We start from the raw sequence: 72,089 nt of genomic DNA, 5'->3' as shown, positions 1-72,089 counted from the left end.
TTATATGGTCTCAAACAAGCTCCTCAAGCCTGGTATGAGAAGATGGACTCCTTCTTGCTTTCCACACTCTTCACACATTGTCATTCTGATCCTACAGTCTACATTCAATGTCGGGGGGATGATATAGTAACTCTTGTGCTCTGTGTTAATGATCTTATCATTACTAGTAGCTCATCCTCCTTGATTCAGGATATTCAACAAGCCTTGATGGGGCAGTTTGAGATGACAGATCTTGGCCTTCTACACTATTTTTTGGGTCTCCAGGTTATTCAATCTTTTGATGGAATTTCCATACTTTAGAAGAAGTATGCTCTTGATATGCTTCACAGACTTGGCATTCTTACTTGCAAGCCTACACCCACACCATTTCAATCAGGTGTTGTTTTGTCTCCCACTTGTTCTACACCTTCCGTGGATTTTACCTTATATCCGCAATTAGTTGGCAGTTTGTTGTACCCGACACATACGCGCCCAAATTTTCTTTTGTGGTTGGTCTTGTCTCTTGGTTCTCCCATGATCCTCATGAGAGCCATTGGCAAGTAGCCAAATGTATTTTGTGGTACATTCGAGGCACTACTCAGTTTGGCATTCACTATATTTTAGGATCCCCTCACATTGTTGGCTTCATTGACTCAGATTGGGCTGGTGATGCTCAAGATCGGAAGTCTACTTTTGGCTTTGTTTTTTGCCTTGGTTCTAGTCCTATCACATGGTCTTGCAAGAAGCATTCTGCTATTGCATTATCATCTACAAAGGCTGAGTACCGAGCAACAGTGTTAGCTAGTCAAGAGGTTGTGTGGCTTCGACAATTGATGACTAAGTTTGGGTTCCCTCCTGGTAGTTCCACTATTCTTTGGTGTGACAATCAGAGTGCCATTCACCTTTCTAGCAACCCAATGGAGCACCAAAGGTCTAAACACATTGAGCTTCACATGCACTTCATCAGATAATTGATTTAGAATGACTTTCTCATCTTGGAGTACATTCCTACATAGAAGCAGGTTGTTGACATCTTCACTAAACCTTTTGCATCTCCACGCTATCTTCAGTTGCGCTCTATGCTTGGGGTGAAGGAAGTTGTCCTTGGGGGGGTCTCATTGAGGCCTTCCTTCCTTCATGTTCTTTTTTGCATGTGTTTCCCATCTCCTTTTGGAGTAGAGTTTTTTCCCATGTGGTTTTCTCTATTTCTTCGTTTCATAGAGATTTGGTTGTGATTGGGTACCTCATTAGGCCTTGTTGTCGGGACCCAGATTTGCCTTCTTCTTGTAGTTGCATTTTGCTTTCCTGCATTTAATGTTTTTAGTTACTCCCTAATATCATCTTAAGGGGGGGTGTTAGAGTTATCTTGTATTAGCTAATAATTATTTATTTAATTATTAGTCTATTATACTCTATGCTTTAGCTAAACTTAGGCATTTAATAATATTGCAGGTATTTAATAATTATTCTAATTATTAAATACTCTTTATCCCTTTAGGGTTTCTTTAGGGTTGCACATCTTTAGGGTTTCTATTCTCCTGTCACAAGGATTGTATTGTAACTTTTCTTTTTCAATTCCCTCTCTGAAATGATAATCTTTTCATCAGAGCCTTTTTTGTGTTATGTCTCCAATCTTCTCTTGCGACAGGTATTTTGCTTGCAGATGCTCTTGGGATCTCAAAATTTGTACTTTCTCAACTTCTTCAAAAAGTCATCAACCATAAGGGCAAAGTCTGGAAAACCAAGAAAAACTTCTAATCACATTTTTTTTTTACTGTCTAGGCTTGACACTCCCAAGCCAAATTCCAAAGCTTTCTTGAGGGAAAAATAGAGGGGAAAAATAATGTTAGAAAAAAATGAATATCTGTTAGTAATGGATATTATTTTTTTAAATGTAAAAAATGGAAATATGTTTTGTTAAGTTTTTTTTTTTTTAATTTATGTTTTCAAAACAAATATCCATTTTGAAAGCCCTAAAAAAACATATTTTAGTAAAATGTTTGTAACTTTTATGTTTCTTATCGAAATTTTGATTTTTTATAAGCACTGGAAAGGTGATTCATAGCTCTACACAGTAGAAAAGGCAATGTTTCTATATATATATATATATATATATATATATATATATATATATATATATATATTCAAATTCATCGTTCATTTTTTAAACATAAAATGCCAACAACTTTCTCAAGTGAAATCCCTTTTTCATGATTTTTTTTTGTAAGAATCATCTCAAAATACTTGAAAAATTAAATGAGTAATCAATAAAATAAATAAATAAAATTACTATTTGCAGAGTAATAAATTTTGTCCCTTTTCTCTACCTCTTTGTTAGAGTAATCTTTTATTAGCTAATAATTATTTATTTAATTATTAGTCTACTATACTCTATGCTTAAGCTAAACTTAGGAATCTTATAATTCTTTAGGGTTTTTCTCCTTTAGGGTTTTGAGTATTATTTTATAAGGATTCTCTCTTTGTATTTTCAATAACTGTAATTATTGAATTGCATTCTTGTTGCACAATCAATATGACTCATCTTTTCTGGATCTCTGAATTGTAGCCTCCATAGCTATTTTGTTTCTCTCTTTCTGTGACAGGTTTACATGCAGGTGATCTTTGGGAGTTGTAGAGTTGATTTTTCCTCAACTCCAATATGGTATCAGAGCTCCAGATCTGCATGCCCTTGTTCTCTTCATAAGAGATTTTGGACCTTGTTCTTCAGATCTGTGTATTCGGGGATTTGTGCAGTTGTTTTTTCCATTTATGGGGATAGCTATTTTTTGGGTACATTTTGGTGCCAAAAGGACCTCACAGTTGGATTCAGAAGGCTGATTCCATTAATTTTGATAAATAATTTGCCTATTTTTGGTGACAGGGGCATCTAGGGCATGATTTTTTATTGGCACATTTTTCAAGGCATGTAAATTCGCACGGCTATACCTGCAAATGCGTCAAAAAAAATTTGTCAAAAAAAAAATTCTTTTTATTTTTTATTTATTTACCCTCTTTATGCCCTAAAAGAGAGGTTTTTTTCTTTTGGCCGTAACTTGGGCATATGGAGGTGGTTTTCGACAAATCTTATATCGTCAAAAAGCTCTTTCCAAGCTCTATCCAGATCTAGAGGCTTTAACTTTTGATATTGTTTTTTTTTTATGGTGTTTTTTGCTGTCAAATCTAGAGATTCCTTTTTGCACTCTGAGAGACATCACTTGAGCATTCGAACTCCGTTTTTTGAAACTTTATATTGTTGGAAAGCTTGTTCTGTGTACTTTCCAGTCATATGAGTGTTCTTTCCAGATTCTGCTCCAGGTATATTTTATTCAGTTTTTTGCTTTTCAGCACTCTGGTGAATACCTTGGATGTTCCAGGTCCTAGGATCTCTTTCTTTGAGTAGGATGTCTCGTCTTTGGTTGTTCTTTTTGTTTCTAGTCTTCTATCTCTTCTGATCATTATCGCATTTTATTTATTCAAACACACTAACATAAAATGCCCATTTGCATTGTATACTTGGGATCTTGCACATCTTGTGCCTTACTGTACATGCACTACTTATAAAGTGTCATGGGGGGGTTGATGTTTGCCTTTTGTTTGCCATCTACCTTTGTCAAGTGAGTGTTCCTTCCATGACACTATGTACTTTCTTTGCACCTTCGATGTTCCTGGTTCTTCATCATGCAATTCTTGTTGGTTGTTCTTTTCAGTGTACCTGTCCCTCTCCCTTTTCAACATTATGGGGAGGTTTGTCCTATTGGTTCTAATGCTTCCTTAGTTTGATTGATCAACTCTTCAGGCTTTGGTGTTTCATGCCATTTATATCTTCGAGTTTAATTGTTTGCCTTTGTTTGCCATCTGATTCGAGTAGTGTTATTTGAGGGCACTCATGCAGATTATAGTCTTCTCTACCTGGTCATGTTCTATTTTAGAGGAGGTTCTTCAGATTGGCAGTTACACTTCGACAATGTTTGCAACTATTTCATTCTTTAGTGGTGTTCTTCATTCTCTTTTTTTTGTTCCTATTTTCCGGTACACTCTTGTTTGGAGGCTTCTTAGTCCTTCACTTGAGCTTTCGTCTCTTCTCGGAGAGGAGTTTTGTTCCCACAAGGTTTTCTCCTTTTTTTCTGCTTTACGGAGATTTTATTGTACTTAGGTACCTCATCAGCCCTAGTTGCCAGGACCCATTGTTGCTTTCCTGCATTTTTCATGATTTTTTAGTCCTTACTTGTTTTTTAGCTGCTCCCTAAGTTCATCTTAAGGGGGGGTGTTAGAGTAATCTTTTATTAGCTAATAATTATTTATTTAATTATTAGTCTATTATACTCTATGCTTAAGCTAAACTTAGGAATTTTATAGTTCTTTAGGGTTTCGAGTATCCTTTTATAAGGATTCTCTCTTTGTATTTTCAATAACAATTGTAATTATTGAATTTCATTCTTGTTGCACAATAGATATAACTCATCTTTTCTGGATCTCTGAATTCTGGTCTCCATAGATATTTTGTTTCTCTCTTTCTGTGACAGGTTTGCATGCAGGTGATCTTTGGGAGCTGTAGAGTCCTCAACTCCAATACTATCTCTCCCCTAATACCTAAACCTATCTTTCCACCTCTCCCTTGCTACCTCCCTTGTTCTTTGTCCCTCTTTATACATCTCTCTATATCTATCTCTCTACCTATCCACGATCCCCTCCTTCATTATATCTCTCTCTCAAGCTCTACACTTATATTTATACCTCTTCATCACTCCCTCCTCTATCTCACTCTCTCTCCCCCAAGATCTAGACTCGAGTCTCTCTACCTCTTCCTCCCTTTCTCCTTGTCCTTCATTATGCCTCTTTCTCACTAACTCGCCCTCCCTCCCTCCTCCCCTTGGTAATCTCGATCCCACCTCTCTTTCTCCCCAATACCTCTTCACATCTCTCTATACATCTCCTTCGAGCGCCCACCCCCCCCCCTCTCTCTCTCCTTACCACCCTCCCTTCCTCTCTCTTTGTTTGAAACTTTAGAGCTCTTTTTTATTTTAGTGAGCCAAAAAATTCCTATACAACCTAGTCTTTTAATAAAAGGTTTATTAGATCTATACTATCTTTTTTTCGTTCTTGGATTTATACTCAATGATATGTGTATCTTAATTTTATATTTGAGGTTCCTTACATGACCAATTCTTCAGTGATTTTAACACGTTACATATTTTTTTTTTTATTGTAATTGTGAAATACCTTTTAATTACCCTACCCATCCTTGGTAACCGCATGAGGGTTTTATTTTAACATTTGATACATCAATGGTATTTCTACTCTTTCAATATGATATCACACATCTTTTTTATTTATTTTCCCTCTCTCCCTCTCCTTCCCTCACTCTTTATATATTTATCTCTCCCTCTCCCTCTCCCTCTCCCTCTCCCTCTCCCTCTCCCTCTCTCTACCTATCTCTCTCCCTTTCTCTTCCCCTCTATCTTTTCCACTTTATATCTATCTCTAGATATATCTCCCTCTTTCTAACCCTCTCCCTCCCTCCCTCCCCCTTATTATTCTTTCTTTCTATATCTCTCCAATTATCTCTCCCTTTACCTCCCTCCCTCTCCATTTGTTTATCTATATATTTACCCCTCTCTCTCTATCTCTCAGTATTTAGATATTTCTCCTCATCTCCTTGTCTCCCTATCATTTCCTCTTTCTATATTTCTCTACTTCTCATCTAACTATTTATCTCCCTTTCTCTCCCTTTAATTATATATGTCTTGCTCTATAAATCCCTCTCACCCATGCGCACACACCCAGTCCCTATTTCTCCCTCCCTCCCTAGCAATAGAAGTTAGAGGGGAAAGCTACCCCACACCTTTCACTAAGAACAAAGATCTGAATATAGTTAACATAAAACATAAATTAGAAAGATATTCAAGCTCCATTACGAATAGGGAGATAGATGGATAGAGGAAAACAAAGGTAGAGATGGATGTAGAGATAGAGAGGGAGAGAATGGGAGAGAAAGAGATGGAAATATAAAAATATAGAAGTAAATATATGGAGAGATATAGAGGTAAAGAGGGATGGAGAGGTAAGGAGATAAAGATAAATAGAGGGAGAGATAGAAGGATAACTGTAGAGAGATATAAATACCTGGAAAATAGATAGAGACACAAATATAGACATAAATATTAAGGTCTAAGAAGATAGAGGGAGAGAGATGAAAGAGAATGATGGATAGAAAGAGGGAGACAAGAGATAGAAAAGGAGAGAGAAAGATAGAGATAGAAATGAAGATAGAGGAAGAAGGAGATGAACAAATATAAATATAGAGAGAGGTAAAGACATGGATGGATATATAGAGAGATAGGGAGGTGGAGATAGAGAGGGGGGAAATAAGGGAGATACATAGAGGAAGAGACAAAGAGATATAAAGGAAGAGGAAAATGTAAAGATATATAGACATAAATGGTGTGATAGAATGATAAAGAGATATATAGAGACATACAAGGACAAAGAGAGAGGGGGAGATAGAGAAATATAGAGGGGACATAGAGAAGGATGGAGGGAGAGAGTCAGGAATAGATAGTGAGGGGGTAAATAGAGAGACAGAGGTAGAGAAAGTGAGGGATGCATAGAGAGGGTGAGAGAGGAAGAGGGGGAGAGATAGATCAATCGTGTATGTCTAGGGAAAGAGATATTGATAGAGGGAGATGAAAAGAGATGAATAGGGAGAGAGATGGAGATATAGGAAGATAGAGGTAGAGATAGACATGGATAGAAAGTAGTAGAGAGAGTAGGACAAATGGAGTGAATATGAGAGATTTAGAGATAATGATGTATCGATGGACATGAAGATATATCTACAGGGATATAGAGATAGAGGGGGGAAGAGTGAGAAAGAAAGGAGATGTTATGCAGAGACAGTTAGGATAAATACAACATCAAAAGGAGGTTTTACAAATCTGACAAAACATTGAGGTTACAGGGTACTTTAATGACCATCCTACTGGGTCACATTGAAGCATTCCAATTGGACCACAAAGGGAAGCAAAAGGGCAGCCCTTCCAAGACATGGAATTTCTATCCTTTACGTGTTCTAAGATTTGGGAACCATTAAACTATTCATTCCAACCCTTAACTTTGAGTAGTTTTCACATACTAACTCACTTCCTTCACCAAAACTAAACTTTGGCTTGCAAATACTCGACCATGGACATAAAATGAGACTTTTTCAGACCTGAAACATGGATCATGATGACATATGTGACTCCCAAGTGAGGTTTCTTCAGACTAATAGGGCCAAAAGTATGTTTGTCCTAGTTTTGGGACTCTAAGTAGGGCTCATTTACAAAGCAAGCGCATCAAAAACAACTCCTCCACTCAACACACCACTTAAAATAGAAAGAGCATGGACAAAATCGATAGATTTCACAGTTTTGGCTTCATACAACTTTTTTTGGTCACCATACTCCAAGACCCTAGCCTTAATTGTGCTAATTCGGCCTAACACATGAAGATGTTAGACAATCAACACCTCAAAAGCGCATAAAAATTTGACCCCTGCAAAAATGGAAAAAAAAACCCATTTGGAGGATTCCCTTATATACCATTCCCCAAGATTGGCCTTCTGGTTCCAAGGGAATAGTGAGTTATTCACATTTTTTAGTCCAAACCCTTACACCTAGGGTTTCAAAACAGATTTTGGAAAAATGCCCACCAAACTCACAAATATCACAAAATTGGTCTTGAATGAAAGGCAATTCACAAGTATTTCCAATGAACCTATTTTCACATCTTAATTAGTTCGTACAAGAAAATTATGAACGCTGCAACGTGACTGTTATTGGAAAAATCTGAAAATGATAGTCATTAAAATGACCATAACTCCCTCAATACTCAATATATTTGAGTCAAACCAACGCCAAAATGAAGGTGAACCACCCATATACAAAAATAAATGATAGTTAGTGCATATTAAGGCCATACAAAAAAAATACAAATTTCTGTAACATGGAAAAGGCAGTCAAATTGTAGAAAAAATGCTTCGAGATTTATTGATTTCTTCCTCCAAACCTTACATACAACATCAACAACCTACCTCAAACCCAAATTAGGATATTTAACATCCTCCCAACCTCTTCCAATAACCCCCAACTGATTTGGGTCGTTGGAATTCAAAAGGAACTTAATTACATAAGAAAGTTGTAAAAGTTGTCAAGCAACTTTTGCCATACTTGACCAAACGACTCAAAACTTGATGCCTACCCCTGATGCGTGATAAAATAGACAATATAAAATCAATTAAATAATTTCCACTCGTTTGGGACACGTTGTGAGTGGTTTGACCATCCTTGACCCAATTAGGACCTTGCAGGACTACATGACTCAAATGGCATCAAAGGCCTCACATTTGATATGAAATGATTACAAATGTTTTGAAATGACATAAAATTGTCCATGGGACCATATTACAACTCGAATCAACAAAAAAACAAAACAACATGATAAAATCCTTTGCGAGGCATCATTGTAGCCCAAGTGCTCTTGCACCAAGATGATAGAGACAAGTACTAACTAGTAATATGTAGAGTGGGGGAGAAAAATAGAGAGATATATAAATAGGGAGTAATAAGGATAGAGTGGGGGAGAGACAAATAGGGATAAAAAGAGGGAGATATATGTAGATATAGATGTAACTTGGGAAGGATCTAGATAGTATGGGAAAAAGGAGTAAGATAGGTAGAGAAGGAAGATAGACATGAGAGATGTAGAGAGATGGAATGAATTGGAGATAAAAGAAGGGGATAGAGCTAGATACAGAGAGGGGGAGAGATGTATAGAGAGACATGTTATCCTAGGTCAACTTGGGAAAGGCGTGTATAGGATCAAAGACAACAAGGCATTTATAAACAATTGTTAGTCTTGTTAATACATAAAATATTTACTATTTTTTAAATGTTTCAATTCTTTTGGAAGCAAAAAACAGGAAAACTAATGACTTTGTATGCAAGAGTTGTGAGTATTTAAAGTTTTAAAAATAAAGTAACTTCAAATAATTATGATTATTTTTTTGTATTTAATCTAATAAAATTACCTTATCCATTTTTTAGGTCTCCAAATCACCTTTCTAAAAAAATTGATTTAAAAAAAAAAAAAAAAGTTACGCTCATTTTACTGAAGCATGCTTTTTAGGCTAAACAAAATGGATATCCATTTTGTATATCTATTTTGTTTTCTAAAATGGAAACTATTTTGGAAAACATATTATCATGAAAATGACTTTAGGAAATGAATGTGTATTGATGATAGATATCTATTACTAATGGATATCCATTTTGGTTTGGTATTAACAAACCAAAATCAAATTTTGTCCAAGCCTTACAAAAAGTCAAACATCGATTTTGTATTTTTGACAAAGTAAAAACTTTTTTTTTCTATTACCACTTTTTGAACCCCCATGATCCTACACTCACCCCTAAAAATCTTACCACAAGTACTTAGTATGGTGCTATGTACCATAAATCCAAGGGCTAATAATAGCATGCTTGGTAGACTCTATTTTAATCAACGTCAATGAAAAGTTCTCTACAAATAAGCTATGAAAGAAACTCGGTGAGATGTATCAAGCCAAATTTTTAGTGAACAAGATTTTCTTGAGGAAGGAATTATATTCCTTGAGATTGGAAGAAGGTGGATGGATTACAGTCTATAGTGTCGTAAATTGTATCCTCATACAATTTTATACTCACCTGGGCAAGTCACTTAAGCATTTTTGCCTTCTATGCCCTAATTATGCCTAATTTTGCTCACACTAGTGCCAAATATAAGATCCTCATTCTCTACTTAGATTCCTAGACCTTGATTCAACCTAGATGGACTAGAATAGGACACCTAGCACCCTTGTTGAGACCAAAAGGCCCATTTCTAACCCTCTAGCAATCAAAAAATATTGAGTAGGAATTGATTTCCAATGTCAATGTTCTTTGTAATTTTCAATAGATTTCCAATGTCAACCTTCTTTGTAATTTTCAAAAGAAAGTCTTATCCCCTCATTTGAAATATCTCTTGATTACAATTCCTCAAGAGAAATTCAAATTCAAGTCAGCAAGTACTTAAGCATCATTAGAGCAGTAAAAGAGAGCTCAAGCATTCGGATTTCAAGCATTCAAGATAATTTCCATGATCAAATCCTTATGAAGACATCCACGAATTCATGCATGACAACATCAAGCTTTTTATGGAGACTTCAAGAAAAGAGAGATTCATAAAGAAGGTACAACATTTCAATTAAGCATTTCAATTATAGATCTAGCCATTGGCTTGGAAGGGCACACTCTCTTTTCTGGTTTCATTCATCATAGGGTTAAATCCAAACTTGAAATTTGACCTAGGCTAACCCCTATCAACCCACCAATATTTTTCTTCTCATGCACGTGTACGTGTCAAGTTATGAAGGGAATGAACCAAATTTTGAAAGTAAAATTTGAGACAAATTGGACCAGACTATGAAGAAATAGAAAACCCTAGACACTAGTGCTTATCTCCATCATCCAACACTTTTTCAATGAAACTCAAGGAGAAACTTCTAAGTGACATTTTAATCTTGAATTTGTTCCCAATATTTGCATCTGATACCTTTGGGATGAGGTCTCCTAGCCCCATCGTCCATCATTTTTGAACTCAAATTCTAGACACATGTTCCTCTATGACTCTCATTTCTAGATCTGTACTTAGTGTATGCATGTATATTATGAAACTATCTATTCATGTTAATCTCTCATTGTTGCATAATGATCATAGTTATCCCTTTATCTTATGCAATTGTAACAAATTCAACTCAAACAAGGTGAATAAGGTCCAATAGTTTTCCCAACCCTTTCTAATAAGTTTGAGGTTGGGCCTATTGAATTTTATCCTCTTTAATGTATGATGTGTTGTAAATGGTTTTAATTCCTACTTTGTATTTTTAGACTGGTGAACCCCATTCACCACCTTTAAGCATTTAATATGTTGATGGCTCAATTGGCATATGTTGGTGTTAAGATGGATTGGGAGGAGAAATGCCAGATCTGGCTTTGTTCTTTGTCTAATTCATGGGATTCTCTCATGATGGCTATCAATAGTAATTTTGTTATTTTGAAGATTGGAGATGTGGTGGGTTCTTTGGTTTCTAAAGATATGAGGAGGAAGGTATCCACCAATGCGAATGAGGTCCTAAGTGTTCATGGAAGTCCTAAGAAAAAAGGCAAGAAGAATAAGAAGCGTAATAAATCCAAGTCTAAGGGGAGATTCAAATCTCTTAGAAATTCCAAAGTTATTTGCTAGAATTGTGGTAAGTTTGGACACTTTCGTAAAGAGTGCAAAGAATAAAAGAAGAATAAAAATATAAAAAATTGATTATAATTCTCAAGCTAGAGAAGGAAGTTGGTGATGCATTCATTGTAGCTTTGGCCACTCATGCAGGTAATGATGCATAGTTAATTTACTTGGGCACGTCTTTTCATATGACCTCCAATAGATATTGGTTTCTGAATATGGAGAATTTGATGCTCAAGGTGAGGTATAGTTGGGTGATGATTCTTATTTAGGTATTGTTGGTCATGGTAATGAAAAAATCAAGTTTCCTAATGGTAGAATAAAAAGGAATAGTGTTGTGTTGCATATCCCTAAACTAGCATGAAATTTGTGATACGTGAGAAAATTGATAGATATGAGTGTGCAAGTAGTCTTTTCTGATGCAAGATGTGAAACAATTTTAGAGGTGATATGGTGATTGCTAGAGGTTTTAGACTTCACACACTGTATAAGTTATATGGATACATTGTTGAGTGTAATAGTAGTTCTATGAAAACTAAAGCTATGAATATTTTGTAGGTTCACCTTCAACAAATGGTCATGGATTTTGGGTACCTGAGGATGCTCTCTCAAAAAATACTTAAGTCTTTGTTTGTTGTGAACTCTCCTCCATCTATAAACCATGAGAGAACGATCCATGTGCATTTCTACCCAACCACAAGTATAGGCTCCCTCGGTGCTCTTCAATAAAGAGCTCAAGATACTATGTGAGCTACATAGCAATCTATAACCGACAGGTGGGATGAAATCCAGTACAACGTGATGCAACTAACATATATTTCACATATGAACTTGGAATGTCCTAACATCATGATATGAAAATAGTGAAAACAAATAATCATCCAGTATCAAAAGATTAACAAAAACTTTGGCCAAAGTAATTTGAAGCCAATTATTGACAGGCAAATCTAAAGTGGTGACCTGCCCTTCTCTGTTTTTCCATATTTGACACTAGTCCATAAAACACATATATTAAATTGTATCTCACATAATTCCACTTGAATGAAAAATAAAACTACCCTCCTTGGTAAGAATTTAGAAAATAAGATTTTGCTAGCTTTCTATAATTACATGAAGATGATCATATATTTTCACTAAGACTTCGATATGTCGTACCATACTCATGTACCACATAAATAGCATTTAAACTAAATTATGATTATGATAATTTATGATTACAATAATAGTGACTCCAATTTTTCTAACATTTAATTTCTATTGATAGCCCTGAATAATTTAACATCTCAACCAAACACTTGATATTTACTAGATATTCCTTTTTGTGACATATTTCAATAATTAATTTTTTTATAAGACTAGTTATATATGTATATCTATATGTGTGTGTATGTATATGTATATACATATATATGTTGGGAAAATGGTGTCTCAACCTTGCATTTACATGTTACTATTTATAGTAAGATTTCATTTGGGCATGAAATGGTGTAAAATTATCCCTGAAGCTTCTGGTTGGCTAGATAAGCATTCCGGTAAAGTTAAATCGCAAGATCACATCTAGGTTTGAAGATATTAAAGATTTCCTTTTGAAGGGGTGCAATGAAAGGTTTAAATTTAATTTTGAGGACTTTAGAAGCCCCAAAACCCCTTGAAAAGTGGGTTTAAGCAACATGGCTTCTTATGAGGCAATTGAGCACTTCATGAGCTTTCCAATGCTTCAAACGGTTCGTCAATAGGACACACGGTTCTCAAGTTATGACCTTCAGAAGTTTGTACTCCTGAAATAGGAAATATAAAATGTATCGAACACATAAATGAGTTGTAAAAGGGAGGGACACATGTTTATGTGTGTTTTAACATGTCATAGGGTATCTAGAAGGGATATAAGGTTGACTCTACTTTATTGGGTGGTTTTGGCCCATGGTTTTGCAATATCATTTGACAGTTTCTTGTATTGTATCTCCTATATATGAGGTGCATGAGATAGAGGTTCGGTGTAAAAGTCTTATGGCTATTGAGTTACCTCTGAGTTTGTGATTAGTGCTAATCCTACGAAGAGCTTACTCTGCAAGTATATTGTAATCTATTATTGAATTTTGAATAATATATTGAGTTGCTTTTGGAGTGTGGGGTTTTTCTCCCAAAAGGGTTTTCCCCACATAAATCATTGTGTTGATGTGTTGTGGTAAGCATGATATTTTAATTATTTCTGTTAAGTTTCTATAATTGATGTAACGATCTGTAAACGTTTTTTTTCATTATCCTCGTCTCAATGTTAGTGTAGGAAGTTGTTTCGCTACTTAACTTCCTTACAATATATGTGTATATACATACATATATATGTATGTATGTATGTATGTACACATATGTGTACATACATACATACACATACACATATATACATGTATATGTATATACATATATATATGCATATGTATACATACATATATGCATGTATATCCAGTGCTTGTCTGAGAGCAAAATCATCTGCAACCAGGAATAGTGGAGTTAGGACACAATGAGGTGTAAATCATGGAAGGTATAATCTTGTTTATTTCATTTACTTCATGTTACTTCATCCGTTGAAGTTAAGTTTCATGTAGCTTTACTTTTTATATTTTATGATTGGACTAACAAGTTTCAGGATAGGGCATCTAGAAGGGACATAAGGTCGACTCTACTTTATTGGGTGGTTTTGGCGCGTGGTTTTGTAATATCGTTTGACAGTTTCTTGTATTGTATCTCCTATATACGAGGTGTGTGAGATAGAGGTTGGGTGTAAGAGTCTTATGGCTATTGAGTTACCTCTGAGTCTCTGATTAGTGCTACTCCTACGAAGAGCTTACTCTGCAAGTATATTATAATCTATTGTTGATTGTTGAATAATATATTGAGCTGCTTTTGGAGTGTGGAGTTTTTCTCCCGAAAGGGTTTTCCCCACATAAATCACCGTGTCGTGGTAAGCATGATATTTTAATTATTTATGTTAAGTTTTTGTAACTGATGTAACGATCTGTAAATGTTTTTTGCATTATCCTCCTCTCAATGTTAGTGTAGGAAATTGTTTCACTACTTAACTTCCTTACAATATATGTGTATATGCATACATATATGTGTATGTATGTATGTACACATATGTGTATACATGCATACATACATACACATACACATACACATACACATACACATACACATACACATACACATATACATATATATGTATATAAACATGTATATGCATAAACATATATATGCATATGTATACATACATATATGCATGTATATATACATGTATACATATTGTTGAGGTTAAAGTTGAACTCTAAAGAAATATCCTGAAACTTGTTAGTCCAATCATAAAATGTAAAAAGTAAAGCTACAGGAAACTTAACTTCAACCAATGAAGTAACATGAAGTAAATCGAATAAACAAGATTATACCTTCCATGATTTACACCTCATTGTGTCCTAACTCCACTGTTCCTGGTTGCAGATGGTTTTGCTCTCAAACAAGCACTAGTAGCTTCCAAGATGGTATATGATGAATGGACTGATAGTTAACTGATACTATGATATGCATATGCAAATAATTTAAGATAACATGATGTTAAGCTATGATAAGAATTATAAAATTGCTAATTGCTTCAAACTTAAACTCACGGATGCAATATGAAAACATCTAGAATGATTATATGATTAGCTATTAGTCTATTAGTTTCAAAATGGCTTAGGAGACCTCTTCTTATAAATTTTTGAGTGCATGAGCTTAGGTGGCAGAGATCAACGGTCATGATCGAATCTTGCAAATTGGATGGCTATGAGCAAGAAGTTGAAGGTTGAGAGAAAGGGGGAAGGAGAAGAAAAGTGTCACTCATCTCACCTTGATTGAGTTGAAGACTTGAGAGAATATAGGATAGTTGGAGAAGATGTAGGAATGAGAGGACAAGTGGACTCAAATCCTCCTAAGATATAGGGATGTTGGAGAGAATATAGAAGAAGGTTAGGAAATATGTGTACGTACACAATATTTCATTTATTTTGGAAGTTAGAGATAAGTGGCTAATAAATGATCTTGTTTAATTTAATTTTGTTGAATTAATTTAGCTACATGATGGATGATTTGGCAAAGGAAAGATGAAGTGGAGATGAAAGGTGAGTTGGAAAAGGGATTAAATAATTAAGAAATTATTTAATGAATGAGATTATAGGATAGTAGATAGAGGAATAATTAAATATGATATTTAATTAGTTGATTAGAAGAAAAGGATATAACGAATTAATTAATAAAATGTTTCAATTAAATTAATTAATAGAAGGACATGAAATGAATTAAATAAATTAATCTTTTCAAATTAACTATTTAATAGAAGAATAATTATTAAATAAATATAAAATATTTATTTAATTGCTCATAGCCATTTTTATGTTTATACATTTTGCCCCTCTTTGAAATGATGTTGAGACAACATTGTTTCAAAGATTAAATCAAGTCTCGATGATGTGCCCGATGGAGATAAAAATATTGATTGTGTGCCCCCTCGGGAGATTGATTGTGAAATTATTGAAAATTTTGGATTGAGCGATTGATCTCACGATAATTGATTGAAATTTCTGCAACTTTGGTTGATGAAAATTTATGCTCTTTGATTACTTTGATATTCTACTTAATTTGATGATTGATAGAGTTTAATTGACCTCATGATTGATGAGGGTCAATGATATAAACTCGAAGCTTTGATGATCTGATAGGATAGAGTTTGATTGACTTCATGATTGATGAACGTCAATGATATAAACTCAAGATTGGATAGAATAGATGTGTAACCTCATGATGAATGAGTGTCACTAATATGTGGTCAAAGAGATTGAAAGAAATCTCAAGTGAGCGGATAGGATAGTTGATTGATTGATCAAAGTGATTGATTGGATCAAGAACTGACATTTTATTGATATCATGATGCAGGACGATCTAGATGTATTGATTCATCCAAGGGGGAGCAGGAGGATCAACGAGGCCTACAACATCTGAAAAGAGTGGTGCTCTTCGTCCTAGTTGACATATTGATATGAGACATTGATTTGTATCATGAGACATTGTATTTTATTAATTATTTCTTTGATATCATTGTATACTTGGACTGTTTATTGTTTTATGATGATATGCAGACATGGACCCTATATGATGCTGATGATTCATGATTTATTATGCATGCTACTCTATATGATGATGATCTATATGCATTGATGATACTAATCTATATGATGCGATGATTATGAAAAATGCATTTATTATTATTATTATTATTTTTTTGTTGATCATGGATGCAAATGAAATTAATTCTATAATGCTTTACTTAAATGATGCAAATGCAATGATCTACATGAAATGTATTTGATTACAAGTTTGATGATTTAAATGCAAATGATGATTATGAATACAATTTATGGATCTTTATATGTAATGCTTATGATTATAATGAATCTAAGTGCAAAGATGCAACTAAATGACCTTAATAGATAAAAAGAAATACAATGATAATGAACCTAATGCAAATAATCATGATGGAATGCAAGCTAATGCAACTATATGTAATGCTTATGATTACAATGAATCTAAGTGCAAAGATGCAACTAAATGACCTTAATAGATAAAAAGAAATACAATGATAATGAACCTAATGCAAATAATCATGATGGAATGCAAGCTAATACAACGATTGAATGCAACTAAATGAAATGAATGATAACAATTTAAATGATTCCAAAGATGAATGAACCTACAATGATCAAATGCAAATTGTTTTTGTTTTGTCCAAGTATACTCAATCCTTATTTATGACCGTTGATCTTTGACAATTAATGCTTATAATGTAGATGAATATGAGCTAATGTAAAATGATACTTCCATTCTTCATATGTTGTCTTATAACAGTGCTTGATTTCATCATTGAGCTTTAAAATGTTGTAAGAAAATACAAGCAACTCGACATAATGATTCAAGTTGACTAGAGTATTTCTTACATGGATTTTGATATAAAAAGTTAATACAAGCAACTTGATATGATGAATCAAGTTGACCTGAGTATTTGTTGCAGAACAAACAAGGATTATCCCCTTTCATGCATGACTCGAAACTTCCTCCTTGATCTTTTGCCGATCATATCCTTAAACAAGTACATACCTCAAGAAGAGATAAACTGCAGACAACAAACAAAGAAAATAATCATGCCCCATCATAACTTCTCTAGTCATGGACATCCTTGAGTCACATAGAGTACATGATTAGCAATAAAATCAATATATAAACACTGAATCTTGTATGTCATTCACATGTTCTCGTGGTCATTAACTGATCTGATCATCTTTATGAATGATCATCGATAATATTTTATTATTTGTTGGTTTATTCCTTGTATCACGAGTTTCATGATTCAGTTGCCACAAAATGCCTTGATCTTTGTTGCTTTGTTGTTCGTTATCTGTTTCAAAACCCTAGGCGTTTTGTTTTTTTCTAAGTTTTATGAATGTTTTGGATTTTTAAAGATTTAAAAGATCACCTTAGAAAAAGGAATTAGGATTTTGCCCCCAGCGGAAACAAACTGTATTATAGATGTACAAAAGGATGATCCAAACCATGGCGGGATATAATGCAGATATGATTGATAAAATCCAAGACGGTAACTACGCTAAGTATGCCATAGATTGATAATTGTTAGTAAGCTACATATTTCCTGCTAATGGTTCAGAATAGTGGATTTGAAAGATTAAATGGATAGACTTGGATAGATGGAAGCAATAGATGTGATATGATGGATAGATGCACAAAGCAATCTCATAAATGGAAGAACCCACTTTTAGATAGCGCCTGTTTACCAGGTTTTCACCACTTGTTTTTATTGCACATTTTTAAAAAAAAAAAATTTGTCTTTCTTGATTTCTAAGAGATGAAAAATGTCCTACCATCAATTGATAAAGATAAGACTACCCAAAAAAAATCCAACAGTCATACTGATCTATGTCATTATTTTTATTTATTCAATGATTGATAAGAATGTTTGGTTTCAAAGAGTGAGTACCTTGTATAAGATCGATTTGTCTAGTTTCGAGTGTACCTATCCTTGTATAAGACATGTTGATGTTGATAGATTTCAAGTGATGAATTGATTAACAAGACACATGATCAGTTTGATTGCGGACTTCAAGAGTTTTCCTGTTGTTGATTTGATGGATGGGCCATGCATTCATGTTTTTATTTTCAATTTTGTTCTTTTGATTTTTTGGATTTTTTTAATTTTTTGACATTTTTTTTTGGTTGAGCTATTTGGATTAGAAGAAATATGTATTTGGTTGCCCCAATGTATAGCAAGACAAGGAATGGATGAATAGAGGATTGAATCATTGAGGTGGAAAGATAGGAGAAAGACGAAAGTAGCTTATGAGGAGACACATCAAGAGCTTCTTAAAATCATGTTTTTGTCCTTACTTTTGATCAAGATCAAGGAGGAAAAGGGGATATGGATGGAGATAGGATATGGATAGGAGAAACAAGATCGTAGATAGTGATAGACGATTGAAGAAATGAATAGTTAGGAAAGATGGTATAGATTAGCATGAAGCAAGATCGTAGATAGCACTGGATGAATTTAGATAGGGTAATGGATTTTAGAGGAAGGATAATGGGAGATGTGGTATGAAGAATAGAGTGGATGAAACTCTGACCCCAAGTATAGAGGTCTCCATTTGTAAAGAGGTGATATGTAAGATTGCCACAATATTTAGCACCACTTGAATAAGTGTTCCTGAACTTTTCAAAAATAGAGACGCGACCCACACTTAAAACCTTTGAAAAATTCAACTGAACATATCTAGAAACTAGGAAGCAGACTCAAAAGGGAAGAAGAATCCCAAATTGGATCAAGGTACTTAGTCTTTGATCACCCATGTGTGTGCAATTGGGTTCATTCTGGCTCATATGATCATTGTAATCTTTAGAATTCAACATGGCTAGCTACATGAGTTACCCTAACTTCAAAATCATCCTGGGTAGAGCCTCGCTGCCAACAAGCATCCATAGATCCAACGAGGTTATCACTGTAATATCACAAATATTGCTCCATTGCCAGCCAGGTATCCATAGCCCTGATGGAGTTACTCGCATATTCCCATAGCCAAGCTTTTGATATTTTCTTTTTCTTTTTTTTTCTTCATATTTCTTTTCTTGATCATGCTTTTGATTGTTTTATATTGTCTTTTTCTTTTCTTATTTTGGTTGCATTGGCTTGTAAGTAATAAAATTTACGTGGGTCTGATAATTACAGTGGTGCTGAAGCAAGATTCTAGATTTTCCACTAGCCATGTCTTCGACTAAGAGATCACAATGATTTAGAGCAATTGATTAAGTGTATGAGATATAGTAATCAAAAGATGTTGGTACCAAGATATGATAAGTGGTTCTTTTCTGGATTGATTGTGTATCCCAACCAAAAGATAATGTTAAAAAGGAACAACCTCAGATTCTGAAGTGTATCATGAATAGATATCTAGGAAATAGACTGAGCATGAGATTCAATAATGGGCAAGCATGTGACAAAATGACACAAATGCCTATTTCACAGATGATGAATTTATGCAAAGGATTGAATGAAAGGGATGAAAGGACATAAAAGAGGTGTTGGATAATAGATATAATGTTTGAAGGTTTGTGCGAGGATAGATGGAAATGTATTCAAGATGAGTGTTGGTACAGAACTCAAGAAGTGATGAAGAGATGGAGGAAAATTGAATTTTGGGACATAAGAACCCACAATGGACAAAGGAAATGATGGAAGAATAATTTTGAAAAGATGTTTAGATAGATGTTTGAAAGAAGTTCAAAGACGTGTGCCTTTTTTTATCTTTCTTATGGATCATTTGAGGTGATGGAATGGTGGATGGAGGGAAGTAATGACCCAAGATGGATGGAAGGGATGAAGAGTTTGACTTTGGAATGAAAGGACCTAAAATAGATTTGGAGGATGAAGAGTTTGAATTTGCAATGAAAGGACCTAAAATAGATCTGGAGGATGAAGAGTTTGACTTTGGAATGAAAGGACTTGAAATGGATTTGGAGGATGAAAGGATTCCTTGATCTTGATCTTGACTTGGAGTAGGATCATTTGAGTTTGTGCTTTTCTCTTGATTTTGAAATGATTAGTGAAGGAGATGGAAGGGATATCATGCTCTTTCTTAGGAGGTGGATGTTGAATGGGACTCTTCTCTTGAGATAAAAGGGGATCATCGTGGATGGAATACCAAAATCTTAGGGGATCATCATAAGATTCTTGATAGGTAGGATCCTAATAAAAAATGGGATTAGATTGGAGAGCCATGATATCTTGATCTTGATTTAGGCTAGGAATCATTGCCTTTGAATAATCTTTTTATTTTTTAAGTGACAAGGGATGGTCACATGAGTGATCAAAGTTTCAGTTTAGATAGGTTGATGTTGTTGACTTGATGGATACTTTGTTTCGGATACCCAAGCTCACTAAGTCGAATAGAGGGTTTGTTTGATAGGCCCCCATGATGAAGTACATCAAATGACATGGATAAAGTCTACCGATATGGAAACTTGATTTGACTAACTTGAATACCTAGCTAGGTATTGTTATAGTTGAGATAGTTGGATGATAAACTTTTGATCACTTCGTTTGATACTCCCCTAATCTTGTTGGATGAAAGTCTCGCCTAAAGTTAATTTGAAAAGTTGATAACCACCTCAAAAGATGCTTTGTAGGATTTGAAAACTTCTCCACTTATGATTTCTCCTTGTTTGAACTGATTTTTTATTATTTTTTGATTGATACTTTGCAAGATGTTTGATCATTTGTGACAAGAATACATAGAACACATGAAGACAATGGTCATCCTAATGCTAAAAATTTAGTGTATGTTCTTTTGAGGATGTGTTCAAATCCTTGACGTTTTCATTGGTTTGGATACAAATAAGACACACCAAGTAGACTCTTTATTCAAGGGTCATTGACAATATCATAGCCCACTAGTCTCGATATTTCGTCAGCTCAAACAAACTTGTCACCCCCTAGAGGGTGCCCATTTTTTTGGGTTTTTCCAAAAATTAACCCAAAGAGAATTGCTCCTCAATTGATTAGTTATCTTGGGAGATATATGGTGATTAATCTTGGGGGCAGATTCTTCCCCACCCTTGCATTATGATATTGCCAATGTATGGCAACTGACTCGGCTCAAAGCTTCTACTTCTATGGTTCATAGTAAGGATTCTGTTCGACCCGACAAATGATAAACTCAATTAAGAGGCTTCCCAACCTTTAGAACAAAGGCTTTTTGCATCACAAGGATACTAGGGGAAGGCTATCAAATACACACTTCTGTTGGGGGGGATTTTCATCAACCTCCACATTTGATTATATTGGGTTGGTAAACTTGACAATAAATTCGTTGCCCACTTGGTTCGTACCCTTCTCAATAGCCCCCTCAAGGCTTCGGGAAGGCAAGCCCTCTAAAGGATTTAATTGCTTGAAAGAAAAAAAAGTATTAAAGAGTGGGTTTGGCTTTTTGGTCACCCAATTAAGGGGAGAGTATATGCCTACCACTTTCGAGACACAGAGTATAAGTGTTCTTTTTAACCTTCCATAGCAATGTGATCTATCCTCTATTTGGAGATGTTGCTCCAAGAAGCATGGTGTTTATTTTAGCCCCACATAGCAAATGATTTTCTAAAATAGGAATTGGAAATCCTGGTCAACAAAATGAAAATTATTGCAAAAAGTAACTCACTTTGTAAGAATGGACAAGTTGATTTTTATTTTTAACTTGCAAAAAATAAGGTTGATTGTGTTGTTTACTTTTGCAAGAAAATGAAAAATTGTTGTTCTTTTTAGAGCCTAAAATTTGAGGTGTGAATCCCAACTTTGCAAGAAAGCAAATGTTTGATTTGTTGTTCTTTTTACCTTGTAAATGTGATTATTTTTAGAGCCCAAAAAAAAGTGAGGTACTTTTTAGAACACCAAATTGAAAAGTAAAGTTCTTTTTACCCAAAAGGAAATATAAGTTCTTTTTAACTAACTTTGAAAAAGCTAGAGAAGAAATCACTAAATCCTAACCTAACTCCTCCAAATTTGCAAGAAACTGTTAGAAACCTACAAAAAAAGAAGTCAGTGAAAATCCAAAACCTTAGGCGGGCTTCCACAAGCCTAATTTCAAATCGTGGTTACAAATTTTTCACTCCTGATACTAAAATGCCTTGAAATTTGACTAACTCTGAAATTTGAAGGATCTTCCAAAAACTTTATGATAATACCTTGTGCCTATTTGGATAAAAAGGCACAAGGTATTATCATATTGTGTCTATCTAATTCAATTATTTTAAATGTGTTAAAAGAGAAGTCAACTAATTCTTTATGGAATCGAATCAATGACCTTCAAAGCCCAAAGTTTGGTAAATAAACTTTTACTTAAAATGAAAAATTGTTCTCTCGTAAGATGAAGGAAGGTGATACAATAGCCAAGAATTTAAATTCATTTTATTTAATTTTGAGTCAACTAGCTTCAATTGATATTTTAGTCGAAGAATAGGATAAATGTATTATGCTTCTTTTTTCTTTTTCCCGATTCATGAAAAATTTTCATTCTTGCTATCACTGCTAACCTTGAAGATCCAAAGATAGGTGTACTTGTTGGAGCTTTGTTGGCATGGGAAATAAGGAGGAAGGGTATGGTTAGGTGATGATCTTAATGTTAGGGGAAGGCCTAAAGAAAGAGGGTCTGAAGGAGATAAGAATGGGCCTGAAGATAAGTTCAAGGGCAGATAGAGTGAAGTATTGAAATTGTAGTAAGAGCTCAGGCATGTCAAGAAGGAATGCAAGAATCAAAGAAACAATTTGATTCATCTACAAAGAAATCCTTAAACTCATGTGATGATTGTTTGATTTCTTCTCTTCATGTTATGACTAAAGAACATTTGTAAAAAACTAACCATTTGAAATAATAATAATGCATGCACTTTTAAGCAACTTTCAAAAAATAGAAAGTTTAACTAAGAACATGTACACATTTTTTGAAATGTAGCAACTAACTATACAATGTAAAAATATTCAAGAACACTATTATCCTAATTAAGTGAAACATGAAATTGGAAAACCAATACATAATCATGTTTCTAAACTAATTAACAATTGCATCAATTGAAATAAGAGAATGAGATTAAGAGTCTACAGTGAATTGCTTTTCAGTCTGATATTTTCATACAACTCTTAGCTCGATCGTTTTGAGGGAGAACATCATCAAGGTGGTTCTCCTCCAATCACAGACCTAGTTGTCCCTTGCACACCTTCCTTATGTAAGTGGCCCTACCCTTCACATGGGTGTAGACATTGGGATAGGTTTGATTGTTATATGAGCTTTGGTGTTTTGAATCCTACACTACTCTAGTCGATCACACACTATAGGTTCCTCCTAACTAGCATGACCTCTAACTATGAAGTGTATTTGATTCGAGTGAACTAACTACCACATGCAAAGCCTTGCACCACCTTGGACAAAGGTTTTGATTGATTACAAGCATGTAGAACTTGTAGTCAATGTTCACCACCTTACTCAACTTGTTTCTATTAGTCAAAATTTTCTAAGGTACACTCGACAATTTCAACATGCTGTTATTTCATAGATCATAGTTAGGTTTATTCTTTAAATTGGTGAGTTAGACTTTAAGATACCTTAGTCTCGACTCTTCCATTGAGTAGGTTCACTTCCTAATTTCTTGGAACAATATTATACCCTTGAAGGCTTAAGATTACTTGAGAATTCATCTCATTATTTAATATAATTATCAAATTCTGAATTTGATGTTCTTTAAAGAAGGTGCAACCAGTCATATTGCATATATGCACGTAGTACATCCTCTACACATACATAAATATACAAATATGTCTCTACTACACCTCTACAAACAATCTTAACATCGTTATGTTTCCGTAACCCATTACATTCTAGTTTTACTGAATATACTAGCTGGTAAAATTAAGTTCTTTTAGTAAGAAAAAATTATAATTGCAACATAATAGTCCTAATTGCAAGTCTAACAAGAATGGCTAGCTTTGTTGCAATAATAAGGGTTTGAAATACCTAGTGCTATATATACTAGAAAATACATAATACAAAATAATTTTATAAGAAGCTCAAAATTGTTCTTTAATTATTTTATGTTCTTCAAAAGGTATCAGATGTTGCAGGTTTCTTAATCTTTTGCAACTCAAGAGTTTTCCTATCTCTGTTGTTTTCACCTACATTTGGTTAACAATAATTTTCAAAATTTGCATCTACAAAATCAGTCCAATAAAATTGAGAGTTCCATTTGGTGTTGGTAAGAATATATCGAGCTCTCTGTATCAAACTCTCAAGGAAGCTTACTCAATAATATCCTACCATTTTTGTACTTTGCTCTTGCTATAAATCTTACCAAAATTACTACTTAATTATTAAGCAGGGTTAATATTATTGTTTTCCAATGTCTAAACTAGACAATTCATTTCACTTGAAAGAATGATACATTTTGGTATGATTTCCCTCTACCGCCACATCCATAGTGTCTAATATAATGCACTCTACTTAATATCTAAAACATGATTGTTTCCTTATCAAACTAGTCAAAGAAGAAATTTATAGAGAATAGGAACGATACATGCCTAAAAACCTAAAAGTTGATAATAGGACAAGTTGGCTCTACTTACATCAACCCATACCCTCTATTCTTTCCCTTAATTATTTCTAGCTAAATGGTTCCTATTTGTCATTTTTCTCCTTTTCTTCTCTTCTCCTCATAATGAATTTTTTAAATCCATTTTTGCCCATATATAAAATATGGACTCCAAAATCTCATTCATTTCTTATGAATCATGAATTAATTATTTCCAAATTCGAATTCACATGATATCTCATTTCATTCTCATTCCCTATAATATGGGTTCGTGGGCTTGTTTAAGAGAATTTGATGGCTTTACATTAATATCGATGTGAACAATGAGATCACACTTAGTTGTTAGTGGGGTAACACGACTATGCTAGCTACCTATATAATTCAAAGTTTAAATTTTTTATTTATGATAAATTATATAGGACTTATTTAAGTTTTAAGATATGTATTAATATGGATTACTATATATATATATATATATATATATATATATATATATATATATATATATATATATATATATATATATATATATATATATATATATATATATATATATATATAGACACACACACACACACACACACACACGCGTATACTTGTGCGTATATCACCATTTACACATATGTATATATACATATATATATGACATCCTTCTTGATATATCTTATACTTTTACTAATATCGATTACTTAAATTAGATGACCACCAAATTAGTCCAACTCGCGATAATGATAACATACAAAAAGGCATGAAGACATAAAGAAATGGATCCTTAGGTCCGTCTGACCTGACATGGTCTTATTGTTCCAAAGACCTTGATATCAGCCTAACAATACTAATGATAAGTTGACCCTAGAAAAGTTACTCGACTCACTAGTTCAATGTGATTCAGATGGCAATTTCAACATCTCCACAAGTCTACGCCCTCTCCTTGATGATGCTCTCCCTCCCTTCTTAAAGGTAGTTAGGGTTCTTGCAACCACTTAGTCAAACAAATGTAGTTAGCCAAAACTTATACACACAAGCTTTATCAATAATATAACATTAGTTCATATATTTGCTCAACTGATAGCATTTAATCAAAATAAATCATGAATCCACAATTCATATAAAATTCATAATGACATCATATTAAACATTGCATCATAACACATCAAAATTACTAATGAAAAAGAGGGATGTAACGACATTGGTTTATTGATTCAAGACATTTGTACCACATGACTCCTCGTAAGGAGTGGTTTTCTACATATGAGAAGTATGATGGAGGAGAAATCTACCTTAATGATAATTCTTCATATCCTATTGTTGGAAGGGGTAAGATTTAGTTGTGTTTTAGTGATGGAAGAATAAATTCTATTTCAAGTGTTTTGAATGTCCCAAGTTTAGAAAGAAATTTAATTTTAGTTTCTATGTTGAATGATATGGGATTGCCAGTAATATTTGACAAGCATGGTTGCAGATTAGTAAGAGGAAACTTGGTGGTAGCAAGAGGGACATGGAAAGGGAGTCTTTTTAAGCTCAAATCCACTGTAGTTGTTAAATCTTCTAATGTTATTGAATCTGAAAATACTTGTATGTTGTGGCACTATAGATTGGCTACGGCTAAACTGGCTCCAAAAAGTGGTTATAAAACTCGTGTTATTGATTTTTCCAAAAATCACAGATTGTTGATTGTGATTAACATAATTTTTTGAGGATTTGATTTTTGCAATTTTTTTGAAAAAGTCAATAACATTTATTTTATAACCCCATTTTGGAGCCAATTTAGCCATGTTCCTGTAGATTGGCCCACATCAGTGAGAATGATTTAAAAACCATTTTGAATAAAATATTGTTAGACAATTTTTCCTATTCTGATGAGAGTTTTGAATTTTGTGAATATTGTATGTTTGAAAAACAAAATAGAAATTCATTTCCTTCAAGCACTAATAAATCCAAGAATAAATTGGAAATTATTCACTTAGATGTTTTTAGACCAACGAACATTGAATCAATTGAAAGATTTAGATATTTTGTCTCCATTGATGATGTTTCTAGATAGACTTGGTTATATTGTATAAGACATAAATCTAAAGTTTTCAATAAGTTTAAAGAATTTAAGGTGTTAGTTGAAAAGCAATCAATTTGTAAAATCGAGGTTCTAAGAACTAATAATGGTGGATAATATTGCTATAAGGAATTTGATGAATTTTGTAAGCATGCAAAAATTGTAAGACAAAAATCTACTCTATCTACTCCCCAATAAAATGGAGCGGTGGAATGGTCAAATTAGACAATAATGGAAAGAGCTAGAAGTATGTTAAGTGATTCACGACTTGATAGATGCTTTTGGGAAGAAGTTGTAAGTATTGCTTGTTACTTGTTAAATATATCTCCTTGTAAGGCTTTTGATGCAACAACTTATGAAGTGTGGATAGGTAAGAAACCTTATATTTCACATTTAAGGGTATTTGGTTGTGAGGCTTATGTTCATGTGCCTAAAGAAAAACAAACTAAGTTGGATACAAAAGCATTTTCATTGGATATAATGATAATGTAAAAGGATATAAGTTATGGAATCCACTAACCAATAAAGTTACTTTTCTAAAGACGTGATTTTTAGGGAACTTAGTGATATTTTTTATCCTAAACAACCAAAAGAAAAAGATAAGGAAAAGATAGCGCATTTTGAAATTAAGCATCAAAGTGCACCTCGAGAAGAACAAAGAGATCAACACGAGGACAAGGATGAGGAAGAAGAAGATGAGAGTTTAGAAATAGTTATTGATAAAATTAAAGAACATGAAGAGTTCGAGCAAGGTCAAGAACAACAAGAGCCTTGTACTCCTATTCTCGGAAGGTCCACAAAGCAACAAAATCCAATTGACAGGTATAACCCACTAGATTTCCGTTGAATCTTTGCTTTATTAAGTACTGATGATGAACCTCGATCCTATAAGGAAGCTATTATGGTAGATGATTGTTATTCTTGGCAACAAGCCATGTTAGAGAAGATGATGGCATTAGAATCACGTGATGTATGGGAACTTGTTCATTTGACTAAAGGAAGAAAAACCATTGGTTATAAATGGGTTTGCAAAAAGAAATTTAGAGAAAATTTTGGTGAGATTTTCTCTCTTGTTGCTAAATTGTCCTCTAATAGATTTCTTTTATCTATAGATGCAAACCAATGAATTGTCTATAAAAGTAATCTCTTTAAAGAGTAATACATATTTATCCTCTTTTCTTGGTGGATTTTTTCCCTGAAAGGGTTTCTCCACGTAATCATAGTGTTATGTTTTCAGTTTTCTATGGTGTTATCTTATTGTTGTTATAGTTGATTTTATTTACTTTAAATTAACACTATTAGATTTGATTTATATTTTGATTTGAAGCTCCTATTATTGTTGTTCACCTCTTCCTTTCCAACAACAGGTGAATTTGATGGATTGAATACCTCTCAACCCTTGTCTCTCTACTAAATATGTATCGACATAGACTTGGTCTCTCATACTGTCAAGCAAAATTATCTTGTGGGCAATATACAACCCTCTAATAAAAAATAAAATAAAAATGTTTGACATATGAAAGATGAGAAGGGAATCAATTATTATCCATATAATTTACACTTATGACCATCAAATATAGATGCATTTTTATCATGCCGATCTCGTCACTTAGAAAATGTATAATATATATTTTTTAAGTTTGTTGATAAATGCAACTTTTTTTAATACATTATTATATCATTCAAATCGATGATTTGCATTCTATTAGCTCATGTATCAACTGACTTTGTGACAGGGCCCAACAATGTTATCGAATGAAGTGACTCGCAAATATTTGATTAAATGATATTTAACTAATCATGAATGCATGCATGAGGGGTATAATGCATTTTTTCAAGAAAATAGTCACTCTCAATGAGAAGATCCATGTACATTAGCCTTCACTAATCTCAAATGTCACTCTAATGTGAGTTCAATATTGAATGAAAGATCTTGAAATATAAGTAGAGGGCCTGAAATATACCAAATTCCATAACACTTTTATCAAGAGATTTTCTATCTCATAAGCACCATAATAGACTTTCAAATTGCATACTTGTAATGGTGAAAATTACACACATTGAATTTTCCATCACGTGTTGGACACATTTTGATTAAAGTGGACCTTGAATGATATATTGTTTATAAATGACATATATTAATATCAAATTGGCACATGACATCATGATATCTCGATCTTGTTATTGCTAATCCCTATATTCCCCATTCATTAGGTTGAATTAGATCCACAAGCATATACTTGATCCATGCCACTTTTGTGGTCAAGTTTGAGACTTTTAAATTTTAAATTAAAAAAATGGATCCTCTCAACTCCCATCCAACTAGTTGTTGTGTATTGACCTAGTGCTCGTTTATGTTAATTTAATTGCTATTTTGTTGTATTTAAAATTATTCACCTATACATTTGAAAACATGTTGGAGGTGAAACATGCCAAGGCTATTGTAGAGCATTGTTATATAACATTTACAAGAGTGTAATAATAGGATTTTACATTAGGATCCCATGCTTGTTGTCCTCGATTATGTTTTCTTGTTATTAAATTGACCTAACTAGGGTTTTGACTAAAGATAAATTAACCATTGTGATATGTATATTTCCTAAATATGTTCCTAAACATTGCCTATCCTTACACAAATTTGGATATCAAAAATCAATGTGAGCAAACTCTATCAATCCACCTTTTGCTAGTTTAGATTTGTGCGTTATAATTTAAGACCATGTGTTAGATCACTTTGACAATACATATATTAGTTTTATTGATAGATATTTGAATCCAAGTAAAATGCTATCAATTAATAAGATTTTAGACACCTATCTATCAAACCCTAAAATTATAATATCTTAACATATTTATCTTTATTTTACAATCTTTAAAATACACTAAAATTTACATTTAAACTTATCTTTTTATATTTGATGTAACATTTATTATTTTTAGCCGATAGGCTATTTTTACGTGGGCATAGCCCACTGAGTATGTCTCACGCATTGATAAATTTCTCACGGAGTCTGTTTCACGAGTAGATTATATGAGAATCGCGGCTGCTCTTTAAGTAAATGACATCATCCAAAGGTGTCGCTGCCCCTCGCTCAAGTGACATCTCCAGCAAAGTAATACATTCATTGATTTTTGAATAGTAGTCAATAAAATCCGAGTAGCAAACAAGATTTATAGATCCAAAAAATGAATGAGAAAGATTTCCTTCAATTGTTTTACTCACCATAATGGTAGACGACAATCTCACACAAAATGTTATTTTTCAAATCATGAAAAAATGTCTCCAGAATATTAGTCCCTCCAAACATTATTCCTTATGATGATTTCTACACAGAAAAATATACAAAATTATGTTCCTCGGTCACAATTAGCTTAGACCAATGTCTAATTCTTTAACATGAATTTAATCTAGCCCCGTGATTGTTTTATGCATAATTAATATTGTGTTTGTGCATATTTGTTGATTAGATTAGCTATATTGAAAGATTTAAAGAAAGAATTGGGAAATAAACATGGAAACATGGAAAGGAAATAAATTCGAGCACTGACAACTAAACACAGATTTACACTATATAAATTGAATGTCACAAAACTCCAAACAAAATAGTTTAACTCTCTTTCAATATCAATTAATAATAATTAAATCAAATTAATATAATTTAGAATGTTAAAAATATTTAATTCTATCTTATTTTATAAATATTAAGAAGATTATATTGTGTATTGTGTTTAATAATCAAATCAAATTCATAATTTAGACTTGAAATAATTTTATATATTAAATATTATATTGACTAATTTGTTTTGTTTTGAAAAAAATGATCTAATCCTATACGCATTCATTAAATCTTTACAATCAACAATTTATTGACCAGTGATTAACATTAAGCTTATGTCACCAATAAAAAAAAACATTAAGCTTATGTGATAATTTTAATAAAATATTTGTATTGAAGGGAGAGTTAAAAATGTTGTGAAGGTTTGAACCCTCCTATTATTTATGATTTCAAAAAGGCACGAGGAAGTTGTGGAGTTGTCTAATAGTGATAGGGTGCAATATTAATATTTTTTGATGTACTCACATTACTAAGATAAATAAGTGCTATCGATTCATTTGAGTGTGGTTTCTTTTTAAGTTGATAACCCTATATTAAATCTTTAGTAGCTTACTAGACAATGGTTAGTAAAATTTCAATTATAGCATTACAATCAACAATTTATTGGTGATTAAGATTGAGATTATGATATAATTTTAATAAAATATATGTATTGAAGGGGGAATTACAAATGTTGTGAAGGTTTGAACCCTCCTATTATTTATGATTTCAAAAAGACATGAGGAAGTTGTGGAGTTGACTAATAGTGGTAGGGTGTAATATTAATATTGTTTTATGTACTCACGTTGCTAAGATAAATAAGTGCTATTGATTCACTTGAGATCTAAATTAAGTGTGATTTCTAATTAAGTTGATAACTATACATATTTTTTAGTGAGATGTAAAATAAGTGTAGTTTTTTTATGTTAATTATCATACATTGATTCACTACTAAATTTCGTTTTCACATTCCTTGATTTATACTTTCCCATATATTATATAACCTATATTTTACTATCGACATAACCATTGCACATTCATTTGATACAAATGCTAGTAATAAATTATTACTTAATTTATATGAAAGATATTTTTGTTCTTACATCACAAAACTTTAAATTTCATAGAATCTATCAAAGAAGCCATATCATTTGAGAGGTATTTTTACTCTTGCACCGCTCAACTTTAAATTCCATAAAATCTATCAAGGATTCATGAGAGGTATTTTTACTCTTAAACGACTCAACTTTAAATTCCATTAAATCTATCAAGGAGTCCATATCATTTATGAATTAAAGCAAGGGAACTCTAAAAGTCGAGATCTTCAAATTTTACGTTCTATATCGTGGAGTAGCTTCTCCATGGGCAGTCGAGACGGTAACCTATTGTGCTTTTTGCATTGCAGTTTATATAATTTTAAATTGCCCCTCGGTTCTCACTTTCTGTTTAGACAACGTTCGAGACAAGGACACAGAAAACACTTAAAAGATTCCTGAATCAGATGGCAACATCGACGACAATGGATGTTGATTCTGATAAAAGCCCGACACCAACTGGGCGCATTGTGATTCAAAAAGTTGCAGGCAGATCTGCAGTGACAAGCATATATGCGAGATACCCACTAAAATTCATTCGACCCACAAAGGTACTTTTCCGGATTGCTATTCAATTACGGTTTGAGGTTTCTTAGGGCTTTATTTTCATGTGTATTTTGTTATCTTTTAAATGGAATTTTCAGGCTGTGTCTTCTGACATTGATGCTGTATGGATATACACCGTGTCGTATGGTGGAGGCATTGTCTCGGTTAGTTTCAAAACATAATAATTTATTTATTTTTCCTCATGCTCTTGTAAATGTATTCTAGTTTTCATAGTCTCCTGCTCAGTAGTTTTGGTTACGTGCTGCCTTTGGCCTGATGCTAGGTATGCTTCGATCGCTATATTAAGATTTGTGGACATAAGTCATAATGGCATGTATACCATGATCCTTACACCACCAGCTTGTGACGTTTCTGCCTGAGTGGCGGGTACGAGTTTGTAAATATAAGTCATACTCGAATGCACCTCATTAGTTTCAGTGTTCCAAGTGGAGGTGTCCCTGGTCTCGCGTCCCAGTGACCTACCTAAGATTTGGGAACTTTGAGGAGACGTCCCGTTTTTTAAAGCTTCTGTTCCATTAGAGGCAACAAGCTAAAAGGAGAGGATTGCCATTGTAAAATTTCAACTGGGTTTAGTTTGTTAAGATATTTTAATATCTTACCTTCGCATTACTGTATTTAAAATTTGAAAATAATTTTACCCTCCTCAATGCCTCATCACTATATCTCTGAGTCCCTCACTTCAGAAACTTGAAGAAATACTAATAACTCTTAGACCACACATCCTCACTGTATTGTCTACTCAGTATTCTGGATGCAGATTTGATTGTATTTATTAACTAATTGAAATTCAGATATAACATGATTTTGAATTTCAAATAATTGATAAATAGGGTCAAATGTATATTCTGAGTACCAGATAGACGTTGCCACCACCTCACATGTCACCCGAGATATGTATATAGTTTTCATAACATGGGTCACACTGAAATATGCTGTGTCATCCTTACACTACATCTTGGCACATGTCCATTAGAGTTACAGGCCACCTTTTTGTGGTGAGGGGGACTTGAACTTGTGTCAATGCCTTAGGAGTTTCTCCCATTACAATTGCACCCCAACCCCTTCAGGAGATAATTTTTTCAATGCTTTGCATCGGACGCCGACATACTGATATGCATTCTATGTCAAGAACAATCTGGTGTTTTATGTCTTTTGGAGGTGAGTGGGGGAAGAAGAGGATGGCTATTGGGCTGAGTCTCCTGCTAAAATCACCTTCAAAATTAAATGATTGCCAATTTTGATTTAAGAAAAATGTCAGCCAGAAATAAGATAAATTTTGCCAATAATTGTGAGAAATAGAAGTATTGGATATTGTTTGCAATTGTTATATGTTTATATTGGTTCATTAATTAAAACAACTGGCGAGATTATTTCCATACAATTCTAGACGAAGTCAACTTCTTTATTTGCAGCCAATGGACTTAGTTCTATTAATGATCATCCTGACGATGTGTTTGTACAATTTTAAAAGTTAAAAGTTAGGTTAAATCTTTAACTTCTTATGCTTCAAATTTCAAACAACTCGGGCATAGGTTAATTTGCAAATGGCCTATTCTGTTCGATGGGCAGGAATCACGATGAAGCCAAATTCTTTATTTGCTTTCAGATAGACATAGCTCTGTTACTAAGCATCTTGAGGAGGGCTACTTTATGTTAATAGTTTATGGTTAAAGTTTAAGACATTAGTTGATAACTTGAAGTGTTTAGATTTAAACTTGAAAGCACTTGGTTGGTACTTGGTAGCTTAGATTATTAATTTGCTAACTAGGTTAAGTAGGTTTTGATAATTTATGCTGCATCCCTTTTGAATTTTTTTTGAGATTTGAACATTTTTGATAAAAACTGACAAGTCAAGTGACTGAGATTTTTGGTTGGTCAGGGAGATTCGGTAACATGCACAATGACTATTGGGGAGGGCTGTACCGCTGTTCTAACAACTCAGGCTTCCACAAAGGTATCGTTCAATGTATTCTTAATATTAAGTTTGCGATTTTCAATCTTGAGTTGTCCGTGGAGTTCATTGTCACCCAATCAACAATATTTTAGAAGAGGGTTACTAGCAAGTAGCAACAAAATGGCCAAATGTTACCTTGTATTTAAACTTAAAGATTTATGGTTAAAACTTTTGTCTATATTTTTAGATCAATGTTTAAGATTACATTATGTAATCCATCATCTAAATGAAATAGGCAAAAATTCTGAAGATTGCAGATTCCGCATCCTTAAATAAATCTCAAAATACTGGGACAAGTGGGTTGCTGTGGGATAAGTATTGGGAGTAAATTTGCCAATGAATATTAAAATGGTGAATAAAAGGAAAAAAAAAAAAAGTAACAGCAATAATAAATTAGAATAAAAATGGTGATCTATTGCACTATTTTTTTGGTTCTTTTTATTCACCATTTTAAATTTTTGTTGGCTTTTTTCCTTCCAGTACCCGGTATTTTGAACTTTATTCAAAGACGTAGAATCTACAATCTTCACAAGTTTTTGCCTGAAATTTCCTGATAATGGATCAAGACTGTAATCCAAGATGTTGATGTAAAAATATGTACACAATTTTATCCAGAAATCTTTACATATGCAATTATGGACTGTGAAAAACTACTACCCCTAAGTGCTATGATGTTCAAAAACCTATTCTGTGAGAACCCAATGTATCTCAATTCCTTTCTGGCTGTGCTAAATGGTCCACCATATCAGCTGTTAAACATTTTAAAATCCAAAAACTTCTTTCTCCATTTACTTGTAACAATTTCAACATCTAATTGTGTTTTTTTATCTATCACCGTCAGCTCTTCATTGAGATAAATTTTATTCTGTCAGATTCCTGTTAGGATGTTTTAAATACCTTTTGGCTATATATTTTATATTCTAATTTCTGACTAAAGGATGCTGTCTAGTGAAATTGAAATTATTATGATAATTTAGAAATAGTCATTTCAAACTCTCGTTGTGATGAATCTGCGTATGATTTATCTTTATACCTTTATAAAATCTTATGATATGTTATTCCTTTTCCTTTTGTATGGAAGTAGATAAAATGTAATTATTCTTGCATATATAATTTCTAAACCGTTTCTTATCCTTAAAAATCGTTGAACCTTGTTTGTCACTCTGAACGTGTTTCATTTTATTTTTTGTTTTCTGTTTCCCGTTTTTTTGGTAACATAGACTTTAAGCTTACCCAAATTAGATTCTGTTACTTACACTGTACGAGATAGCTGATTAGTGAGTGTAGTTGAAGCTCTGTGAAATTGTGAGTTCTGCTTAATGTAATTTTTCTGTGTTGAATTGAGAAAATAGTGATCATATATGCAGGTCTACAAATCGGTTGGATCAAAGGACTCTGGGCAGTTGCTTGAAGTATGTGCTTGACCATTCCTGCAAAACCCTAGTTTTATTTAAAACTTAAGTAGACTTTTTTTTTCCTAATCTCCTACTGATCTGCTCTGCCGTGCTGCAAGGCTCAAGTAGGGCGAAGTGCACTTTTAGCTGTTCTTCCCGACCCTGTCACATGCTTTTCCAGTGCTAGATACTCCCAAAAACAAGTATTTTATGTGGCTTCAGATTCAAATTTGGTTTTGGTTGATTGGCTCACCAGTGGGCGTCGTATGCGAGGTGAAATATGGGATTTTGAACTGTACAAGAGTACGAATAATATATATTTGGAGGGAAATCAGCCATTGTTTCTTGATTCGGTGAAATGCCTTTTTCCTTACAACTCCATATTTGCCATGATAGAATTCAATACTGTATTAACTTAGAGACAAAAATAGGTTTGATCTCATTCTTAATGCCTTCCACTATAAATTTCTATGTGAAAAAACTACTTGCATTGACAGCATGCTATCAATTTCATGGCACTGGGAAGCTGAAGTCCCTTTTTAATCTTTTTAATCAGACTCTATTGGAGCAAGGTGCCGGTCTTTCTGTTGCAGATCGCATGCAAGCATTTCATGTCGTGGCAATGCTGGTGATTTTAGGGTATGTTTTTCTTTGTTTAAATAATTTTCCTTAACGTTATTTGGGCTTTGAATCTATTGTTAATTAAGATCGTGTAGGAAAGTGTGATGTGAAAGTTTTTGGTTAAGTTTTGATTGATGAGTCTAGAGCATCGTCAAGTCTGGGAGCGTGGAAAGGAGTTTGAGTTTAATCATTGTGCAGTTGATGTTTCCAGTCACTAGAGACATTCGGTCTTCCTTTGAAAGACTATTTTGACCAATCTACAAGGATGCAAATATGACTTCCAACATAGTTTGTCTTATATCCTCTTGATAAAGTTGAAACTTTATAGTTTTTCAATACTCATAGATTTTCTCCCCAAATCATGTGAAGGTTGTAGCCAGAAAGGGTTATAGATTCATATTTCTATCTATCGCCTACCTCCCATAATCAAAGTGATATCTGAGGGTTATGGTTAAACTTTCTACATGAATGATCTGTTAGCGCGAAAACAACTATTATCAAACTAGTTAGTTTTTAGCGCTACTTAGTGGAGTCCTATTCACACTAAACTTAAGCTCAGTGAGAGGTTATCTAGACTTTTGTCTCACCTCATGTAGACTCACGAAGTGTTCCAACACTTGTCCATAGAGTCCTACATTTGTTCCATACTTGGAGGGGTAGTCAGAGTTTGACTCTTACCCTCTCACCTCTTTGTGCTTGCTTTTATAAATAAGGCTCATTTGTAGATTTTACATTACATGCTTATGATATTTCTCATTTTGTAGATTGCTTTATGTGAGAGTTTTGAGTTTGCAAGTAGACTTGCAACTTCTCTCCCTTTCTCATTTGAATTTGCAAGGGTCGTGTGTGCTAGAGCAAAACAGACATCACGGTTGTGATCATATGGGCTGAGAGATGATTTCTGACATATAACATGGGTATTCTAAGACCATTATTTTTGAGTTTTTTGGAGGTCCTTCCATGGAAGGATGCACAAAAATCCATGCAGTTTATACAGTTTTGTACGACCGTATCATCGCTGTACCGTCTAGCATTAGCAAGCTGCATTGTTTTAAGTGCCTTGATTTTTGTGGTCATGTTATTTTGGGTTTTGTGCAACAAATTTTTTATTATATTTTTTGTTTTTTTGTGAAGTACAACACTGCGTAGATGTCAGTAGTCATCAATGCAGAATTGTTGACGTCACTGCTACAAGTCAAAACCACTAGTGCCCAAGATGGGTGGTTTTCTAGTGAGTGAAGGGTGGTTTTGGACCTTCGGGTGGTTTTTGGCAACCGGAAAGTGGTTTTGGAATATTCTCGTCTTTGAGAAATATTTTGGTGGAAGTTTGGAAATTTTTTTTGCTGACATCATTATGATGTCATCATTTTCTTCCCCAAGTTTGCCCCCTTCACAATTGGGTAGTTGGATGTTTTTGTTCAACTTTAGTAGGCTCGTTCTCGGTGCATTTTTTTCGTGCTTTATCCAATGATGCGGTTGGTTTGTAGAATGATGCACAATTTTTTTTTTCCAAATTGTAGTTTCCCAGAGGACACCCTGCACAGTTCCTTTTTTGGAACTTCAGAAGGCTCATTTGTGTTCATGCAGACTCCTTTTTGGGTCCCTTTTTTTTGAACCTATATTATTTTTTGAGCTCTATGCAGTGGTGGTGTTATTTTTTCATGATTATATTCTAAAATTTCGTATTTTGAATATGCCTCTTTTGAGGAATTGTTCATCAATTCCAATCTGTAATGCACTAAAATAAAATGCCAAACCACTGTATCTTTTCAGGGGCGTTCTTTTTTTAAAATAATGGGGGTTTCATTTTTTATTTTGTCATTTTGTTGAGGTTTGAAAAGCACACTTGATATATGTCTTCTTTGTCCACTTTATTAGAATATTTAATTCTATTTTAGTCACCTATTTTTAGTTCCTTGTTTAATGGTCATTTACCTTTTTTATGTAATTAGCTTTTAAGCTTAATTTAGCATTTAGCTTTTTAGTAGTTCACTTTAACGATTAGTTCTTTTTATAGAACATCGTCTTGTAAACTCTTTATATACGTGCGTATATCGTTCAATTTAATTATCCAATTATTGAATCATTCATTCATTTATTTTTCATGGTATCAGAGCATGGAAATTAAAATTTTCGAAAGTTTTTGTTATTAAAATTTTTTCGAAGATTTTATTGAAGAGATTTTTTTTAACCTGTTTTTTATTTTTTTATTTAAAAAAAAAAACAAGTTCTTTTTCTCTTTCTGGGCGTGCTAGGGCATTCTTGTAGGGTTCGTGATCAGTTTTTGCAGGTTTTGTGCTAGGATTTTGCAAGGAGATAGGTCTGCAAGTTTTGTTTGGGGCGCAAAATATTTTTTGGGGTCATATTTTTCCTTCCAGCAATGCGAAATTTTCGTGTCTCTTTCTGGGCCCTTCTGTGATTTTTGTGACTTGAAAAATCTGCTTTTTCCTTGCAGTCGCGTCTCTTGAAATCGCGATTTTCCTACAGTCGCGTCTCCTGAAATCACAATTTTTCGCAGCCTCTGCAGACGACTAGGGTTTTTTAGCGCTATTTTTTACCTGTTCTGGGTTCTGCGGATTTTTACAGTAATTTTTCACGATTTTCTGGCTAGGGCACAACCATTTCATACTTCTGCCAGCGAATTTCTGCTCATCGACTAGGGTTTGACAGTCGCGTTTTACTGTAGTGACTAGGGTTTATTGTCCCGACCTAGGGTTTCATTACCCTACTATTTTTTTTTACGTTTTTTTTATTAAAAAAAATTCGTCCTTTTTCAATTTTTTTTCAAACAAAAATCTGAGGTATTTTTTTTTCTGCAATTTATTTTTTTCTGATTACTTTCAGGAAAAATTCAGGGTTCTAATTTGCAGAAAATCAGAAAATTTAATTTTTGTTTTTCTCCCAAACCTTGAAATTTGCGCTTTGGGATTGGTGCCTCGATTTCTGCTCCAGGGTTTCATTTTTTTTCTTGCAGCAGCTTCTATTCTGATTTTTTAATCAGATTCTTCTGTCTCTTGCTTTTACTTAGTTGACCTTGTTCAACCTCGATTTCCGTGATGGCATCTTTGACCAACATCATGTTGGAACACAGTCAGAAGTTCAACGGCCGCAACTACAACACCTGGAAATAGCGCATGTTGACTATTTTTGAGTATTGTTGCCTTGATTAGATTGTTTTGGGCAAAGAATCTCGTCCTACAACATGTAATGATCAAGACAAACATGATGTGAAGAATCGAGAGACTGCCATGCTTATCAAACTTTCAGTCACAGATGATCAACTCCCTCAGGTGCCTTCAGGTAAAACAGCTAAAGAGATATGGGATCTCTTGAAGGATCTTCATGAATTGTCCGACAAGAGTCGAGCTTTCTTTTTGAAGAATATGCTGTTTTCTATCATGATGGATGAGAAGTCATCTATCCAGGCACATCTTATGAAGATCAAGGACACTTGTGACTAGTTGGAAGTTATCGAGCGAACCATGGTGGAAGAGGATATGGTAGTGATCACGCTGAAAAGCCTTCCCAGATCCTACGAGCATTTCATTGATACGCTCAATGTCTCCTCCACTAGTGTTGATCTGAAATTTCCTGATCTCTGCAACAAGCTTCTACAACAGGATCGATGAAAGCAGTAGTTTGGAAGCAGCACTAGTTCATCCACTGAACAGGGCTTCACAACCTCAGCTTTGCATAAGAACAAGGGTAAAGCTCTGTCCTTCCAGCAGAAAGGACAAGGTGAAAGTCAACCTCAACAATCTTCAAAGAAGAAGAGCTTACAGTGTTCCTACTATCATATCTATGGCCATTTGGTGAAAGATTGCAGGAAATTGATAGCATCCCAGCAATCCAAACAGGGAAGGTCCAAGCAGAAAGCCAATTCTGCCACGCATCCTGATCAAAATTATTTGCCTTCTATGTGTTCATGGCCCAAACCTCATCTGATGATGTTCAATCATAAACCTGGTACATTGACTCTGGAGCCTCTCGACATTTCACACATCGTCGGGATTGGTTTTCAGATGGAGACGCTTGGAGAGCATCCAAGGTCTTACAGCTCGTTCATGCGGATATCTGTGGTCCCATGAACACTCCATCAGTCATTGGATGTAGGTATTTTCTATTATTCGTTGATGATTTCAGCAGACGCATGTGGGTTTATTTTCTTAAGCAGAAATCAGAGGTGTTCACCATGTTTCAGAAGTTTAAGGCCTTAGTGGAAAAAGAGTCTGGCTGTTAGATAGTCACTCTTCGGTCCGACAATGGAGGGGAATTTTGTTCTACAGAGTTAACCAACTTTTGTGCATCACATGGCATTAAGCATCAACTTACCACACCTTACACCCCTCAGCAGAACAATGTTGTTGAGCGCAGGAATCGTATAGTCACTAAGATGGCTCGGTCTATGTTAGAGCATAGAAATGGTCCAAAACACTTTTGGGCAGAAGCGGTCTTCACTGTAGTCTACCTTCTGAACCGGTCTCCCACAAAGGCCGTTAAGAAGATGACTCCAGAGGAAGCTTGGTCTAGCAGGAAGCCCAAAATCAATCATTTGAATTTTTTTGGCTCTACAACTTATGTTTGGATTCTAGATGCCAAGCGCACCAAACTGGATCCAAAGAGCCAGAAATTGATGTTCACCGGCTATAGTGACAACCACAAGGCATATCGACTGATTGATATAGACACTAATCGCCTCATATTCAGTCGAGATGTAGTATTTGATGAAGAAAGAGGGCCTTTTCAGCCTTCCTCTCCTGATTTGAGCACTGAGGATCAGCCTCCAAAGGCTGCAAGTATGGGTGTTCGCCTTCCCTTAGCTCCACCTGATGGGAGGGATTCAGTTGACTCTACAATTGTGGGGTCTCCTAGGCATGACATTGCACCACCTAACTTTCCTCAGGACCTTCTGGATCCACATCCAGAGGAGCTTGCTCCAGATATTCCAGGTAATCTTCTTCATCTTGCAGCAGATGTTGGTATTTCTACTCTCTGGCCTAAGTGGTGGGCCAAGACCATTGGTGATCTTCATGATGATGAGCTCATTGAGGCTAGATCAGTTAGAGATAAGAGCAAGCGAAACACAGTTAATTTTGCTCTTATGGCCAACATTCACAGTATTTATGAGCCTCAGACATATTCAGAGGCTAAAGGTGTACTTGAGTGGGAAAAGGCTATGGCAGCTGAGCAACACAGTCTCCTGAAAAACAACACTTGGGTATTGTTAGATCTTCCTCCAGGTAAGAAGCCCATTGGTTGCAAATGTGTGGTTAAAGTCAAGTATAAAGCTGATGGAACCCTTGATAAGTACAAGGTTCGGCTAGTGGCAAAAGGGTTTTCACAGAAGGAGGGCATCGACTATGAGGAGACATTTGCTCCCACAACCAAGATGAGTACCATTCGGCTTGTCCTCGCTCTCTCAGTTCAGTTTGGATGGAAAGTCCATCAAATGGATGTCAAGAGTGCCTTTCTCAATGGTGCTTTGCACGAAGAAGTCTACATGGCGCAGCCTCCAGGTTTCAAGGTTGCCGGTAAGGAACACCAGGTATGTAGACTAGTCAAAGCACTCTATGGCCTCAAACAAGCTCCTCGTGCATGGTACATAAAAATTGATAAGTACTTGATTGATCAAGGCTTTCAAAGGAGTCCTTCAGATCCCAATTTGTATGTCAAACATACTAGTGATGATATTCTATTTTTAGGAGTCTATATTGATGATCTCATCATTACTGGCAGTGCAACACATTTGATCATGCAAGTCAAACATAATTTGTGTAAGCATTTTGATATGACAGATTTGGGACTTCTCCATTATTGTCTCGGTGTAGAGGTTTGGCAGACTGATAGCCACATATTCATTTCTCAGTCAAAGTATGCCAAGAGCCTACTGGATAAGTTTCGAATGCAAGATTTCAAACTTGCATCTACACCTACGGAGATAGGGCTGAAATTATCAGCCAAATCAAATTCACCTATAATGGATGAGTCTTCATTCAGGCAACTAGTGGGCAGCCTCATCTATCTCACCACCACTAGACTTGACATCAGTCATCCCCAAAAGTTGAACATTGGGTTGCAGCAAAGCATGTGCTTAGATATGTGAAGGGCACTCCCAATTTTGGCATTCTGTACAATAGAAGCAAAGATCCTAGGCTGGTTGGTTTCACAGACTCAGATTGGGCAGGTTGTGTTGATGATAGAAAGTCAACCTCTGGGTGTGTTTTCAGCTTGGGTACAGGTGCAGTCACATGGACCAGCAAGAAACAACAGGCAATAGCTCTTTCCTCGACTGAAGCAGAGTATCGGGGAACTGTTAAGGCAACATGTGAGGCAATTTGGCTACGTAGGATGCTTGCAAACATGGAAATGTCTCAACCAGGACCTACTCCCTTGTTTTGTGATAATCAAGGGGTTATGAAATTAGCCAAAAATCCTGTCTTCCATGAGCGGACAAAGCATGTGGAACTTCATTGTCATTTCATCTGCCAGCATGTTGAAGATGGATTAGTGATACTGCAGTACATTCCTACAGAAGATCAGACTGCAGATATCCTCACCAAGTCTTTGAGCCAGACAAAGTATCTCAAATTTAGAGGGCAGCTTGGTGTGATAGATAGAATGACCATTAAGGGAGGGTATTAGAATATTTAATTATATTTTAGTCACCTATTTTTAGTTCCTTGTTTAATGGTCATTTACCTTTTTTATGTAATTAGCTTTTAAGTTTAATTTAGTGTTTAGCTTTTTAGTAGTTCACTTTAACGATTAGTTCTTTTTATAGAACATCGTCTTGTAAACTCTTTATATACGTGCCTATATCGTTCAATTTAATTATCCGATTATTGAATCATTCATTCAATTATTTTTCACACTTCATGACATAAAACTTGTGAAAACTCTACAAACAACAAATAACTTTGTAAATCTACATGTATAAAGTGTCAAAAAACTAAATGTGTGTTCTTTAGGAAGGGAATGTTGTACTTGCACTGAATTATAAATTGTAATGGGGGGTTGTGTAGTGCCATGATGAATCCTAGCAATGGATCCTTGTGATTCTTGCCTCATGTGTGTGTGCCATGATGTGTTAATTTTAGGATCAAACTGTAGCAAATTAGATAGCGGTAACAGAAAACAAATCAATGTGCACAAGAAACACCAAGAATACCCTGGGAAAACCTCCCCCTTGGAGGTGAAAAACCCAGCTATAGATCTCAGATATTATTATGCAATAAGCAGAAGTATCTTTACAATGAGCTTCAACACTTGAAGCAATCAGCAAACTATGCACAGTAGTATAATGTCTTCAACCTAGGGCAAACATACAAAGACGAACTTATCTGCAATACATATGATATTCGCTTTCACAAGAAGGGTTGCTGTCTCTGAGATGAAGTTTGCTGCACCTAGGGTGAAGTTCGCTACCCTCAAGGATAGTTCGCTGCCACTTAAATGAAGTTCACTGTCTACCAAGAATGGTTCGCTGTCTTCAAAAGATGGTTCGCTGAACACAGCTGCTGAATAGAGATATTCGCTGATTATAGAAGATATTCGCTGTGTTTGTGATTGTGTTTATACAATGATTGATGCCTTGTATATATAGGCGACTTAGCCCATTAATTCTCCCAAGTTGGCTTGCATGAAGACTATATTTAATTACAATTCAATGCTTAAAGTTGGCGCCAAAACTGAAATAGCCCCACATGTTACAAGCAAGATATGATTATTGCATTATGGGACATGACTAAGGCCAAGGGCCAATTAGTCACCCAAACGTGCTAGGTCGGCCCTAGTAGGGATCCGACCTAGCTACAACATTAACACTTCCAAATATTGGATACATAAAAATCAATTACATCCTTCAATTGCAATAGCGATTATTGATTTGCATTATATTCATGTGGTACTAAGTACATTAGAACACTTCATTAGAGTTAAGCTTTGTATTCTTTTGCTCTGATATTTTTGCTAACAATTGAAAACTACCACGTCATGTCTTGTGAAATCACTTCAATACAAGTACATACCCAGATTTTGAACTGTTCTTTTTCTCAGTGAATTACATTATTGCTGCTTAATTAAGTTCTAATGTTTGTGTCTTAGAAAATATTTACCTAGATAACATAAATATTTTTGTTAATCATAGAGGATCCGGTTAATACTGAGAGGGGGGGTGAATCAGTATTAACAAGAATTTCAAACTTAAAACTCAACCTTATAAAACTTTACCAAATCAATCATAAAGCAGTAATAAACTCTTTACCAGTACCGGTAATCACTAATAATCATCTACTAAACTGATTTATCATGTTTGCACATTAATGTTCATTTACCATGCATTAACTGAAAATAAAACATAACAACACATTAAACCATTCACCATATGAACACCATGTTTTTCACGTGGAAACCCAAATAGGGAAAAGCCATGGTGGGAATTGGTACCCACAAATATTTTGCACTCTTTCGGAATGCACCCTGTTAGGAGCCAAGCTCGGTTAGAAGCTTACAATGATGCTCTGTTAGGAACAGACCCTGTTAGGAGTCACCCGGTTAAGGGATTTGGATAATGAGCCTTGTTAGGAGCTATGACCTGTTAGGAGTCACCCGGTTAAGGGATTTAACACTCAGATGCTGAGCTACTTGGTTAAGGGTTTTACAATGTAAGGCCTGTTAGGACCTTACCCGGTTAAGGGATTTTAGCTGCTGCAATTGTTAAAGAACAACAGTGAAAAATATGGGTATAGCATTTAACTGCTTGCTTGATCATATCCAATTCTACTCCAAATCTGCAACACTTTGGCAGATCTCTCACACTCTGGTTTGGTTTCACACACTTCTCAAAACCATCGACACAACAAACATCAACTATACCGACCTAAATAACCTTTACAACTTAGTCGGTTACAAAACCCTAAGACCTACATCATAGATCATCACAGATCTTTACAACTCATTACGGATCATCATATGGATCATTACAATCAATTACAAATCAATATCAACCGTTGAGTGATCGTAACTCATCACAACAACTCGATCTGATACAAAGTCAAACCCTTAGCTCATTCCGCTAAGCACTTTGCACATTCCCAAGAAATTCCATCTAGATCGTGCCAAAACATAATTCAAACACTTCACACGGGTTGTGCCACGCCACAACCAACATATGAACTTAATGTAGATCATCGCCAAACCAAAAATCATTACCGGTTAAGAGAATTCTTTACCAGTCCTTAAACCCTTCTTTAACCCTAGCAAAAATATCACATAAATCATAAACATGACTTCCAGTAACCAAAACATGATGCGGTTCCGGTCAGATACATATTACAATGATACAAACTCATATTCCAAACCGCAACACTTCAATCATCACCAATCGCCGGAATCAATCAAAACATTTCCTTGTTTACTAATTAAGGTCCTAATTCTCAGTTCAATGTCCTCAATACTGGTAAGGCATTTCCGGTAGACCAAAAAGACTAAGATGACAAAATACAACATAGTAGACATCAGTTGCCATCAATGACAACACAAATAACTGATCACAGTCATCCAACCATGTCAAAGTCATCCAATCATGCAATCTCAATCTCTTCATCACAATGTCATCACAAACAGTCCTTTACCGGTTCAGTCATCATTCTTCATCTGCATCAGTTATGCCAAACATGCCAACACTTCTTTCATTTGGATGACTCTCTTGATACATTTTGCAGTTTTTGTTTGTCTCTGATGGCATTATTCAATCTCTTGGTCATTTAGATCTTCAACCTGTATAATTTGAGGTCTCCTAAATGGCAACTTAGTCTTTGTTGTTATCAATTCCTAATACAGCCTGGGAAAAATGCTAAATGGATAATGGAATTATCTGCCCTTGCTGAAAAGAGACTTTAGTTGCAGGTCATAGTCTTAGTCACCGCATTCACCAAATTTCCGGCTTCAGGTTCAGAATTCGACAAATGTATAAAACTTAATAAAGTTCGGAAAAATTCAGCAGAATTTCGTATGGCAAGCCTAGCCACTGCCGCTATTTCGGTGCCCTTGCCCAGCCGCTGCCGCTATTTTGTGGCCCTTGCCCAGCCGCGACTTTCCCCTAGCTGCTATTCCCATGCCCTTGCCCAACCGCGATTTTCCCCTCTCGTAGTGCACTGCCGTCATCGGGTTTTTGCTTTTTGTTTTTAGTAAAGACTTTCTACAGTCTACCAAATACTACTTTATTATTATTGAAAGATGAACGGGAAAGCTTTTGTTTTCAACTAAAATTAATATTATTTTAATATAAATTTAGTTATTAATATTAAAGAGATATATATTTATTTGTTGTTTTGTAATTTTAATTTATATTAATAAAATTTACTATTTAATATATTTAATTTATATTTAATTTTAAATTACCTATATTTAAAAATAATAATTATATAAGGCGAATTTAATGTTGAATTTTTTTCTGAAATTTTTGCCTTTCCCGAATTTTATCTGAATTTTATGATTGCCGAACGCGAATTCAAATTCGAACGCGGTGACTTAGGTCATAGTTGCATATGATTCTTCACTGACTGTCAAAAATTCATGACTAAGTGCCAGGTCCTTGCCCTGCTGAGTGGAGTGACAGATACTCATAAATTAAAGCTTAGACTACTCCCCTGCTATATTTATCTTTTTATCTGCTATTTCTTCTGTCTTAGTCATTTTTTGTGTCATTTTCTGTCTTGAGACCAACTTCACTCTCGTAACTGATTTATATTGCCAAGCTTTGAAAATTTCAACATTTGGGAAAAAATCATTTTCAGCCTCATAATAGATACTTTCTTCTGTGTTGATTGATTACAGAACATGATAATTGACAAATTGATCATTGATGTGGTGTATCATATGATGATTAATTTCATTTGTTTATTTACAATTTTTATGCTTACATAAGCATGAACACTTTTCATTTGTTTAAATGATAAATTTTAAACGTATAAAATTTGTGTCCATCAGATTTTTAATTTCCATTGGTAGTCATATATAGTTAATTTTCTGGAATCACTGTGTCATAACTTTTTTGTTAGCAATGCAACAATACATGACAGTTGTTGCCAATTTTTGTCTGAGTTGTGAATCAATCTCGGTAATTTTGCATGCTGAAGTTTTGGTAAGATCAAGCATCCCGCTTTGCCCTAGCACTTCATGCAACTAAGATGGTGTTTTGAAAATTATCTCAAGGGTTGGAGACCTTGCCCCATCTTCTAATACAAAGATCCTCTTTGTTGCCTTTTTTTGATTGGTTATTCCTCTTCCTGGGAGACCTTTGGCTGAGATGCCACGACTGAGGGATATCTCTTCCATCAAATTCACCTTGGACTTGCACCTGGTTTCTTTTGTTGGAATACATTCACACTGAAACTTGGATGTGGTAATTAACCTGATCTACTTATTCAACAGAAACAACATATTCAACTTAGGGTCAACAGACTCAATTTAATCATCTTAGTTATCACTTTTGAGGATTTAAACATGAGTCTCCACAATGAGAACCCAATGACTTAACTAGTTGAGCTCAGCCTCTGAGACATCTTTGTAACCTGATTGTTAGGGAGATGCTCTGATGCAAATAGAGTTAAGGTTGTGCTTAGTGAGGTTGTTTCATGATGGAAAAGACATGCACATCTTTCCTCCATGCCATTCCATCTTCCCATAGTAGAAGCTCTCTTCAAGCTCATTTTGATTTGACCCAAGCCATGGTAGGCCATTCTCTTACTTTGACTGCACTGGCAGTCCCACATGACCTGATGCTATGCCTCATTGTCTTACTTTGGCTGCACAGTGCCAAACCTCAGTTCTCCAGCCCTTTGGTGCTCCTTCATCTGGCACCTCAGTTGGCATTCCCTAAGTTGGCATGTGGAGTAGAGGGCATATGTATATGTCAAGCACAATGCTAAACCTTCATATAGAACAGTGCGACTCCAAGCAACACTTTGATGGTTCTGGTCATGTTAGTAAACTTGTCAACACAACAGACATATCTGGAAGATGAATTTACACATCAAGAAGGCGTCTGTACCATTAATCATTACAAAAGTTGAATTGCTTTGTAATTGTATCTGATTATAACTATCTTTCTTGCATTTATCTATGTACTTATGCTGAGAATTCCTAAGGTTGTTGAGGTATATAAACACATGATTCATTCTAGTTTGGCAAAATCAAGGAAGCATTCCCCTAGCTTTCTTGATCTCTATATTTCTCATATACTACACTTGTTCAGTTTCTTTGAATAGAAGAATATTAGTGTGTTATCTATTTGTCTTCTAAATGTGTAATATTTATTGTGTTGTTTTTTTTGTTCCATGTTCATTTCATTACTTATTAATTTACCAACTAGGTTATGGAGTGGTCCTCCTCAGCCGTCTTTGTGCCACAAGGTGGACCATTGATATCAAAGCAGATTTTAATGCCATTTCGTTCATAGGCTGAATAGTCATATGCCTATGATCATTCATACACAACAAAAAGGAGGAGCACAACATGTTGTGTCTTAGACTATCTAGATGAACATTGAAGTAAGATTAGGATAGTTGATTCCCGAAAGGTACTTTATGATGCCTTAGACATCCAATTCATCAAGAATAGCCTTGAGGAACAATACATTGCATTTGTGCCATTTTATGAAGTTAGGATGAGGTTCTGTGCTTTGTAATTGGCACTTTCTTCTGTCTTGTGCCAACTTGACTTTTTAGTACATTAGACTATGTCAATCTAACCACTCTCATTTTCCAAGGTAAAATTGGTGTTGCAATATTGGATGTCTAGATTTGACAATTGGAGACTGGCTTCTCAATTCATTACTTCAGTGATGTTGGGAAGATAGCTTTGTGTGTGTTGAATGCATTGGCAGGAAGCTTATAATGTTCAATGAGAGCATGGTTTTAAGCCCATTAGATAACTGGGAAAATTTTTGTTAGTGTTCTTAGGTTATTTGTGAAGAGTACTATCATTTATTTTTTTATTATGTAATATTCTTTTGATTTCTAAACATATGTATAGTGTGTTCTTTTAAATTTTCTACGTTTAATTTTTGATTTTTTTAATAGGTCAATAAAGTTTATCAGATCGACATAATGCGGGTTTGGTTGCCGAGCAAGTATAATGCACACTTTTGCTGTCCTAATGTAAAAGGAGCCTGCCAAGTGATTCTTGGGGGATTTGAACTTTGGTCTTCATTTTTGTAATACCCGACTTTCTTTGTTAGGTCCGGTTCCCCTATTTATTTAGGTCCTTCATTGACTACTTCTTCTGTGTTTTCTTAAGAATTGGGTTCTTCATACTACGTGGTGTGCTAGGCATAAGATGTTGACTTTAATGGGTACATAACAGATAGGCTAGCCTTATTGACTAATTTGATTGATCCAACTACCCATCTCCCATTTTTTTGAATATGGTGAATTAGTACCTATACTTACCTCTTGTACTAGTATCAATTCCCCTCCGTGATAATATGTAGACCAAGCTAGAATTTCTCACCATTGGTCCATTGGGGCAAGCTGACCATTATGCCTTCAAAATCAAAGCAAAGGCCAAGGTGAAGCAAAAGAGCACCTCCTCTTCTTTGTTTGCATGCGAGAACCAACATGTGCTTAGTAAGCCAAATCCTTTGGTGCTCAAGTGGAAATCCCCATGCCAAGGAGAATAGTCTAAGCATTCTTTTGACCCAACAAAAGGCCTCAACACCATTAGTGCCAAACAATGGCAAGAAGCAGCAAGGAGATAATTGGTGCGAATTCCATTGCATGTAGAATTTTGAACCTGACCTATCCTCTCTGAACCAGCTGATTAGCAAACAATAACAGCAAAAGAATAAATTGCAAAAAGAAATCACAATTCAGAATAAAAAACAAAGTGCCTTGTTTTTTGGAATTGCACACACCAATTTCTTTTATTGCAGCTTAATTAGAAATTACATAGAGGCTGTGTATATAAAGAATTTGCAGCCTAGAACAAATTAATCATAACTACAGTTCTAAATATATTCCCAGCATTACATGGAAAGCTACGAATAAGAAGAACATCAAATAATTTTCCTAAATCTTTTCTGCATTTTTTTTCCCTTGATCAGCTGGCTATAAGAACAGGGGCAGTTTTAGATTCTACAAGTGGTATCAGAGCAGGTAAAATTGTTTTGGGTTAAAGTTTTATTGTTGAATTTCGCCAAACTTAATCATGTTGAATTTTAACCATATGCCCGTTCCAGAATTTGATGGGAATGATTATGATTATTGGTGCATTAAGATGCTGACCTTTTTGATTGGAAAAGATTTGTGGGAGATTATTGAATTAGGTTATGAGGAGCTAGCTGATTGGAATGCCCTTACAGCCAATGAAAGAACAACAAGAAAGGAAGCAAGGAAAAAGAATGCTCAAGCTTTGTTTCACATTCAGATAGCTCTTGATAAGAGCTTATTTCCAAGAATATCAGGAGCAACCACTGCCAAAGATGCCTGGAAGACTCTACAAGAAGCTTACCAAGGTAGTGATCAAGTTAAGGTGGTCAAGCTTCAGACATTGAAGCGAGAGTTCGAGAATTTGAAGATGCAAGAAGCTGAAAGTATAAGTGATTATCGTGTCAGAGTCAAAGATGTGGTCAATAAAATGGCTACACTTGGAGAAATTGTAAGCAATGAAGTTTTGATAAAAAAAGTGTTGAGATCTTTGACTCCCAGATGGAATCATGTAGCAATAATCATAGAAGAAAGCAAGGATTTGACAAAACTACAGTTTGATCAACTGGTTGGATTCCTGACATCTCATGAAGAAAGATTGAAAGATTCTTTTGAAGGTGTAGAGAAAGCTTTTTCCTCTAAATTGCAAATCACAAAAAATGAAGATGCAAGCAACAGTAGTGCCAAAATCAATCAAGGCCAAGGTAAGGGGCAAAGCCAAAATTCTTCAAGAGGTAGAGGTAGAGGTGGCTCAAGAGGAAGAGGTGGTTTCAGAGGAAGAGGTAGAGACAGATTTGATAAGAGAAATGTTCAATGTTACCATTGTAACATTTATGGCCACTTTGAAAGAGAATGCAGATTGAAAGAAAGTAAAAGTGTTAACTATGTTCAAGAAAGTAGTGAGAATCCTCCAGATCGCTTATTTTTATCTTATGTCAAAGGTGAAAATACTAGTAAAGATGTTTGGTACCTAGATTCTGGATGCTCTAACCATATGATAGGGAATGAGAAGTTGTTTTCAACAAAGGATGGAAGTTTCAAATCCAAGATCCAGCTTGGTGATGATAAATCATTGGAGGTTGCTGCCGAAGGAGCTATGGAGGTCCAAACAAAAGAAGGTATAAAGAGTATTCATGATATTTATTATACTCCACAATTGAAGCACAATTTGTTAAGTGTTGGGCAGCTATGTGAGAAAAATTATAAAGTAGTCTTTGAGAATAAGACATGTACTATCTATGATAAGAATAGGGGTAATAAGGTGATCACTGTTGTGCCCATGACAAGAAATATGATGTTCGCCTTGAGGTTTGGTGAACATAACAACAGTTTGGCAAATATGGCTTATGAGGATTCAAGTTGGTTATGGCATCCCAGGTATGGACATTTAAATTTTCATAGTTTGAAGTTTCTAACCTCGCATGCATTTGTTTCTGGTTTGCCCAAGGTTGAGGAACACAAGGAGGTTTGTGAAAGTTGTGCTAAAGGAAAGCATGCAAGGGAAAAGTTTCCAAAGGACAATGCATGGAGGGCATATCACCCACTTCAACTTGTTCATTCAGATATATGTGGTCCTATGCAAACTAAGAGTTTGGGTAAGTCATCACATTTCATCACTTTTATTGATGATTACTCACGAAATTGTTAGGTATATTTTTTGAAGGCCAAAGATGAAGCCTTGGATACATTCAAGAAGTTTAAAGCCCTTGTGGAAAATGAGAAAGCATGCAAGATCAAGTGTTTAAGGACTGATCGTGGAGGAGAATTTTGCTCAAAGGCTTTCCAAAGTTATTGTGATTTTAATGGCATCAAGAGGCAACTTACTATTGCATACACACCTCAACAGAATGGAGTAGCTGAAAGGAATAATCGTATTGTGGTTGAAATGGCAAGGTGCATGTTGCAAACCAAGGGATTGAGCAATTCTTATTGGGGAGATGCAGTTGCTACAACGGTGTACATTCTCAACCGTAGCTCCACCAGTGCACTAGAAAAGATGACTCCTTATGAAGCTTGGTATGGCAAAAGGCGTAATGTTAATCATTTCAATTTTTTTGGTTGTTTGGCTTATGTGCATGTACCTGATTAGAATAGACAGAAGTTAGATGCAAAGAGTGAGTCATGTATTTTTATTGGGTATAGTGAGAAAAGCAAGGCTTATAGATTGTATAATCCCCTCACTAACAAGCTTATTGTCTCAAGAGATGTGATTTTTGATGAAGGGGGAGTTTATGGTCATCAAAAAGGCCATGTTGAGAAGCCAAAATCTGTTTTGAATGATGATATAATTGCTGATATTGATCATGAGCAACCAACTAATGTTTCTGTATCCAGTGGTTTAATTCCACCAAGCAACTCTTCATCAAGTTCTTCACTACCAAGTTCAAGTCCAGCTTCTTCTCCAAGCTCTACAAGGAAGGTAAGGAGATTGAGTGATATCTACCAGGAGAGTGGAAATCAAGTACATGAAGAAAACCCAATAGGTGAGACAGTGAATTTTGCTTTATTAGCCAAGGCTGATTTTGAACCATCATGTTTTGAAGATGCATGTACTAATGAGGTTTGGGTGCAAGCCATGGAAGAAGAGATGGATTCCATTCATAGGAATGACACTTGGGAGTTGACAGAGCTTCCGCATGACAAGAAAAAGATTGGCACCAAATGGGTCTACAAGACTAAGTTTAACAGTGATGGGAGTGTTGAAAGACACAAGGCAAGATTAGTTGCTAAAGGCTTCACACAGAAGTATGGAATTGATTGTGAAGAGACATTTGCACCAGTAGCAAGCCAAGAGACCATTAGAATGCTGATTTCATTAGCAGCTCAGAAGAAGTGGAGCATATATCATATGGACTTTAAAAGTGCCTTCCTGAATGGGTACTTAGAAGAGGAAGTATATGTGGAGCAGCCACAAGGTTTTGAAGTGGAAGGAAAAGAGAATCATGTCTACAGGTTGAAGAAGGCTTTGTATGGCCTTAAGCAAGCACTAAGAGTGTGGTATGCCATAAGTTTGTATGTTGATGATCTTTTGTATATGGGTAGTAGTTCTAAGATGAAAGATGAATTCAAAGCTACTATGATGAAAGAGTTTGAGATGAAAGATCTTGATCTGATGAAATATTTTCTAGGAATGGAGGTTTATCAAAGTAAGGATGAGATTTTCATTTGTCAAACAAAGTATGCACATGATATGCTAAAGAAATTTGATATGACTGATTGTAACCCTGCCTCCACTCCAAGTGCTCATGGAGATGTGTTATGTAGAGATGACGGTGCTGATTTAGTTGATGAGACAGCTTACAAAAGTATTGTGGGGAGCTTGATGTTTCTAACCCACACAAGACTTGATATTACATATTCAATTTCACTTGTTTCAAGGTATATGACAAATCCATCTGAAATACATATGAAGGCAGCCAAGAGGATTTTGAGGTATGTGAAAGGGAGTTTAAATTTTGGTATTCATCACTACTCTTCTGAAAAGTTCAATCTTGTAGGCTTTAGTGATTCAGATTGGGGAGGTAGTATGGATGACCGTAAATCTACATCTGGAAATTGTTTTTCTTTTGGTTCTGGTTTGATTACCTGGAGCTCAAAAAAGCAAAGTATTGTTGCCCTCTCATCTACAGAAGCAGAGTATGTTGCAATTACCTCGACAGGTACACAAGCTCTTTGGCTCAGAAAAGTTTTAGAAGGAATTCGAGAAAAACAAATTCAGCCTATAGTAATTTACAATGTGAGTGCCATCAAGTTAGCAAAGAACCCATTTCATCACAGCAGGACAAAGCATTTTGATATGAAATATCACTTCATACGAGATTTGGTGTAGAAGGAGGATGTTGAATTGAAGCACATCAACACCCAGGATCAACTAGCGGATATATTCACCAAAGCGGTTGCAAAAGCTCAGTTTTTAGCACTACAAGATAAGATTGTGAGCCCTCTCAGCATCAAGGGGGAGTATGTTGATAACTGATGCTGCTCGAACATGCAGCTCCATGCAGCTCATAACTGTTTTTAGCCTCCACCACCATACACCAGCATGCAGCTAGATTAATTTAGTTAATAGTTTTTTATTTCTCATGCAAATAAAGCATGGTATGCATGCAGTTAGACTATTCCTAGATTAGAGCTTTCTTTAGAACTGTTGGTTTATTTTTTCACCAAATATTGCATGCCATGCATGTTCTATTTTTAGAGACTTTGAATTCTTTTTGTTAGTGAAGCTGGAAAACTCTATTTATAAGAAATCTTTGTATTCTTTTTACCAAGCAGTAATATAGAATGTGTGTGCTGTTCTACTATGAGTTGTGTTTTATTTTATCTCTGCAATTTTTAATACCACATGTAGCTATCATTACTCATTCATTCCATGTGAAGCCTATTGTAAATGGATAACACTAATCTAGGTGCTACTTGTTTGAGCACTGTCTCTACCACATACACCTTTGAGGAATGAGATTCCTCATCTAAACCAGGTGGTGGGTCAAGGGTGAGTATCATCATGTCATCATCAATGATCAAAGCTAAATGAACATTGTTGCGCAAGCTGCAACCAAGTGTGGATGTCACTACTAAAGTACATCCTCTTATAATTTTAGTAGGATGAATCCAACAGATTCAAGTTTGGTGCCATCGAATGATCAAGAATGGAATGAATCCATATGTAGTAAGCCACCTATGACATAATGCTGTTGGAAGTTGTTAGTGTAATAATAAATGTTTTACCTTATCATAGGCCCCGATGACACGTCACTTAAGCTTACCTAGGGACCACATAGGAGGTTGTTGGAGCATCTCCATTTTAGATGGACTTATAATGTTATCATTTCCACTTTATGTGGCGTCTCCACGTTTAGTGCCTTTATCACATTAACATATCCATCTTTTTTGGTTGCACTTTTCCACCTTAGGTGGGTGATCCACCTTTTGTGGTGTTATCACACTATCACTTTTCCACTTTAGGTGGATGATAGCTTTTCACTTTGGTTATCATGTGATAAGATTACGACACTTGTCAGAATCTTATGCACTCCTATGTTCTCACCTTGGCTGTATAAGCAAGGGGTCTCCTATGTACATTTGATGGATTATAGTTGATTCTTTTGCATCATTGATAGGAATATAGCTTATTCTTGTCACATTCTATCTCTTTTGTTGTTGTGCTTTCCATTAGGCCTCTAGATCTTGGGTGGCTATCTTCATAGCCAAATCTTACAGAATTATGTGACATCTTGCTTGGCAAGCCTGTGTATGATTGTGACAATGCTCATAGTGCTAAGCGACAATGTTACTGTGTTAATTTCATTGACTGCATCTTCAACATCTCAAAGTCCTTTTCAAAGAACAAAACAACTTTGGTTTGTGTTGCTTATGGTTTGTTTATTGTCCTACTTTGTGTTTTTTCCTCTTGTACCCATGTTCAAACCTTGCCATGTTTTCTTTTGCCTTGGTGTTGCTCTCAAAGCCAATTTTGGGTCCTCCTTAAGTTTGGTTTTCAACAAGTCATAAATTGATGTCAAATTTTCTCTTGATGATTGATTTAGCTTGTGGATTTGTGTAGAAAAATTTGCTTGCTATTTAAAAATAATTAAAATTGAGCTCGATGTTGCTTTTATGATTCCAATTGCGTGTATTATCTTTGTGTGGCTTTGAACACAGATTCAAACTCCTTTCTTTTTTTCATATCTTCCATATGGTGGAAGTCTTCCTTTTATTCCTCTCCACATCCATGCTGGAGAGACACGTCCTTAGGTGGAGTGAGTAGTGGCAATGGCTCCTTGAAAAGTCACCGCCCTTAAGGCACCCAATGCTTGTTAGTTAGAGAAAATAAATAAATACTAAGTTCGGTTCATCATAACAAAAATAATCAGTGCATATTAGTAATTGTTAAATATTATTTTGTGGGCGGAGATACTCTCTCGCTGCTATACAATAACACTCCCTCTTAGCTAGGGAGATATCTTTCCAGATATTCATGTCATGGAGTCTCTCAACATGACACTCACAATGGCTACATCCATTTGTGGAAGAAAGTTCATCATAGAGTCACTCAACGTGGTATTGTCATGGAGTCACTCAACATGACGTCCACCATGGCTACTTCCATGTATCGAAAGGGATATGTGCACAAGTGCCCATCACGGAGTCACTCAACGTGATGTCGTTATGGAGTCACTCAACATGACATCCACCATGGCTACTCCCATGTGTGGAAAGAAACACACGTACAAGTGCCCATCATGGAGTCTCTCAACGCGATGTCGTCATGGAGTCTTTCAATATTACGTCCACCATGGCTACTCCCATGAGCGGAGAAACACAAGTACAAAGAATTCATCACAGAGTCTCTCAACATGACGTCCACCATGGCTACTCCCAAAAGTGGAAAGACAGGGGCTTTCACCTCAAATTTCTCTGTCACACAAAAAAAATGCATTACAAGGGCTTTCACCTCAAACTTCTCCATCATAGATAAATATACACTAACAAGGGCTTTCACCTCATACTTCTCCGTCACAGAGAAATATACACTAACAAGGGCTTTCACCTCATACTTCTCCGTCTCAGAGAAATATACATTACAACAAATCTTCATGATGATGTGGCTCCCTTTGAAGCTCCAAGTTCTTGCATCAACCTCCTGACCTCCTTGTCCAAGATTGCCTGCAATGCTCGCCTTAGAGGTATGGTTTCCAACACACTCCTCTGCCACTATTGACAAGCAAGAGTTCAGGACTGTCCTTCTTGACCTCATCCTAGATCACCCTATTATGAATAGGTCTGCGGAGCTACCAATGTCAAATCCCGATTGATTGTCTTGTGCAATTCTGTTCTTTGCAGCTGAAGAGGTCTTTTAAGGACTTAGTACATGGCCTTGCAACACTGCAACCTTCTTAGCTAACACCTTCACTTCTTCTCAGTGAGTCAGAAAACTCCCTCTTGATCCCTACCTCAGAGATTGCAAAGAAATCCTTGGAAGTGAACTCCCCTCCATTGACTGATATAAAGAAAGATTGCAAAGAACCTTAATCTTCTTCCCGGCAAGGTCTCAACTCGTGACTTGAATTCTCGGAATCTAACTCTCTCTGAATGGCAGGAGTGTAATCGAGGGATGAATCCATAAGAGTCTCCTGCCCCTCACTAAGGACCACCACCAAAGTCACAAATCAACCCAATATCAATTCATCATTGTCTGTTATCAGCATTAATGGCAGCCACTTCTGCTTTCATATGTTTGGCGGTCTCCCTTTGTGCTTCCTCTTTCGTATTTTCGCTCGATTCCAATGCCTCTATGAGCTTTTTCACCAAGCCTTCAATTTCTTGTTATCTTTGAGGCTTAGGTTGAGAGAAACCTTCAACACCGAATCCTGCACTGTCAATCGCTGCCAATTCTGAAGAAACTTCATTGATTGTGATAGTTATTTTCGACCTGTTCAATTCTTCCACGGATGCAGGTGTCGAATCTCCATTGACTGGAAAAATCGACGAATTTTGATTGCAGGTGTCTTTATCCAGCCGAAAGTTTCTTGGCAATGCAAGCAATTTGCCAAAATCGTCCTAGGCCAATTCCTTCGAAAATCCATGGAAAGCGCGTGACTCTTCCGTCCAACACCAAACTCATGATCGATTCTCTTGACCTCTTGTTTGAACAAGTCCGCTGCTTCCTCTATGCGATCAGTAACCCTAAATTGGCGATACCACCTTTGTAGGATCCTCCGGGTCTCGAAGGCAAAATCCCCTAGCCTTTCATTGGCGGCGTTTGCTGCTCGTCGAAATCACCGCTTAAGTTCGCGCTTGTTCTCAAAGTCCTTAACGCGCTCCTTGGTGGCATCCGCCATGGATTTAGCGGCATTGGAGATGCTTTTGATGGCTTCCGTAGGTTTTTTTTTTGGCGGGCTTCCTTCGTGAGTCGGGAAGCCGACTCATTGAAATCACTGTGGCTAGCGGCATGTGCCCTCACTCTGCCCTTGGGTGACGATAATGAAGACATTATGTGACGTAATGTCAGTGCACATACCATAACCTGGATATAAGAGAACTCAACATTCTCAAGTATTTTATATCCAAGGTATCGCGTGTTATTCGATACTGATATCACATGTTATGTGATATCTATATCACGAGATGATGTGATATATTCCCGTGTCACTCATTACGTGATGCATCATGTCACGAGCATATGTGATATGATCCTTTGTATTACAAAGTCGTGTAATACATTTTATTATGAGAAATATGATGCTTATTTTTACATAGGTCTCCAGTTATCTTCCCTAGCTAAGAGGGAGTGTTGAAACTTAGTAGCTTCGGTAAGATAAATGATTGAATGAGAGACTTCATTTATCTCTCATTCAATCATCTACCTTATCGATATAACTACAATCTAAATGTAGACCTCATGATTAAATAAATGAACTTGTTATAATCATCTTATATGCATAATCGATCATGCTATAATCATGTTACTCATGCTGTGATTGTAATAAGATCAAACCAGATTTATGATAACTATCATAGCTATCATATGATAGCATCGATTGATGATATCATATGATAGCATCGATTGATGATATCATATGATAACTATAATAGTTATCATCCTAATCTCACATTATACCGATCGGTTATCTGATGATTATATTTGACATAACCCGATTGTTTATCGGGTGATTATATTACTTGACGTGACCGATTGTTAATCGGTTAATTATACTATTTGATGTGACCCGAATGGTAATCAGTTTAATATGTTAAATGACGTGACCGGTAGTTATCGGTATAACACTTAAGTGAAGCGGTGCCTATGCACCGATCAAGACATGTCTTGATCGGGCATGTCAAAAGGCGTGATCGGTCAAGGCATGCCTTGATCGGTGGGCATTGTCTATAAGTATATGTCAATGAAATGCTGTAGAGGCATAGAAAATAATTAATGTTATCCTCAGCAATCTGTGACATAAGAAGCAACAGAAAACATCAGAAAAAGAATAACAATATTATACAACTTCAGACTTGAACATAAATTTGAATATCATTTACAGTTTTTGACGGTATTGATGCTTGCAAACAATAACTACAGTATGGGTGCCCCTTTCTTCTTGAGAAAATCAGACAACAACATTTGAATCCCATCTGTAATGTTCTGAATTCAAAATCTGGTCATTGAAGATGAGTCGTTGATCATTGATGTCGATCACAGTATCCTGAAGTTATGCTATTGCGCTTACCTCGTGAATTGAGAGTTTGGATGGTGGTCGTGACTTTCATGCAAGTAACCAACACTAAGCCAAATTTTGAGATTTTTCAGTTTAGAAAATATGGCTAAGGTATGAAGGACATATACGGGCCATATAAGATATCTATGATCTGTTATCATTGATGGACCATAAGTAGATATTAAGGTGGAGAACTTATGAAACACAAATAAAGAGGGTCTAGACACATAAAATTGAGGTGCCAACAATGAGAACTCAATGGAATAAGTCATCACATGGGCATAGTGATTTTTCTTCCATGGAAGCTTTGTATGGTATGCATGCAAAGAAAGATCCCATAGAGTGAAGGTGGAACCATGGAGGTGAAACCCCTGAATTTGAATCATTTGTAAGAAGATTTCTCTCACAAGTAGCCAACTCTTCATATGAATTGGAGTACTTGTTTTATTTCATTCACTAAAGAGGAACCAATTGGGGTCAAAGAAAACAAAGAACCTAGTGTGAAAGATACCAGGTAGAAAAATTGCACAAAATTTCCCAATAACAATTGTTGCAGCTTCAAACTAGTTTCTGATTACGTATCAATCCAGGAAAACAGTAGTTTCTCCTAAAGATCAGATTCCTTAGGACACAGTCTGATGTATCCACCTTCTCTAAGAAATATATATTCTGATTTGCTTGCAACAGTATCACTTACAAGACTGAACTTTCTGACCATAACTATAATCAGTTCAATAGATCACAACAAGAAGTTTTCAAAAGTAAAATAAGCTTTATGTCTCATAAATAATTTCCAGATCAAAACATAATGCTACTGCTATAGACTATAAGTGCCCAGGCCCAAACAACACCTTAGTTTATCAAATCAGTTCCATGTACATGCAAACAATAGGTTCTTAAAATAGTACGACACAATCCAGTATACAATTACATTCATTCAATAGAGAGGAGGAATGAGACCATACTTGGACGATCCACTTGCCCTAGGACTGGACAATGGCAGAGGAAATCGATACAAAGTGTATGCTTGTGTTTAGAGGTACAAGCATGAATAGATACTAAGGTGTGCAAGGAGTTATTTGACCTTATACGCCTGAAGGAGGACACCAGGTGCAATCCTAAACATGTGTCCAGATGTAGACAATATGGCCTTAGAATTAATAACTACCGTCAACTCCACATTCCCTTTGCAATTCCTGTAACCTTCCTTATTGCACCTTGCACTGGTCTTGCACAAAACTGCGAATAAGGCAACGTTGGGTAGTATGGCAAGGGTTTCGTCCTGCCAGTCTTGGAAATCCTTAGGTTTGCGTCTGAGTTGTGTCCTGCATTCATTTAACGCTCTTCATGAATAAACTCGTTGATTCTTTCTCCTTCGATGACACCCCTATAAATACACATTCAACTAAAGTTGGCTACAGGTAAACCGCCACAAGGTTGGCTTAAAAGAAAATAAGGCAAGTCACCCTGCAAACAAATTATTTATAATTTCGATTTATTCGAAACTTTCTTTATTTAATAAAAAACACACTAGCAAAGGAGGGGGTTGACCCATTCTAATTGGGGTCATTACATAGTGTACATTCATAGCTCACTTTGCCTTATCTCTCATATAGAGCATGGGTACAATAGGGTCCAAAAACTGGGACCAAATTTCACTTGATGAAAAAGTTGCAGCCTTGGTGGATGAAGTGGCTGAAGCAGATGGCCTGAGTGATTTACCCCCAGTTCAACTACCAAAAGAGGAATCCGAGTTTGACAGTGACGAGTAGCTGAGGACCTAGAAATGGATGGCATAGAAGTGTAGACAATAGATATCTGATTTCTGATTTCTGATTTTTGTTTTTTGTATTGTATCAGCCTATCATGTTATCAACATTTATGAATTTCAATATGTAATATCAAATATATAGTTCTGACTCTCTGACATTTGTGTGTTTAAACTTTGAAGTTAATGTTAAACTTTACCAGTACTCTTGTTTTGAAGGTTCAATGTCATGGTATTTTCAGTTTTAATGTTAGCAAATTATTAACTTATATTAAAAAAAAATTGTTTCTCCGTGTACCCGTCTCCTATTTTTCAAAAATAGACATATTGGTATCCTCTTGTACTAGACCAGCACAAGTACCAACACCGATTTGTTGGCAACTGTGAGAAATAAAAACTTCAAAATACAAATTGGCCTCTTCCAATTTGCTCCAAATTGACAGTAGTCTACTCCAAATCAACAGTGGGCTCCTCCAAATCCTCCGTAGGCTCTTTTAGGCGTGCCAAGGGCTGCTGTAAACCTGCCCAAATAGTCATCAATAAGTTTCTTGCTCGATCTATGTGCTGGTTTTTTCTTCACTAGCATACATTTTTTAACTCAAAAACTATTTTTTTCCTCGTGTTTGAAAATGAAATGAATGTGGTTTTAGGGTCTGAGAGGTCATTTAATTGTTTTTGACGTTTTTACTTTTTTTTTTCTCCACCTATGGTTGAGTCTTCCCCACGGGCTTGTTTGGGAACTGGGTCTTGAGTTTCCAGGACCTATTTCATGCTGCTTTCCTTAGGACTCGCCGAGTCTTGTAACATTGGTTTTAACCTCTATCAAAAGGGTTCAGAAATAGTGGAAAATTCGGATAAAGCTTTGTTTTGTGTTTCATTGGCTATAATCACCTTTTTTATTTTTGCTCTCTATATCTTTATGTTATTAAGATGCTTTCAAATTTAGAAAACAATAGTTTTTTCTCTTTATTTTTTGCGTGTTCCTACATTTTTTGATAATCCAAAATTTTCCCCTATTTAATCCCCATTTTTTGAAAAAATCTTACACTTTTGGTTAGTTGTTTTTTTCCAAAAAGGCATGGCGACATTTTGATTAGGGTGAATGGTATAATCTTAAACAATGGGTGGGCACAGTTCTAAAGAAAGGATGAATTGTATGACCCTATATTTGATGGTTCATACCCTTGTTTATTAATATTCTAAAGAAAGGACCTTCTAAGATTGTGTCCTAGAATCACAAATTTAATATATAGTGATTACAATAGAGGGACACTATAGTTATAGGAAAGCATTTATTAAACTATCATTATGATATTATTATATTATATTTCATGAACAACATTGTATTATGTCATCTGTATTATGTAATAACATTATTGTATTATATAATTTATATTATATTACAGTTTTATAATTTATATTATATTACCAGCATTTTATATTATAGTATTATGTTATGTAACTTCCTTGTCATATTAATAGTATTGAATTGTGTCATACCTTATCACTATTACTAAATGTTAACAGCATCATACTATATTATGTTAATAGTATTATATTCTCAGATTCATACCCCAATGTGATTCCGAGACAATATAATAACAGAGGCCTTTGTCTTTTCTTATTTCCTTATCCATTATTTCTCCTCTTAAATCTATCGTAAACCAAATCACTGACTTCTCACAATTCCGTCATAAATTCTTTATATAAATCTGAAACAAATTCTTTACTTAGTCTACACTTCATTCTTTATTTACTGATTTCTGATGCATTAGTATTACGTATCCTCCCCCACCATTTTTAATTCCAATTCCTTTTTTTAATTCCAATTCCTTTTTTTAATTCCAATTCCTTTCTACAAATATATATCATCATATTAAAGAGAGACACCCTTTCTAACGAGTGATGTCCTACCTCTTCACTTAAACTATTTAAACTTCATTACTTAATCGTACCATTCCATTACTAATTCATTGCTCACATGGCCTCTTCGTAATGTGCCCGTCCATGAAGGTAATCATTCTTTCCTTAATCGTTGTTGTGTTTATTATAAAAAAGATAATGGTAATTTCTGTTTATGCCACTTCTCATAAATCTCACCTATTGGGAATCATTCTTACCTTTTACTAATTACTTCATGAAGCCTTTAATCCACAACGTTGTCTTTAATTTCTTCAATATAATTGATTCTGAAATTTAAAATAATCACCGAGGTATGTATATTATATTATAGCATTATATTTATTAATTAAATTATATTCTAAATGCTAATACTATCAACAAGATAAAAGGAACTTATTAAACCGGTAATAGACAACAATCATCGATTAATATGTAAATTTAATATTAATGAATGTTTAATATTAATAAGAATATGAATAAATAGTTAAATAATTTTAATATTGATGTATATGTAATATTAATAAGAATATTATGAATATTTGATATTAATGAATATTTATGTAATATGAATGTGTATAGTTTATAATATAATATTAATTTATTTTTTTATTTGAATATTTCAAGAATATTATTAGTAATAAATATTAATTAAATAATAATATTTAATAAATAAATTTATTTTAAATAATCATTCGTTGTTAATTATTATATTAATTAATAATAATAATTACTTCATTTAAGATATATATTAATATAACGATCAAAGAAGGGACATGACATAGCACCAGCACCACATTCTCATTAGTAGATAATTCTCTGAACACACATTTGGAAAATGAACTAACACATTAGATGTATTGTCAGCTGTTATAGAAGTTAAACAAGCTTGTAGTTGTGTTTGATTGTAGCCACCTTTCTTGCTTTTGTCTTTTACTTGTACTTGGCCGCTAAGATCAATAAGCATATATGCACTTACGATTTCATTCCAGCTAGGAAAATCAGCTAAGAAGCATTCCCTTAGTTTTGATCATGGGAAATCTTATTCTCAACCTTATGGGCCTTTTCGATTAGAAGAGCATCATTTTGCTCTGTTTATATTCTGAATGTGTAATATTTTATTCTTGTTTTTTATTACATGCTCATTCCATAACTTATTTATTTACCAGCTAGGTTATTGGGTTTTCTTTGTGCCATCATCCGAGCCCTGTGGTGTGGATTGCATTTAGCACTTAACCCCTTATATTTTGCTTCCCAATGATTACTCATCAATGCCAGTCTTAGTTTTTAAATCACAGGTTATATACGGGAAGGGTTTTACAATAAGGTGATTATGTCACCAAGTGTCTTAGGACATAGACCTTATGTTTCATCTTCAATCCTTTAAAATCATATCATCAAAGTTTAAATATACTCGAGTTTTATGCTCACCAGGGCCATGCATCCTTGAGATTGTTCTTTATTGTTTATCTCACCCAATGAAGCAATAGTCTGCAAAAAATCACGATTATACCCGATTTATTCCCTAAAAAAATCCCGATTCATGAAAAAATCGTTGACCAAGCGTTGACCAAGTTTCAAAGATTTTTTGCATTTAAATCACATTAAAATCATGTTAAAAACCCAAAAATGGCAAAAAAGTGAAATAAATTATTGTAAAAACTTGCAAAACCCTAGAAATTGTGTGAAATTACTGAATTGCTTAGAAATAGGGTTGGTCTGAGACAAAATCAGAGTCAATGTGGAGTCAATGTGGAATTAACGTTGAAAAAGTTTGTTATTTTGTCCATTTTTTTTGGGGTTCATCATTCCCCACACTTCACTTGTTCAAACCCACGAGCTCAACGACCCAACAAAGGTAGAAAGTTCACGAGCTCAATGGCCTAGTATGGGTTTGAACCTTGGTGGCTACCTCACCAATGGAGTTTTTCTACCACAACACTAAACATTCAAAGACATATTTAATATATGTAGATATAGATATATGATTTATAATTTATAATTGATATAGTCAATTTTTGCTCAAACAAAGACATTCAATTCATTATGTGAGCAATATATCTAAAGTGTTCCACGAAATAAATCTGAATGACAACAAACAAGCTTACAGAGTTGTAATAAAAGAGCTTCCAACACACAATCATTAAAATGTGTCTCTACCTAAAATAGTAGTTACAAGCTAGGTATTGCCAAAACCAGTGGCTTGCTAATATTTTACTTCAGCTAAACAAATGCCTTTTGTTGAATTCTACCCCATATAAAAGACTTACCAATTGCCATCATGGAATATAAAGCATTGCAACTATGGAATATGATTTGATAAGCTTTCTCAAATATTGAACTACCCCTAGAAAACTCCTTGCCTCAATCACAATTGAAGTCTTGGATCACTTCAAAATGGCTTCCACTTTTACTATTTGTCTGTTAACTTTTGATCTCAGTTACTTCATAGATTTAGTTAATATTTGATCTGACTTAGACAACTATTTGTTGTATTTGGTGACTGCCCTCTTAAAAAGTTAACTGATTATCTGCCTATGTAATCAGTAATATGAATATAAATAAAAAAAAATATTTTCTACAATTCATGGGTTAAACTCTATTTTATTTGCTCTTTATATCTCTATGCTATGGAAATGCCCTGAAGTTATTTAAAAAAATAGTTTGTCTCTTTTTCTACAATTTTTTATGTTTTTTTTAAATCCGATTTTTTACCAATTTTTTCCCGATTTTTGAAAAAAAAATTTATACTTTTGGTTTATCGATTTTTTCCCTAAATGATTTTTGCTACTATGATCTCACCTACTCAGGCGTTGGGGAACTTGGTAAATATTCACTCCAGACATAATATTCAGATGCATTGAAGTTTTTATTTCTGACATGCGCTGTTGGAGGATATACACTAATTGTACTTGTGTTTCATTCATAATTATAATAGGTTGTACTTTACCTCTGTAGGCAGCCGCACAAGTTTAAACTTTAAACCCAGGATTACATTTTGACATATGAGGGCCCACATTAAGCAATAACTGCACCATTCTACTTACCTTTGTTTTGTTCTTCATCACTATCAAGAATAGAGAGACTGGAGGTGCTTTAAGCATTCAATCTTTTGGTCTCATTTCTAAATATTGATTTGTGCCCTTGTTTCTCCATAAACCAAATAGTTTTTTATGTTCACTTTTTTGATGTTTCTTCTTTAAGTTTACGTGATTGCAAAAGTTGCAGTGAGTGATTTGAGGGCATGCTGTAAATATATCTCAATTGAGCTCTCATTTTGCAGATTTTTCCATGGGAAAGAGAATTTTACTGATATCTTGGAAACATGAATTTGTGATATATTGTAGACCAAAGATGGCATTCATACAGAACCAGGTACAAGCAAAAATCAGGGAGAGAAATACAGAATTGTTTGGCAGAAGATCACACAGTTCAAACCCCAATTATAAGAAGGGGAAGTTAGACATTGAAAACAAGGAATCAAATGAAGTCTTACTTGCTTCATGTAGTGTGTTTGGCCCTTTGGTAAGGTTTTTGGCATCAATGTTTAAGTATATAAAGTCATACGATTGGTGTTATAAATGCATTCAAAATTCATTTATTTCTAGTCAAGTTCTGATCTACAAAATGTCTCTTTTTCTTTCAGGATACAGGTTTAGTGGTCCGAATATCTGCTACTAGCACTGAATTGGTTTATAAATTCTTAAGAGAACATCTTGCATCTATTGAGCCCTTTATTGGAACATCTCCATACTCCAGAGGATAAACAACTTTCTAATTTATTCTTCTCCGTTGTGTATTTTGCCATTGCAGGCATCCAATGAAGCATACTGTTTCTTGTTTAACTCATTTTTTTAACATGTAGTTATAGAGTATTTGATGCGTAATTGTTCATTATAAAAACGAGAGCGGTAGCTTAAAAACTAAAACTAGAATTACACTATTATATCAACCCTTATTAAGGCTATGGTCCAGTCAAGTCATGTAGTCCGATGGATTCCATAAGTTTTATGGATTAGGTAGTGGTTAGGAATTTAGGTGAGATTTTAGGAAATTGGCAATCCCATGAACTCTTAAAAAACTTCAATGCAAAACATCCGTGTTTATTAATATTTCAACTTTATGATATAAACAATCATTAGCAAAAATAACAGAGCAAATTTACTTTGGTTATACAAACTAACGGTCAAATTTATAGCTGGCAGAAGTACTGCAAATGGTCTATAATAAGCAAAAGAGTATAAATTGGTCAATACCATCACGTTGTATATATAATCAAAGGAACAATTAGTAAAAAACTTAAGGGGTTGAGCTCAATTGGTTTAAAGCATTAGGTTGTCATTGTGGAGACCCGAGTTCAAATCCATCTAGGGACATCTAATATGATCTTCCAGTTTTGACCTCTGGTGTGGATGTACATTTGAAGATGGATTTCTAAAGCTGACTGGGAGGGGGGGTCTTCTATTTTTGGCTTCTAGTGTGGATGTGATATTTGAAGGTGGATTTCTATGTTGAATCATGGTCTTCCATTGTAGGCTTCTTGAGTTTATGCTCAAAAGAACCTTGTATTGGTTTCACGTTATTGCTCAAATAGAGCTTATTGGTCTCATGTTGTTGCTCATATGAGTCAAAATATTTGTTAAGGCACGATATATATTAAAAAAGGAATCGTTTGTTCTTCTACAATAAGAATAGAATAAGAAAGATTTTCACAATTACAACAATCTCAAAAAGTATTTGAAAGCATGACTTTGAGTAGCATATAACAATCGAGTTGCAGAGTCCTAATCGATCAATTTGGACTTCACATTCCAACATTTTCACTTGAAGTCAATTTTCAAACTTATGAATAATTCCTCTACTGAAAGATCATTGCCAATGTTGCTTATCGTCACATAATCTATAAACCAAGAGAAGATTTGCACCAAATGAACTTCTCTCTACCAATAGGCTTCGTCAAAATATCTGCTGGTTTTATATCAGTGTGAATCTTGACCAAAGATACTTGTCCTCCTTGCACCACCTCACGTACAAAGTGATATTGAATATCGATATGCTTTGTTCTGGAATGGTATGCTGAGTTCTGTGCTAAGTGTAAAACACTTTGATTGTCACAGTGCAACACCATGTTATCCTGCTTCACTTGCAATTCACTCAAAACTCTGTGAAGCTAGATTGCCTCCTTGCTAGCTTGTGTTGTTGCCATATATTTTGCCTTAGTAGTAGACAATGCCACCATTGTCTACATCTTTGACACCCAACTAACAACACTTACAGCTAAAGAGAAAATATAACTTGTAGACTCTTATTTGTCTCCACCAAAATCTGCATCTACATACCCATTAACTTGAAGTCTACTCCCATTGTAGGGTGATCCCACAATACTGGGTTACACTTTTTGGTACATTTTGATTTTTGCTAAAATCATACATTTTTTAGAAAATATAACGATTTAAGCTTTAAGATGTCTCATTTGAAGTAATTAATTGAAGAGAGTTAGATCAAAGGTTCTTAGATCAAAATTTCTTTTATAGAACCTCTACTTTTAAATCATACTTGCAATGGAGTCTCCTTCACACCTATCAAAATGTTGATAAAAAAATCACTTTTACATTAGCTTTTTGGGGGGTTAAATGAATTCTTTTGGAAGTTTTATTTTTTAAGTATTTAGTTCTTATTATAAGCTTTTCAAATAGTATAGTTTTTAATATTTTAATTTCATTAATATATTTATGTTTTATTTCTTATGAATGTAGTTTTTTCATTGATCATTAAAGATTGTGTTTCACACGTGGAAAAATTGAAAAATAGAGAAAACAAATTGTGAAAATTATCTTTTCCCTAGGCATTGATATCCCCGTTTCAATACAAAAAGAAGTTAATTCACATGCATACCAAAAAGGTTATGCATTACGGAATACTCCTTTCTCCAAATTGCAATTACTTTGTTTTAAAAAATTAAGTAAAAAAAATATATGTGACAAAAAATTATGAAAAAATATCCATTTACTAGATGTTGATGTGACAATTATATATTTCAAAAATTTGAATTTTCTTCTTGCTATAAAAAATGTTATGCATTATCAAATAAATGTCATTCTTGAAAAATGTTGATTACTATAAATATTGACTTATGAAAAGTTACATAACAATATGCACAATTAATTTTGAATTATTTAAAAAATATATATTTAGAATCTATATGAAAAATCTTACAAATTAGTAGTTTATTTCATCTTCAAATTCTTAAAGGTTTAGCTGCTATAAGTTTTACAAAGTGAAGATTTGATGCAAAATGCTGATTTCAGTGTCCAGTTTGGCTAAAAAGTGTAACTTAGTATTGTGGGATCACTTTGTAACATTTAACATAATTTGAAATGCCTCTAAAATATATGACAATCCACTTCAAACTTGTCCAATTATCAATACTAGGATTTGCCTTGTACTTACTGACAACCCCCATTGCTTGTGCAATGTCTGGTGTGGTGCACACTATGGCGAACATAAGACTTCCTACTACTAATGAGTACAGTACATGAGACATCTGTGTCTTTTGTGCTAGGGCACTGTTCCGAAGACAATTTAATATGAACAGGAGATGGAGTACTAACTGGTTGTGCATTTTGCATATTGAAGTGCTGTAGAACCTTCTCCACATAAGCTTTCTTTGACAACCATAATTTCGTGTTATTTTTGTCTCTATGTATCCTTATTCCAAGAATCTGATTTGCACTCCCTAAGTCCTCCATCTCAAATTCCCTAGCAAGTTGAGTTTTTAAATGGATGATGTTATACATGTTGGGACCTACTACCAACGGATCATCAACATACAATAGTAGAATAATAAAATTGTCATCATCATACCTTTGAACATAGGCACAATGATCAACCTCACATCTACTAAAACCCAAACTCATCATGAGGGAATCAAACTGCTTGTACCAACACCTTGGCGCTTGTTTCAAACCATACAACGATTTTCTTAGCCTGCAAACAAGATTCTCCTTACCTTTTTCTTTAAAACCTTCTGGTTGTTGCATATAAATCGTCTCAGAGAGATCACCATGTAGGAAGGTTGTTTTAACATCTAACTATTTTAACTCCAAATCAAGACTAGCAACAAGAGCTAAAACAACTCTAATAGTACTTAACCGTACAATAGGTGATTATTTTTTTTTAATCAAAACCAATACCAGATTTTTGTGCATATCCTTTTGCTACCAATCAAGCTTTATATCTCTCCAAATTGTTATTTATATCCCTCTTCAATTTGAAGAACCACTTGTTTCCAATAGCTTTTCTCTCCTTATGCAATGGCACAAGCTCCCATGTCTTGTTGTTATGCAGAGCTTCTATCTCGTCTTCCATAACAACTCTTCATTTGCTTGCGCATTCTGCTTCACAAGCTTCCTGATATGAACTAGGTTCACCACCATCAGTTAGTAATGCATAAGCAAAATTACAAGTAAGAAAGTACCTTACAAGTGGTTTGATTGCTCTATTGGATCTCCTTAAAACAAGTGATAATTCACCTTATGGTTCAACTGGTTGTTGTTCTTCTGGTTGATCTTCATCTAGTTGGTCTTCTTCAATCTCATCTAGATTACCATGTTTTTCCACCTCTACAGGAATAACTTCTGTAGCTTGTTGTTTTTCACTTCTTTGCATTGACTTTTCATTAAAATAAATATCTCGGCTAACAATAATCTTGTGGGCAGCAGTATCCCACAACATGTACCCCTTTGTACCTTCTACATAGCTAAGAAAAATACATTTTGTGGGCTTCTCGTCCAACTTATTTCTGTTCTCTTTAGGAATATGTACATAAGCATCATAACCAAAAACATGGAGAAATGAATAATCAATTGGTTTACCTTTCCATATCTCTTTAGAAATTTTATTATCAAGAATAGTAGTGGGAGATCTGTTGATCAAGAAACAAGCTATACTATATTAACCCTACCCGAAAACTTCTACTCTAAACCAACAATGCTCAACATGCATTTGGCTCACTCCATAATTGTATGGTTCATGCGTTCAACATCAATATTTTGTTGTGGTGTCTTAGCAACTGTCAATTGCCTTGCAATGCCATGCTCACTACAAAACTGGTTAAATTCTGTTGAACAACACTCTCCTCCGTTATATGTTCTCAGACATTTTATTGTCTTACCTTTTTGATTTTCAACTAGAGCCCTAAACCTCTTGAAATAAGAAAACACTTCATATTTCTTTTCGAGAAGATAAATCTACATCTTGAGGGAATAAGCATCTATAAATGAAACAAAATATGATGAACCTCCAATAGATGTTATAGGAGTTTTCCAACTATCTAAATGAATTAAATCTAATAAATGTAACTTAGTCTATTATGTTTTCCAAACAATGTTAATGAAAATTCAAATCTTTAGATTTTGCACATGGAAGAAGATTTTTGTCAAGTAGTACCTTGAGAGCTCATTCACTCATATGACCTAGCCTTTGATGCTAGGTTGATAATGAGTCCAACTCTTCATCAGATACCACAACAACCTCTCCATTGTTAGTTTGTCCAACCAACTTATAGGGATTGCCAACTTTTTTTGTCTTTAGCACACCAAAACTCTCTTTGTTAGCTTGAGACAACCATTTTCATCACTAAATCGATAACCTTGTTCATCAAACAGTCCAAGTGAAAGTAAATTTTTCTTTAAACTAGGTACATGCCTAACATGCTGAATAGTTCTAACTACTCCAAACA

At 34.8% G+C, this 72,089-nt stretch overlaps 1 protein-coding gene across 3 annotated transcripts; it reads left to right on the top strand.

Moving 5' to 3' along the window:
* Window positions 1–31,859: 31,859 nt before the first annotated feature.
* Window positions 31,860–67,198, top strand: LOC131041632 (urease accessory protein D). 3 transcript variants are annotated; one of them, XM_057974779.2, is made up of 9 exons: window positions 31,860–32,004; window positions 32,129–32,272; window positions 32,366–32,431; window positions 34,168–34,242; window positions 35,610–35,654; window positions 35,756–35,989; window positions 36,193–36,275; window positions 66,697–66,874; window positions 66,996–67,198. In XM_057974779.2, the coding sequence occupies exons 2-9, from the start codon at window positions 32,129–32,131 to the stop codon at window positions 67,113–67,115; spliced, it is 945 nt and encodes a 314-aa protein (XP_057830762.2). In that variant the 5' UTR covers window positions 31,860–32,004; the 3' UTR covers window positions 67,116–67,198. The 3 variants fall into 3 exon arrangements, with proteins under 3 accessions (XP_057830762.2, XP_057830765.2, XP_057830766.2); XM_057974782.2 differs by lacking the exon at window positions 32,366–32,431; XM_057974783.2 differs by lacking the exons at window positions 31,860–32,004; window positions 66,996–67,198 and having other exon boundaries at window positions 32,011–32,272; window positions 66,633–66,768.
* The last annotated feature ends 4,891 nt before the right edge of the window (window positions 67,199–72,089 follow it).

The sequence above is a fragment of the Cryptomeria japonica genome, chromosome 8, assembly GCF_030272615.1.
Source record: "Cryptomeria japonica chromosome 8, Sugi_1.0, whole genome shotgun sequence".
In the NCBI taxonomy this organism is placed as follows: Eukaryota; Viridiplantae; Streptophyta; class Pinopsida; order Cupressales; family Cupressaceae; genus Cryptomeria; species Cryptomeria japonica.
The sequence above is the reverse complement of the archived record's forward strand: the minus strand, read 5'-3'. Positions and strand labels throughout refer to the sequence as shown.

Coding starts and splice junctions, on each gene's coding strand:
- LOC131041632 (XM_057974779.2), top strand. CDS start 32,129: ATGGCAACATCGACGACAATGGATGTTGATTCTGATAAAAGCCCGACA. Junction 32,273..32,365: donor AATTCATTCGACCCACAAAG/GTACTTTTCCGG, acceptor TGGAATTTTCAG/GCTGTGTCTTCTGACATTGA. Junction 35,655..35,755: donor ACTCTGGGCAGTTGCTTGAA/GTATGTGCTTGA, acceptor CCGTGCTGCAAG/GCTCAAGTAGGGCGAAGTGC.